The 59,079-nt window shown below is 35.3% G+C and overlaps 5 non-coding genes across 5 annotated transcripts; all 5 read left to right on the forward strand.

The window, feature by feature from the left end:
• Positions 1–32,242: 32,242 nt before the first annotated feature.
• LOC124910949 lies at positions 32,243–32,335 on the forward strand. The gene has a single exon (XR_007096549.1). It is a non-coding gene; the product is annotated as a small nucleolar RNA SNORD96 family (small nucleolar RNA).
• Positions 32,336–32,632: 297 nt separating this feature from the next.
• Positions 32,633–32,726, forward strand: LOC124910944. The gene has a single exon (XR_007096544.1). It is a non-coding gene; the product is annotated as a small nucleolar RNA SNORD96 family (small nucleolar RNA).
• A 56-nt stretch (positions 32,727–32,782) lies between these two features.
• Positions 32,783–32,867, forward strand: LOC124910887. Its single transcript, XR_007096503.1, has one exon. It is a non-coding gene; the product is annotated as a small nucleolar RNA Z102/R77 (small nucleolar RNA).
• Positions 32,868–33,027: 160 nt separating this feature from the next.
• On the forward strand, positions 33,028–33,112 carry LOC124910884. Its single transcript, XR_007096500.1, has one exon. It is a non-coding gene; the product is annotated as a small nucleolar RNA Z102/R77 (small nucleolar RNA).
• Positions 33,113–33,247: 135 nt separating this feature from the next.
• LOC124910881 lies at positions 33,248–33,333 on the forward strand. Its single transcript, XR_007096497.1, has one exon. It is a non-coding gene; the product is annotated as a small nucleolar RNA Z102/R77 (small nucleolar RNA).
• Positions 33,334–59,079: the final 25,746 nt, after the last annotated feature.

The raw sequence follows: 59,079 nt of genomic DNA on the forward strand, positions 1-59,079 counted from the left end.
GAACGAATACACCGATGTCAAGTCCACCTGCAAAGTACAGTGACCGAGAGTGATTTTCTTCACCATTTTGAGAGAATATGAATCGACACGAGATTTCAGAGAGTTTTAGTGAGAGAAATGCAAGAAAGCTAGGGTTCTTAGAAATTTCGAGAGATTGGAAGCTTTCAAATTCATGCAGAAATGTCCTTATATAGATGAAAGAGGGAAATACAGAATAACCGTCTATTCTAGGGGTATGGCCCATTAATAAATGTTAGACGTCCTTTTTTAAGAAATTATCATTAAAAATGAGGGTATATCAGTCATTTTCTCTAACTTGATAGACACATGTCTTCATTTATTAAGAGATGACTATTTAATGTTTTGAGCGGGAAAAGCAGATAGCTCTCAACGTGGGACAGTTGTCCTTGATCAGTCTAATCGGCACGTAGTTAGACGTTTTTCTTACTTCACAAATCCAATTTAACACAACGTCTATTAGACAGATGAGTGTATTAGACGCATACGTCTAATTCCGTGTTTATAACAAATCCGTCTAATGTTTATTAGACGTGTACGTCTAATTCCGCATAACACCACGTATTAGACGTGTGTTTGATTAAACGTGAGCATCCTTTTGCTCATGACGTAAAAACGTCTAACGTCTATTAGACGTGTCCGTCTAATCGCGTAGGTATTACACCTCAACATATAGACTTAAATGTATGGATTATGAGCAAAAATGCGTCTAAGTACATACTGTTTCTTTTAGACACCCTTGTCTAATTAGACCGATTAAGGATATTCGTCTAGAGAGTATCATTACTTCCAAAGTAATTTATCCCTCTCATTATGAATATGGACATTTAGAGTTTAATAAACAATTTTTGTGGTCTAAAGACCAAAAACATTTTTAACAAATAAAAACATTTATTCTTCCAGAATGGCAAGTGCCATTATTGATCTTCCAAGCTGTGTACTCAGAAGAGTACTCTTCTAGCTTCCTTCCTGTTATCCTCCTGCATCACCTACAAAATAAACTATTTACAAACATTGGTACCCATACTTAATTGGGTCCTCGATCAATTAGTCCCTTAAGAATCCATATTTGAGTTATTCTAATGGATTTCCCACTTTGTGTTGTGATTAATGAATAAGATTTTGACTTAGCATATGACTTCCTACTAGCCACTGATCCTTTGACTTTTGAAGAAGATTTTCTTTTAAAACTCCTTGACATAGAGTCAGGTTTTAAACTACTAGACTTATTAGTTTTTTCTAGCTTATTCTTGAGCCAGCTAACAGTCGGTGGAACATAAACTATTTCATTTTTGAAAGCAACTTCTTCATGAATAGGATCAGATTCATTGTTAGTCATACTCCCTTTGACAAAGTTTATAGGCTTAAACATGTCATTTGGTTTTGACTTTTTGCAGGACAAATTAGGATCATTGCTGTCAAATCCCAGTTCGGATCTAGATCCAGTAGGTTTCAACATGCTGATCTGATATTTGACAGCATCTCCTGATCTTGTCCATGCATTAACAACATAGTTAAGCCTTTTATTTTCAGATGAAAGAGTTTGAATCTTTTCTTTGAGTATCTCATTCTCAGATGAGATTTCTTCAATCTTCTTTTCAAAATCATTTGACTCTTCCTCTTTAGACAGATTTGGTTTATTTAAATCTGATGAAGATTTAGTTTCATTTAGAGATTCTGTTAGCTTCCTGTACTCGATTACCATATCATCTAGTACAGCTACCAGTTGTTCCCTTGAAAACCTTTCGGAAGAGAAATCAAATACCTCAGTCTCCTGAGTTCCTTCTTCATCTTCTCTGGCCATGAAGCAAGCCACGTCTTCTTCATCACTTTCACTGGATGAGAAGTACGAACCTCGGCTACTTCCTCTGTTCTTTCCGTCACCAGCCATAAGAGCCTTCAGCTCTTTTACATCATCCTTGGCATCTTCACGCTTTGGCTTCCGGCATTCCGATGCATAATGACCTTTAATACCACAATTAAAACAAGTAACATTAGCTTTAGATTTTCTATTATTATTAGAATTTGAAGAGTTTGAGTTAGAGTTGCTCTTCTTCATGAAGTCGCCAAACTTCTTCACAAAGAGAGACATGGCATCGCTGCTCAGCTGCTGAGATGCCATCTTCACGTCCGGAGCGGTTGGTGGCTCTTCAGCGGTCACCAGTGCCTTGGCAATGATAACGGACGTGGGTTGATCTTCTTCCATCCTACATTTCAGCTCGAACTCATAGGCTTTTAGGTCAGCAAAGAGATCAAAGAGAGAGATCTTGTTAAGATCTTTGGATTCTCTCATCGCCATAGTCTTTATGTCCCATTCTCTTGGAAGAGCACGCATGACCTTGATAGCAAGCTCCCGGTTGCTATATGTCTTTCCTAGAATGGACAGAGAGGAGACGATCTTGCTGAATCTGGTGTCGAAATCGTTCATTGTTTCACCAGAACGCATTTTGAAGTTGTCGAACTGTTGAGTGGCAACCATGATCTTGTTTTCCTTGGTTTGCTCGTTTCCCTCACACAGTTGAGTGAGTCTGTCCCAGACCTCTTATACAATGTCACATTCGATGATGTAGTTGAACATACTGTCATCGAGAGATCTGTATAGAACATCAAGAGCCATGTTGTTGAGATTATTCTGTTTCTTTTCATCAGCAGTCCAGTCGGTCTTCTCCTTATCAATCTTGATAGGACCTTTTGTGACAACACTCCACATGTCATCATGAAGAGAAGAGAGATGAGCACGAACTTTTTTCTTCCAAACAATATAGTTTTCACGAGAGAAGGTTGGAATGGCTGTAGCACTAGCATCTTTGGGTATGTTCGACATATTTCAAGAAAGGCTTGAGAATAGAAATAGGGCTCTGATACCAATTGATAGGATCGGCTTTATCGATAGAGACGGGGGTCTGGCTAAAGATGAAGGCTTATGAAAAACAGTTTGAAAGAAATCATGTTAGGGATTTAATTTGCTTTCTATTCTACACAAACTTGTGTAAACACTTGAAACGGATTCAAGGCGGAATTGTTTACTTGGGTTTGAAGCACAAGATGAAATATGAAAAGATGACAGAAAAGAAGAACACATCAGTTTATTTATGGATGTTTAGAGAAACTCTCCTACGTCACCCTTCTTCCAACCACCGGAAGGATTCACTATAAGATGATTAGAATCAAATACAGTTTACACACACTTAGCTCACTATTGAACAGAACACTTTCTGTTCAATTACAAGATGAAGAATATCACTCAGCTAAAGGTTCTTTGATTCTAGCTCTCTCTCTCTCGATTCACACAAAGTACAATAAAAAAGAAGCTTCACAGTTTGAATTCAGTAAGCAAGATGATTGAAGGGTTTCTCTCTCTGCAAAATCAGATTGCTTGTTCGTTAGACTTGTTAAGGCTTGAAAACCGATGCTTCGTCCGTTGTTCTTAAGATTGGTTAAATACAGAGCAGGAGCTAACGGTCGAATCTTCAAGGATGATACGTGGCACTCTTCTATTGGAAAGCCTCCATTGTACACAGCAGGTTCTGAGCACAAGGATCGTGGCCGTACAGAACTAGTAGTGCGCCAAATATTCCATCAGGGATGTACCTGCAAAACAAGTAATTTGAGGGAAATTCTCTTATGTGGCATTCCTTGATTGGATTCATATAGCTGTTGTACTAATCTTTACTAGAAAGTGGAGCAGAAGTAGGGTGCAGCTATAGCACGTGGGTAGGAGAAATGCTAGTTTCAAGCGTACTGCTTAAACTGAGCATTAGACGTATTTCAATTAGACGGATTGTGAAAATCAGTCTAATGAAATAGGTCATCTCTTTCTAATAGAAAAACGTCTATTAGACTGCCTGGTCTAATAGAATTAGACTCGCGTCTAATTACAATAACCATTAGACGGTACGTCTAACTCCACTGAGTTAGACTACACGTCTAATTCCGGTTCTACCTCAGACTTGTCCGAAGGAGTTAGACGCACGTCTAATTTTCATTAATTAGACCACACGTCTAATTATTCAATAACCATTAGACCGGTACGTCTAACTCCACTGAGTTAGACTACACGTCTAATTCCGGTTCTACCTCAGACTTGTCTGAAGGAGTTAGACGCACGTCTAACTTTAATTAATTAGACCACAGGTCTAATTATTCATATATTAGACTACACGTCTAACTCCGATGAGTTAGACTGTACGTCTAACTTTATTAGACTTACGTCTAATTTCGTGTATTCATTAGACCACCCGTCTAATTCTTTACACGTCTATTAGACTACACGTCTAACTCCGATGAGTTAGACTGTACATCTAAGTCTATTAGACTTGCGTCTAATTCCGTGTATTCATTAGACCATCCGTCTAATTCTTTACACGTCTAACTCCGATGAGTTATACTGTACGTTTAATTCTATTAGACTTGCGTCTAATTCTATGTATTCATTAGACCATCCGTCTAATTCTTTACACGTCTATTAGACTACACGTCTAACTCCGATGAGTTAGACTGTACGTCTAATTCTATGCAATGAAAGTCAAAATCGGTCTAATGACCCCCATTAGATCCAATTCTCATAACATGTTGTCTCAATACTCTTGTATCAAAACTCATAAGTTATTTCATCATCAAAATATCAGTGGTTAAATTATTTTAACCCTTAGTCAAAATAATTTGACCCAGCATGCTCCTCGACCCGGACTGATGTTCTGTTGACCTCGACCCATGGAAACGAACCGAGGCTTAGGACTCCGGCCTTAAGGCCTATTTGGTTTCCCTTTTCAAAACCCAAAATTATTTTTGTAATTTTGGAACCATAATAATTTTCTAAAAATCCCAAAAAAATTAGAAAATATTTTCAAAATATTTTGGAATATTTTCAACAAAAAATATTTTGATAAAGGCATGTTTGGTGTTTATTTCTAAACCCTAATATTTGTAAAAATGACTGATATTCTTCAAGTATTTCCTCTATAAGCAGTCATCATCAACATGTACCAACATTAAATATTGTTGTTTCAATACAAACCTTATGCATGCTTATGAATGGAAGAATAATCGGTAAAAATAAAACGTTATACAACCGATTTTTAAATGTTAACTTTAATAACTTAATAATACTATTATTTTATAGTTGTATAGTGCTATCTATTTTTTTCATCTTTTATCCTTACTTATTTAATATTTTTAAAAATATTAGTTTACAAATTTTGTAAATAATTATAATTATATATATTTAAAATGATTCATAATTTATAAGTTTTTAAAATATGTAATCAAATTTATTATTTAATATTAAAAAAATTTTAAAAAACATGTGATTAATTTTTTAAAATAGAACATCAAATTATTTAATAAAAAAATAAAAAGAGAGTAAAATATTTTATAGTGGGGTAAAAGATAGAAGTTGGTTAAAAGGTTGTACTTGTTTTGTTATGTTGCAAGTTCGAACCATACCTATAGCATTTTTAATTTTTTTTAACCGTTTTAAGTTTATGGGCTGGTCAACCCACAATCCGACCCAAGTATCCATTTACTCTCACATATATCCAAATTAACCACAGCTCTCGACCCGACAATTCGGACACTTTAAAAATTAAGCATCATTATATATATATATATAGATTAGTTAAAAGTTGAACTTATATTGTTAAAATGTCACGCGTTTATCAAATTTTGGGTTAAATTTAAAATATAAAGTGTTATTAGCTTAGTTGGTTAAAAGGTTGTATTTGTTTTGTTAGGTTGCAAGTTCGAACCATACCTATAGCATTTTTAATTTTATTTTTAACCGTTTTAAGTTTATGTGCGGGTCAACCCACAATCCGACCAAAGTATCCATTACTCTCACATATATCCAAAATAACCACAGCTCTCGATTCGGCAATCCGGACACTTTAAAAATTAAGTATCATTATATATATATAGATTAGTTAGTTAAAAAGTTGAACTTATATTGTTAAAATGTCACGCGTTTATCAAATTTTGGGTTGAATTTAAATTATAAAATGTTATTAGCCTAGTTGGTTAAAAGGTTGTACTTGTTTTGTTAGTTTGCAAGTTCGAACCATACCTATAGCATTTTTTATTTTATTTTTAACCGTTTTAAATTTATGGGCGGGTCAACCCACAATCCGACCCAAGTATCCATTTACTCTCACATATATCCAAATTAACCACAGTTCTCGACCCGGCAATCCGGACACTTTAAAAATTAAGCATCATTATATATATATAGATAAGTAACGGAGTGACAAAATATTAAGAGAGTCCTACATTTGACAAACTTTTCCTAAACGATACTAGATTTGTCATTTATCCATTAACTTTCATTCCTTCTATCATTACTTATTCAAAAATACTAGTGTATAAATTTTGTAAATATTTATAAATATATATTTAAAATAATTATTATTTATATTTTTCAAAAATACATATTTAATTTATTATTTAATAATAAAAAAATGTTGTTATATTTCTAATATAAAAATCGAATCATTTAATAATAAAAAACTAAGAGGAGTCTACCATGTTTTATTGCTGGTCAAAAATAAAATATCAAATAACTTAAAGATCATCTCTAACCCATAAACCCAGTTTCAAACTCAAAATCCAATGAATATCACAAAAAAAAATCATCTCCAATCAAAAAATTCATTCTCAAACTAAAAAGAATATTATCATAATATTCATTTTTACACCAACTTTTTAATTTTTATCAATAATACTTATATATTTGTCTAACATTACAATTAAACCCCATAACTTTACAATAACTTCTTAACTTATTAAAATATAAACAAATTATATAAATAAATTAAAATATAAATAAATTAAAATATAAATAAATTAAAATAATAAATTATATAATTAAGTTTAATATATAAAATATACCTAACTTAAATATAAGGACTGGTTTACATAATTAAAATACTTTTGAGTATGATGAATAGTATTAACGCAAATTTGAGTTTCCAAGAAAGAGAATTTGATGGAATACTTAAAATGATTTAGGTTTGCAGTTGAGTTGGTGGAGAGAAGGTGATTTGAGTTTTCCTTTAGTATTAGGTTGGAAAAGGCCTAATAATACTATTATTTTATAGTTTTACATTGACACTCAACTTTTCATTCTCCTATCATTACTTATTTATGATAGTCAACCTCTTCCTATTGATGAAAACCTTTTTTAACTAATTAGGCTTTATGACATTCATTAGAACCAACAATTTTTATTTGACTTTAAAAATTCATTTACATTACACAATATTGTTAGAAAATTATGAAATAAGAGATCACGTCTTATTTTGAATGAGAGCATAAACTCATTGACCATGACAAAACATCATTGATGATCTTTGTTGGCAATAGTATAATAGATTGGTGGATAGATGTAGATTGTTTCAATGTTTGCATTGTGAAGTACACGAGTTTTAGCAAATGTGATCATAAGGTGTGAAGATCATTCTAGAGCATGGATGATGGTGGAGAGTCCACATATACGAGTGGATAGATTATATGAGTTTTTGGGTGAATATATATGATTGGTGGTTGATGATGGTGGGGGTTCATATGATGGGGAATGTGACAATGAGGAGGAGGTCTCATTAAGTGTTGAATCGAAAAAGGTTATTTGGAGAGGAGTAAAAGAAGATAACTGAGATGATAACATGGTTGTTTGGTATGTGGGATTTGATATATTTATGAATGATATTGGTGGTGGTGGTTGAGAGGGAGGAGTGGTTTGGTTGGAGAGAATTGAAAAAAAATGAATATTTGTTCATCAAAAGTAATATGTCGTGAAATGTAGATACAATGAGTAGGAATATGTAGATACATATATCATTTATGATGAGGACTATATTCAATGAAGATTTAAAGTTTTTATAGGATCGGTGTAACCAATAGAGACTAAGGTCTGACTATTGATAACAAGTTATGATTAACGATTCGATTTTAACTCTGTTAGAAGTTAAAATCTGTTTCTATTTTTCAAAAATCTTTCGAACTCTTGAAACGATTTCAAGGGTGGAAGTGTTCGTCGAATTTGAAGTTTTGAACTAATGAAAGATGAATGTCAGAAAGTAAAGAACACAGAGAGTTGTTTATGGATGTTCGGAGTAAACTCTCTTATGTCACCCCTTCTTCCACAACCGGAATGATTCACTAAACTCTTTGAATCAAATACAGTTTACTGATCTAGCTAACAATTTGTTGAACAGAACAACCTCTATTCAACTTACAATATTAAGAACAATATTCTCTCAGCTAGACAATTTTTGATTCTTTCTCTCTTGAACTTAGAATATGATAGAAATCAGCAAGGCAAGAGTAAGAATGTAAGATTGTAAAAATGAGCAAAGTAACCGGTGATTCGGCCGTTGTCCTTGAGCATCTATTTATAGTAGAAGGACACCAACGGTCAAATCTTCTTCATGGACACGTGGAAAGAATCCATTGGAAGGCCGTCTAAAGGACAATAGTACATCAGAATCTGAGCAAATGGATCATGGCCGTACCGAACTGGTAGTGCGCCGAGTATTCTCTCTAATATTGTATTGTACTTGACAAACCGTTGGAAGAACATTTGCGTACGTGGCATTCGTTCATTGAATGCAATTAGCTGGCTTGTCAAACTGCACAAGGGTGAGTGGAGTAGAGTAGCAAACAACTAGTTGTTCGTGGGTAGATGTATGCTAACTTCAGAAGACTGTTGAAGCGAGGAATTAGACGTGCTCCATTAGACTGCCTAGTCTAAGGGAGTTAGACGTCAACGTCTAATAACGTGTTCCATTGGACCACATGTCTAATGATGTTAGACTGTAACGTCTAACTACGCATCCCTTCAGACTTGTTTGAAGGAGTTAGACGCCAACGTCTAACTATGTTACCTATTAGACTACCACGTCTAATGGAGTTAGACTGCGACGTCTAACTACGTATCTGTTAGACTTCAACGTCTAACTATGTATCTGTTAGACTACAACGTCTAACTACGTATCTGTTAGACTACAACGTCTAACTACGTATCTGTTATACTAAACGTCTAACTACGTATATGTTACACTAAACGTCTAATTACGTACCACTTCAGACTTGTTTGAAGAAGTTAGACACCAACGTCTAACTATGTATCTGTTAGAGTGAATGTCTAACTATGTATCTGTTAGACTTTAACGTCTAACTACGTATCCGTCTAATTAGCCTACTTAGACCACGTCTAAGTTAGCAAAGTCTGATGCACCTGCACAGAAGCAATTAGATAGCTTAGCTTTATTCATATTTAAACATCATCAAAACTTAGTTGTTTAATATTTTGTATTTTCCGTTAATTAACTCTTTACTTAGTTTTTCCCAACATTTTCTTCTAAGTTTATTAACTCTTTACTTAGTTTTTCCCAACAAGTTCATTTTATATTGATGATATGCTCTCGTTAGATGATAGCATGCACATTTGAAAATCTTCATAGATGCATTATCAAGTGTTCATTTATACAAACATTCATATGGAGATTTATTGTCTAAAATATGTGTGAGAATTAGATTGATGAGATAAACAACATCCCAATATTTAGATGGCATAGATGATTAAGCTTTTAATACCTGATATGTCTCAGTTAGATAAAGAATTTTTGGCTAAGCAATATCGTTATGTTTGCTTATGTATGGACAAGAAAGATGATGCTGAATTACATTGAGCTTGGTTAAGGATCCAAGATTGCGGTATTTACTATCCCAATCAATTTGAAGAATTTTAATTTCTTGTTAAATTGATTTTCTACCAAGACTTTGAATTTATTAAAGGTAAGTAAGACATTAGATTTCTTTTAGATCTAATAAACCCATGTGAAGCAGTTAAAGTAATCAACAAAATGTACAAAGTAATGACAACTAGAGTTTGAAAAAATCGGGGATGGATCCCATACATTAGAGTGAATTAAATCAAACAAAGCATGAATTTGTAACGTGTAGACATTAAAAGAAAGTTTATGTACTTTCCATACTTAACAAGCTTCACAAAATTGAACATTTTTATTTCTATCTATATGTAACATAAAATATGAAATAAGAGACGATGTGATATAATCGGATGAATATCCCAAGCAATGATATCATATTTTTGTTCATGATTGAGTGCAAATATGAGTTATTATTTGTAGGTAACGGAGAAAAATATTATAATCCGACTTTAAGTTTTCCCCTAAGTACCTCTATCTTCGTAGTGCGATCCTTTACCGGACAATAAGATGAATGAAATTCAAAGAAGACATTATTATATATCGTAACAACAAGCAATGCTCAAAGAATTTTTCAATTAGTTAGGTAAATGCAAAATATTTTGTAGATTTAATAGTTTGGGGTTTAGTTAATCTTAGAGTTGTGAATATTACAAGTTAACAAAAGACTTACCATTACCAATAATTATACTTTTCATTACATTGATAAGGGAATGAGTTTAAAGAATTTTTAGATCAATAGTAATACGATCTAATGCACCAAAATCGGCATGACAAGCAGCTTCGGAGATGATTGTTGTTGATGTCATCACTAGGGGTGTTAATTAGTTTATTTTCGAGTTATTCGAGTTCCTCAGTTCGAATTCTTCAAATTAATTTTTTTAAGTCAATTCGAAAACCAAATCAAATTCGAATAAATTCTATTAAAACTAAACTGAATTCGAATTCGATTTTTCGGTTTTAATTCCAATAATTCCAATTCTAACCGAATTCAATTATTTTAAAATTTTATTGCCAAATTATTTTGAATAATTTGAATTCAAACCAAATTTAAATTCGAATTAGAGATCTTATCTACTAAAATTCTAAAACTATATAAAAAGGAATAAAAATCACTCAAACTATTCTTAGGCTTACCGCTGATCTTCAATGTTTTGCGGTTGAACATCGGATGATGACTACCAAAATATTACTGGTGAGATAGCTAGATAGGTGAAGATGTTTAGTTAATCATATAATTAAAGATGAAGTGAGCGACTAAAAAGACCAGGAATATGGAATATAATAGAAGACCCATAGTAATTTAATATCTAATAATATGTAATAAATTATAGGAATGTGGAAAACAAAACTCGAAAACCAAACTGAAAATTATATTTAAATTCGAAAAATCAGTTTAGAATTTGATTCGAAAACCAAAATAAAATTCGAATTAAATTTATTTTAATTCAATCGAATATTCGGTTCAAACTAAATATTGAATACCCTTATTCATAATGCTATGTATAGGAATGGAAAAATGGAACCGACGGTTCGGATACCCGAAGGAACCGAACATAACGATTCGGGTAGTTTATTTGATTTTCGGTTCCGAGTCAAAATTAGGGCAGAACCGATCGGTCCAGGTACCCAATGAATAAACCGAGTCCAGAACTGAACCAAAAATAAATTTGCAGATCTACTTCCCTCTTTTAAACTTTTGCTGTCTCCTCTAGTTCCCTCTGTCCGCCGCCCTCCTTCTGCCGCCCAAAGAAGTTGTTTGGAACTTTGGTTCCCTCCGTCCATCGCCCTCCGTCTGCCGCCAAAGAAGCAGTCTGAACCTCTTCCTAGAGAGTTGACTGCCAACTGTGGCTTTCCCCGTTAATAGTCAATATATTGACCTCCGACGAATATTTCTAATCTTGAAATTCAGGTCAGGCCTCCGACGGATATCGCTATCTCTAATCCTAAAACCCAGTTCAGGCCTCCGACGGCTATAACTATCTCTAATCCAAGTAAGTGCATCTATTTTTTTCCTTAATAGCTATTGGGTATAGTCACATCTTGTTCTAGTGATTGGTCTATTCCCTAAATATGACTATAGAAATGAAACAAGCTGATTGTATTATATAAAATTTGTTTTCATCTTGCTCTACATAAAGAATAGGATGATGTTTTACTAAAGGATCTAAGAATCATTATGTGTCCTTGTTAATCTAGTTGTGGTTAAGGCTTATTTGAAAACACTTCCTGATTTTCCTGATTTTGTATTCAGATCAGAATGATGATGAAAGTGATGAGCTTGATGGGAATCCTAGTTTTGGTCAAAGGCCATGGTTTAAGTAAACAAGTGATGAGCTAATGTGAGTGGATAATTTATGTTGACGATTTAATAGAGATTGACAATCCATAGTCTCAACTTATAGTTTCTAAAGATTAAACCTGTTTAGGATGGAAAATCTAAATGGCTAATGAAACTCACTTTGTTTAGGAATGTATAAAATGGTTACGTTTGTGCTGCCAATGTGTTGTTTGAATCTGTTACGTGTTTGAGATTTGTAGGTAAATTTGCCAAATTATAAAACATTTGTCACTTTTTTAAGCGTTGATTTGGTTGAAATATATCAAATGGAGGTATATAATGAATTCTAGAATTAGTCCTTAAGTTAATGTCTCGGTTAGATCTTCTTTAGTCATGTCTTTTGACATATGATAGAGTTTAAGAGGTGATTCAGATTTGCACTGTATCTGTATCTCCACAACAGTAGACTCGGGTTCTAATTGCAGCTCCTCCAACTATAGACTATAGGTAACCTAACCATAACCAAAACAATTGATAGATTCACACCTATTTATATTGTATATTTTATCCATAAAGTCATTTTCAGATAAACTTATAATAAACATGATGATGAAGGACCACAAAGAAAGAGAAGAGCATAGTTAAGGATTCAGGACAACTCTCCAATCATTTGAACAGATACATGGCTTTGTCTTGTTCCATGTTTTTTAAGAGAGGAATAAAACTAAGCTTTGATTCCCTTTGCTTGCAAGTTGGACTTTGGCTATCTACAAAGTCCTTGTTTGGATTAAACTAAACTAAACTATTTGTAGATTATGAGGTTTAAGATTATTTGTTTTATTTGGGTAGATTTGAATTTTTTTCCTTAAATCACAATATCATTAAGTATAGAAACCAGAAAGAACTTGAACTCTCCTGGGTTTTCAAATGCGGTTTAAGCTAGAAAATATCTAAATTTTTCACTTTGTCCTAAGTTACAACTTAATGGTATCATCTTCACATTGTCTTCTACACTAATAATTTATTTCTTAAATGCGGGGTTCTTAGCGTGTTGGTTGCTTGTCTACCTTCATAGATTACCTCAAGAGGAGAAGCGCTAATGTGAGTGGATAATTTATGTTGACGATTTGAGACGATTTGATAGAGGTTGACAATTAATAGCCAAATGTTGTTGATGATCATGGAATTTCTAGTATTTATAGCCAAAGTTCATGACAATTCATTCTAAACTTTGTGAGTTTGAGAGTAGAATGGAATCACTTGTATTTGGGATTTTAATATGCATCCAAACTTGTTTTTTTTGCTGTACTTGTAGGCTTATAAGTTTAAATTAGTATTATGTTTTTGAATAATTAGAGTTATGATCAAGATTGTCCACTTGACTTGACGTATTTTCTATTTAATTGTTTTAGTCAAATGAGTCAAACTGAAGAAACTATAAGGGCAACCACTTGTTGAATGGAACAATGCCCTCACCATTAGGAGCTTATGGGAATTGGAGAATAAAACGGACTCTTTGTGGGTCAAATGGGTGCATACAAGATTTATGAAAGAAGAGCAAAGTATCTGGACACTAAACATCAATGAAAGAATGACATGGTCATTGAAGAAGATCATAAAAATAAGTAAAGATGTCTTTCAAATGGTGCAAAACACAATTGGAAATGGAAGAGGGGTACTATTCTGGCATGATCCTTGGCTGGATAATATTCTCATTATATTTAAAGAATAAATGCAAGGAAGTAGAGTTAGAAGAGAATACATCAAGTACACATTTAGAGACGTCTATGAAGGTAAATATAATTCACTTATGAGGCGTATTCCAGAAGGTGATAGAATCCTAAATCTAATGAGGCAGAAATAACTCAATAAAAAAAATGATGAAATATGCTGGAAAACAGAAAGCAACGAGAAGTTCATTACAAGAAAGGCATGGGAAATGGTTAGAACAAGGGGACAAGAGGTAGATTGACATAATGTGGTATAGTCTCCAAAGATTATTCCTCGTCACCAATTTATTCTCTGACTGGTATATAGGAAAAGGTTGACAACAAGACAAAATTTGAAAATACATAAATATTCCTGATATCAACTGTGTCCTATGTTCGGGAGTTGAGGAAAGTATAAACCATTTATTTGGGGAATGCTCTTTTGTAATACAAATATGGAGAAGCTATGTTACAAACATGAACATCATCAACTTTCTAGGAACATAGGAAGAAATCCAAGAATGGATGAAGAATAAAGCAAAAGGAAGATCATTCTATTTAAGTATGTTGAAATGCTACTTTGGAGTAGTAATCTACAATATCTGGAAAGAAAGAAATTCAAGAATTCATAGTGGAAGAAGTAGAACTGCTGAAGATATTTGGGGAGATATAAATTCAGATGGAAATGCACTCATTCAATCCTGGAGAGGAATCGAAAATAATGAAGAGAATAGAAAGTTCTGCTAGATATGAGATATTTCATTTGAGAAAGTCACAAGTAAAATCAAAGTAAAAATGCTATAGACGTTAATTGATTGTTATTGTTGTTGTTGTCTGTAATTTAATTATTGTTCCATTGTCAAATCTAGAAATTGTCTAGATTTGATCTTAAACTTTTATATTTTTTCCCTCTTTTTGGTTTTTTTAATGAAATGGCACAAAGCTGTTTTCCCAAAAAAAGGGCAAACACTACGGAAAAGTTCCTAGATTATTTTGATAATACAACTAAATATGTTAGGGAACACTTGAATCGTGTTGAAAATGAAAGAGAAGAAATTAGTGAAAATGTTACTCCAAAAAAAATATAGAAGTACAATTTGGGATCATTTTACTGAGGAGAATATTGAAGGGATTCCTAAAGCTAAATGTAATTATTGTGGTAAATATTTGTGTGGTTCTTCGATCAATGGAACTTCTCATCTATTTAAACATCATGGAAGATGCAAGAAAGTGCAAAACGTAGATTTGTTGAAGGACAAACAAGTTGTTGAGGCTGATTCATTTACTAATGAAGAATTTCGAAGATTGTTGCAATGATGATCCTTTTTCCATGACTATCCACTTTCTATGGTAGAACACATCAAGATTTAGAGATTTACTTGAATATGTTCATCAAAAACCGATGTGATTTCCTTCAAGAAACACCACAAAAAAGACGTGTTAAAGATTTATAAGGTTGAAAAAGCTAGAGTGAAGCTTTTGCTAGAAAGAAATGAATCAAGAATCGCTATCACCACTGATATGTGGACTTGCACATACCAAAGGAAAGGGTATATGGTTGTGACATCACATTTTATCGACGATAAATGAGTGTTGCAAAGTCTTTTATTGAGATTTATCTATGTATCATGTCCACATAAAAGTAAAACTTTGGCCAATTTGTTAACGAATACATTGTTGGAATGGACTTTGGAATTAAAATTGTCAACCATCACCACTGACAATTTCTCTACAAATGATGTAATGGTTCAAGATGTGGTGCGTAGGTTGCATAAAAGTCATTTTCAGTTGGAAAATGCAGTCAAATATTTGGGGTAGTATAAGTGATCATGGAGTAGTTATTATCTAACACTGAATATGTTCATATGCGTTGTTGTGAACACATTTTGAATTTGATTGTGAAAGATGGGTTAGATGTGATTAAGTCGTCAATTGAGAAAGTACGTGATAATGTCGTGTATTGGTTGACTTCGCCTAGAAGGATAGAGGAATTTGGAGATAATGCAAGGACACTTGGAATTCACATGGGTAATAAATTGTCTTTTGATTGTCCAACTCGATGGAATTCAAATTTTTTCATGCTAAGAACTGCTTTGCAATATAAGTTGGTTTTTTGTCGATGCTCTCTTCTGGATAGACAATACAAACACGAGCCAAACGATAATGAATGAGATCTTTCCCAAGAAGTATGTAAAAGACTTGAACTGTTTTTCAATGCAACTGAGCTGTTTTCTTCAACAAAATATCCTACATCGAATATATGTTTTGTTAAAATATGTGAGATTAAACTAACTTTCGCTACTTTGATAAAGTCTCCCATTGAAAAGATTCAAGATATGACAATTTTAATGATGTCAAAGTTTGACAAATATTGGTTAGATACACATATCTTGATGGTTGTTGCTTGTATTCTGGATCCGATGAGTAAATTGAAGTTGGTTCAATATTATTTTACACGTTTCTACCCAAGTGAATGGAAAACAAAGTTAGATGAAGTGCGTCAAAAGTTTTATCATTTGTTGAAGGAATACACAAATGATATTTCCAATGCCCCACTAACCACGAGTGACACAAATATTCTTCGGTTAATGAGTAATATCTATCATGCAGACTTTACTAGCTTTTGTGAGAGCAACGAATATATGAGCACACAAATAAAATCTGAGCTAGATATGTATTTGGAGGAAAAATTACTCCCAACAACCATAAATATGGATGTTCTCGCTTATTGGAATGGTAACTTTAAATATCCCACGTTACGAGCAATTACAAGAGATTTGTTGGCGATTCCAGTGTCAACACTTGCTTTAGAGTATGCGTTTAGTACAAATGGTAAAATTGTTGGTCCTCATTGGAGTAGGCTTAATGTGGAGATGGTGGAGGCTCTTATGTTGCAAAAGGTTAGTTATCGGGTATTGTTAATAATATTTTTAAAAAACAATAAAGTTCTTATTCTCTTTTCTTATTATTTTTTTTTTTTGTTAATAATGTGTTTGTGAACCTCCAAATGAAATATCGTTCATGGACACATATATATAGATTTGGACTTAGATTGCGATAAAGATTTAGGTATAGTTTTATCATTTGCAATCATAATTTGTAAATGTTTTTAGCTAATTATTTTTGAATTTTTATAGATATAGATGACGTTGAGGAGAGTATTGTAGAATGAAGATTTCAAGAATTGGATATATTTTTGGAAAAATATATTTTGAATTTGATATACTATTTTGCTTGGGTTAAATCTAGTATTTTGAATTTGATATATTTTGGAGATCTATTATTTTGTTTGGGTTAGATATAGTATTTTGAATTTGATATAGTATTTTGTTTGGGTTAGATCTAGTATTTTGTTTGCTAAAATTGATTTTGGATCTATTAGTGTGAAAAAAAGGGACTTAAATTGTATGTTATATTACTATATTAGATAGGTATGTAATTTGGGAAATTGGACTAAATGACCCTAAAGATAGGGTCATTTGCGTCCGTGGTCACTAATAATAAAATTTGATCTAGTGACCACTTTATTTTTTTGGGACGAAATTACCCTTTTCGCGTAACGCGAAGGGAGTTCGCGTTTCGCGAAGTGAGACGCTGTGAAAAGTCCAGAATACCCTTACTATATAATATAACCCGGACATCTTTTTTTCATTTCTTTTCTTCCCTTCTATCTCTTCCCTTCCGCTTTTCTCCTCCTTCTCTCTAAACTCGTCGGTGGCGGCGATAAACGACGGCGATACACTCAATGAGCTCCACGACGAGCACAAGCACTGTAACACTTGGTAAATTTATGTACTTCAAGTTTATTGTTGTTCATTTATGCATTTTCGAATCACTGTGTTGTTTAGGGTTTTATCTGATGATACTTCCCGTTTTGCGAAGTACTTCCCGTTTCGCGAAGTACTTCCCGTTTCGCGAAGTACTTCCCGTTTCGCGAAGTACTTCCCGTTTCGCGAAGTACTTCCTGTTTCGCAAAGTACTTCCCGTTTTGCGAAGGGTTTCCATTTCACAGTATTAATTATCCCGTTTCCATTTTTTCTTGCAGCCGAAGTTTTCGTTTTCTATAATGGAGAGTGGAAAGCTGATGCTAATGGAATATTGTATTTTGATGCCTCTTCAGTCAAAACATTGGATTTACCCCAAAGTACTCGTTATGCTGAATTAATTGATAAACTCCATGAAAGACTTCACGTGCAGAAATCTACGTATGATTTAGTGCTGCAAGTGAAGTATGATATTCCGAATATCACAAATCCTAGACCCGTTTTTATTGAAGAAGATGAGGATTTGAACATATATTTATCACGCTTGATTTTGGGTCGAACTGTGTCACCATTGTGTGTCTCTGTAGTAGAGAAGTCACAATTTACTAAAGAAAAGATACCACTACTTACCTACCCAACTCAAGAAAATATTCTACCACAATTTACTCAGAAAATTGTACCAGAAGTTGTACCCTCGGTTGTCTTTTTTGAAAGTAATGAAGCTGGAGATAACTCTTTGCCTCACATCCCACTTACTCAGGACTTGCATGCATCAATACCTACACCACATAGTGCGAGAAGAGCATCAACGGGTACACCTACTAGTGCAAGAAGATCATCATTAGGTACACCATGTAGTGCAAAAAGATCATCATTTGGTACATCATGTAGTGCAAGAAGATCATCATTTGGTACACCATCGACAGACATATCACCGACAGACACGACAGACATATCACCGACAGACTCCTCATTTGCGTTGGCGTTAACTACTGAAACAGTATTGGAAGTTGGTGCTTTGTTTGAAAATAAAAAAAAAACTACAACTGATGCTATATAAATATGCGATGACTAATCATTTTGAATTCAAGGTGGAGAAGTCAAGAAAACATCTTTGGTATGTGAAATGTTTGGATGAGAAATCCAAGTGGAGATTGCGTGCCGTGAAAGGCAAATTATCTGAGATGTTTGAGATCCGGAAATTCGACCAACAACACTCATGCTCAGTTCTGTCGAGGCTAGAGAAAAAAATGCAAACACCAGCATGGGTTATTGGGTAGTGTGTGAAGAGTAAGTACATGGACCATCACCATAATCACTTGCCTAAGAAAATAATTGAAGACATGCAGGCAACTTATGGGATAAATTTGACTTATAATAAGGCTTGGAGGGCAAGGGAAATGGCTTTAGTGGCGGTGCGAGGAACGGTAGAGGATTCATATGAAAAATTACCCTCATACCTTTACATGTTGGAGAAGCATAATCCTGGTACCATAACAGACATCCAAACAGACGAGCTCGGCCACTTCAAGTATATGTTCATGTCCCTAGGCCTCTCTATTAGGGGTTTCAAAGCCTTTTGTCGTCCCGTATTGTGTGTTGATGCCAGTTTTCTTAAGCACAAGGTGGGAGGTCAACTATTGGTGGCTATTGCATTAGATGCTAATGAACAATTATATCATGTCGCATTCGGAGTTCTTGATTAAGAGAATAATAACTCTTGGACTTATTTTATGCAAAATTTGAGAGAAACAATTGGATTAGTTGATGATCTCGTCTTCGTATCCGATAGACACTCAAGCATCGCCAATGCCTTGTGTGCTGTTTTTCCAAAAGCATACCACGGTGCGTGCACATATCACATAAAGATGAATATTAACGCGAAATTCAAAACTGATAATTGTCATATGGAGTTTGATATGGCCTCTCGTGCGTACACTATTCACGAATTTAATCGTTTTTTTGACAAGATAAGGGTTAAAGATCATAGGATTGCTGCCTATTTGGAAGAAATTGGATTTCAAAGATGGAGTAGAGCATTTTTCCCCGGTAAGCGATACAATCAACTCACAAGCAATTATGCTGAGAGTTTTAATAGTCAGAGCAGGGAAGCCAGAAAGTACCCCATTTCCTCAATGGCCGAGTATTTAAGATTGACAATACAAGGTTGGTTTAATGAGAGAAGAGAAAGAGCGTCCAACCACCGAGAAGTGTTATCTCCAACATATGAAAAGTTATTACGTGAGGGATTCGAGAAGGCTAGATTCTATACAGTATCATCGCTTAACCGATTCGAGTTTTATGTGCATGACAATGAGTCTCATTTTAAAGTCAATTTGAAAGACATGAACTGCACTTGTAGGGTATTTGAAGTTTCTGGTCTTCCTTGTACGCATGCAATGGCTGCTACCCGTCACCGCGCTTTGGTTTGTTATGACTTTTGTTCAAGGTATTATTCAGCTCACATGTTCAATCTATTTAACCAATTGTTTAATCGTTTTATTTTCCATTCTGACAGGTATTACACAACTGAATCTTGGATGAATGCATATGCGGAGACATGTTACCCTGCTGTTGATGAAGACGATTGGGATATTCCCGAAATGATCAAGGAACGCGTATGTCTAAAACCACCTGTTAAGGTTAAGAAAGGGCACCCACAAACAAAGCGTAGGTCATCTCAAGGTGAGGTACGTAAGGCTCCGAGACGATGCAGCTCATGTGCTTGACTAGGACATAATAGGGCCACATGCAAAGCAGTCATGCCTGCACCATTTACTGCAAAAGCATCATCATCTAAGCATCATGACTCATCTTCTCAACAGCACGAGCCATCATCTCAACAATATGAGCCCTTAGATTGATTGGGATAAGTTGTATTATGTTTTGGATAAGTTGTTTTATGTTTTGGATAAGTTGTTTTATGTTTTGGATAAGTGGTATTATGTTTGGGATAAGTTGTACTCGGATAAGTTGTAATCGGATAAGTTGTACTCTGTTTGTTGTATTTAGTTTATCTTTGTACTATTAAGTGCTTAGCGTTTCGTTAAGTGCTTAGAGTTTCGTTAAGTGCTTAGCGTTTCGTTAAGTGCTTAGCGTTTTGTTAAGTTAAAGTTCGTTTAAGTTAAAGTTCGTTTAAGTTAGTTACTTGGTATGATTTATGTACATTGATTTATATGTTCAATTATTTGGTATGTAAATATCAGACTACCAACCAACCAAACTACATTAAAACTACAAATATTATAACATGAAATGTAACTTAAGTTCAAGTTCTATCCAAAAAGCAATACAAGATCAGAATACATAAGCACCAGTCAAGTTCTATCCAAAAATCAATAAAAGATTACAATACAAACTAAGGTTCTGTAATATGATGAAATAACCGGACCGCCATTTTTTGTCTAAAAAACTCCATTTCATTGGAAGTCACCTTCTTTACACCTAAACCAGCAGTCAAGTATTCCATGTACATAAGCATAAATACACCACAATCCCCACTTTCTGCTGCTCTAGGGACTTCCCCTACTTTGGCGACTGCATTTTTGGCTGGGTGTGGCAACCTTTTATATGTCAGTTTCTGGAAATTGAAATTAGGATACCTTTGTAGCTCAGCATCAGTGGCTCCCATTGCATATATTCGTGGAATCATCTCACACAAAGGTCTCAAGTATGGATCGAGATTCCTATAAATACTCGAGTCGCAGTCATAAACGTCAATGTGATTATCTTGTAGACGAACGACGCACAGTACCCAATGCTTGTTGCCAATGTTCAAAGGCACGTAAATATCGTCTACTGATGGCCATTCTAGCATATGTCTATGGTCCCCACCCAGGAAGTACTGATCAAATACCTCTAATATTGGAAAATTTTCAGGATCTTTTTTAAAGTTCGGGTACTCTCGCCTCATCAAATCTCCTAATAAGCAATCCCCTATTGATACTTTACAATGTTTATATGTCTTGGGATATTGCGCAATCGTTTTGCGCAACAAGTGGAAGAATGCGTCGACTTCCTGCAAAATGGGGGAAAATGCAGTATATATCAAAAACCTTATTCATAAGTTAAATAATTATTATGAAATGCAAGACTTACAGGATCTTTAAGCCATGTGCACTTTGTTAGAACTCTAACAAACAACTTCTTTCGTGCTTCGCAAGTAAACACGGTCTTTGTCTGATCATTGGTGGCTACATCTTACAACCAATTCTGTAATTGAACCAACAACTCATCATCAAATTTTTGAAGGGCATTGATAGTTAATGGATCATTCGTCTTTGACTGTTTTGACAAAGAAGGGTTGGTGTAGTCTTCATCTTTCTTCTGCTTCCTCACTCTTTTTTTTGGAACTACTCCTTAAGGTGGAGTGTTGTATAATTGGAAATCATCATCATCGTTCTCATCCTTCCCATCCTTCGAATCCTTCCCATCCTTCCCATCCTTTGAATCCTTCCCATCCTTCCCATCCTTCGAATCCTTGGCATCCTTCTCAACCTTGACCTTGACTTTATCCTTCTCATCCTTGGCTTTCTTCTCAACCTTCTAAACCTTAACCTTATCCTTCTTTTTCTCAATTATTTCTTGCATCATATCGGAGAGAAACATCTCCCCACCATCCACCTTCACATCAGTCTCAATCTCACCACCATCCAATTTGACATCATTCTCAATCTCCCCACCATCCACCTTCACATTTTTCTCAGTCTCCTCCACCTTCACAGCATCCACACTCTCCTCCACCTCTACCACACTATCCTCCACCTTCCTATCCTACAAAAATAGAACAACATTGTGGTCAGCGTTTACTTCCCGAAACAACATTTGACTTCGCTAAGTAAAAATTACCTCAGTTTTATCCTACACCTTCACACTCTCCTCCACCTTCACAGCATCCATACTCTCCTCCACCTTACCATCCTTCATCTCCATCTCATTCGTCTTCATCTCCTCCACCTTCCCATCCTGCAAAAAGAAAACAACAGTGTGGTCAGCGTTTACTTCCCGAAACAACATTTGACTTCACTAAGTAAAAATTACCTCAGTTTTATTCTTCATCTTCACACTCTCCTCCACCTTCACAGCATCCATACTCTCCTCCACCTTCCCATCCTTCATCTCCATCTCATTCGTCTTCATCTCCTCCACATTCCCTTCCTGCAAAAATAAAACAATAGTGTGGTCAGTTATGAACAACAAACGATAAGTACTTAACGAAACGATAAGTACTTAACGAAACGATAAGTACTTAACGAAACGATAAGTACTTAAAGAAACGATAAGTACTTAACGAAACGATAAGTTTTATTATCTTACCTCAGTCCTTCCCTTCTTGTCCAATATGCTCTTCTTCTTCTTCTTCCTCTCCTCCTCCATATTATCTAATTTGCCTATTAACATGGTCATCCTTTGGTTGGATTTGGCTAATAACTGTTCGCACATACTAACAACCAACTTTTTAATATAAGCCTTGTGATGTGTTTGAGTTTCTTCGTAAGCTATTTTCATCTCTTTGAGCTCCTCCTTCACCTCTTTGATGAGCTCCTCCTTCAGCTCTTCACATTTACATCCAACAGAAGATGTTGGAGGTAATCCAGGACTAGTAGCGGATGGGGGACTAGGAATGTTGGCAGGACTCGATTCATAAGCAAGCTTCCTCTTCAGGTTTACTGCTTCTTTGAGATTAACCACAGCCTTTCTCTTCCGGGTGTTTGGTTTGGAAGTAGGTTCTTCATGTTCATCCTCATGTTCACTTTCCACTTCATCATAATCCTCTTTCACTAACTTCCCTTCTGTAAATCCCTCAAAAAATTCATCAGTTGACTCATCTATTTGTTCAAAGTCCTCACCACTATATAACCTCTTCTCCATGGAGGACTCTTCCATCTCAGTCAGATCCGTTGTCTCCAAGGCAGACTTTATCTCAATCAAGGTATTCTTCCTGTTGGAATGATAGACTAACAACCTTGGGCGTAGAGGATCATTAAGCTCATTCTTTCTGGCAAATTTAGGGACAAAGCCTTTGATGACCTCATATGTCCACACTTGAAATATCAGTGCAAACCCATAAATGTTATAAGCAAAAGGAGCATAAGGATCATCACTCATTTTCTTCTTCTTATAATATTTGTGACTGAGATATCTCATGTTCTTGTTCAAACCCTTGAGGGTGGCTCTAAAGGTCACCTTCCCCCAAGGAAATCGGAGGAAACTTTCTTCGTCTTCGACCATGTGTAGGATTTTTGCAAATACCACCCTCCTTGGGTCAAATGAAAATAGGTACTGGCAAATCAGGCATACCATCCCCATCTTCCATGCATCCTCCTTATCTCTACATTTCAAAAAAGCAGTCTCCAACTCTTGCATTACTACACTCGTCTTCCCTTTAAAATATTTTACCGACAGAGGTGGACAACCTCGGCATTGTTCTTCGTTCAACTCAGGAAACCTTCCGAAGTTTAGGCTCGTCACCAAGGAATACTCTTTCATACCAAACACAAGTTGTTGCCCATTGATATTGAAAGTTATCTCCTTGGAGTTTGAGGTTACCCTCCTAAGCAACATGTGATGTACAATAGTTATTGAGAACTACAACACTGGCGCAGAGACTATATATCTGAATTGGGTGTTGTACACCTTCTCCACAAGATCCATTTCCTCAAACTTCATAACAATCTTCTTCAGGCAGAGGGCGCTTTTCCAAGAAATCCGACCAGGAAAATCAGGAACTGTGGTTTCTGCCATCTACAAAAGGAACAACAACAAAAATGTAAGAACAAATACATAAACCACCGCAAACGCTAAGTACTTAACGAATCGCTAAATACTTAACGAAACGTTAAGTACTAAGCGATTCGTTAAGTACTTAGCGTTTCGTTAAGTACTTCGCGAAACCCTAAACTAGAAACAATAACCAATAACCAGAAACAAACGAAAACCCAAAAACATAAAGCAATAATCAATAACCAGAAACAAGCAAAAACCCTAAACCTAACCAAATAAACTGAAACAGCCAAAACCCTAAAACTTAACATGCAAATATGAAAACCCATAACCAAAAAAAGACATGCAACAACCAAAAAATTAATCAAACCTGAGATTAATGAAGAGACGGTTAGAAAGAGAGGACACGAGGAGATAGAAGACGGGCAGATCGGCCTTGGCAATGTCCTTCAGTGAAGAGACGGTTATAGAGAGAGAGAGGATTCGAGAGGATAGAAGAGGGAAAATGGAAGAAATGAATGCAGAAAGATTTTTTTTAAATATAAGGTATAGCGCGTGCAGAAACGCGCTCCTCTTTGACTTCATACGCGCGCCTCTTCGACTTCCTACACGCGCGTGCAAAAACGCTAAGTGCATAGCGAAACGCTAAGTGCCTAGCGAAACGCTAAGTGCCTAGCGAAATGCTAAGTGCCTAGCGAAACGCTAAGTAACTAGCAGAAACAATATCATCTGCAAATATCATCATCGACAAAAGAACAATCAATAAGATGAACAAACTAATGAACTAATATGAACAAATATGAACAAATATGATCCAATATGAACCAATATCAACCAAAATGAACAGATTTAGGGTTAGGGTTTCATTAAAAAGAACATAAATCGTTTGAAATGCACCCTAATAGACAATAAGAACATAAATTCATTTAGGGTTTTTAGATAAAGATACTGGAAACATGAAAATAAAACCAGTTGGGTTAGGGTTAGGGTTTCGAATGAAGAAATACAAATAAGAACATAAATCTGTTATATAAACATAGATTCAGAGATGAGGTTTATTATCTTTGTAGATTTAGGTCATAGTAGTCGCCGTCGCCAGAGTTTACGCCGCCGCCGACAAAATGAGAGAAATGAAAAAATTTGAGTATATATATCAATACCGTTTCACTTCGCGAAACGCGAACTCCCTTCGCGTTACGTGAAAAGGGTAATTTTGTCCAAAAAAACAAAGTGGTCACCAGATCAAATTTTATTATCAGTGACCACGCACGCAAATGACCCTATCTTTAGGGTCATTTAGTCCAATTTCCCTGTAATTTTGTGCCAAAATAGTGGAAACATATATATCTTTTATGTTATTGCTGGACTTTTCTAAAAAAATTATATAAAAAAATAGATTATATAAATGTTAAGTAACTATTTTATGTATTATGTACTAAATTATGAATTCTAATTGACTAGAACCAATAGAGATAGATGTAACATTTATTAGTTTTCTTTAAATTTGTGTATAAAATTGTTTAAAATTAATTTTTATTTATCTTATTTTAAAAGGGAAATTTGACGAAATAACCCTCATAATAGGGTTATTTTCAAACTTAGCATAGGATAAATAATTTTTTTAAATTTAACCTTTTGCCTATGTAAAAATACCATTTTGCCCTCAAATTTTTAAAAAAAATCAGTTTCTTCTCTTCCCTCCCTCTCCTCTTCTCTTTTCATATTTCCAAACGCTCCCTTTCCAAACTGCCTCTTCATCTTCCCCCGAAACCCCTCTCCCCCGACGACGATCCAAGCCCCGATGACTATCCGGCCCCCGACGACTATCTGGCCCCCAACAATGATCCAAACCCCCCGCGACGGAAAAAAGCAGGCAAATATGTGAGTTTTTCCCGTTTACCTTCCATGCATGTTGAATCGTTTAGGTTTAGGAAGAATGGATTAGGGTTCTAGTGTTTAGAGTTTAGGTTTATGGGCTGACTGGATCGTTTTGGGTTTAAAATGCATCTGTCGAAGGCGTTGCAGGTGAATGCGCATCTGTCGCAGGCGAATGCGCATCTGTCGCACGCGAATGCGCATCTGTCGTCTGCGACAGATACGCATTCGTCTGCGACAGATGCGCATTTGTCGTCTGCGACAGATGCGCACTCGTCTGCGACAGATGCGCACTCGTCTGCGATAGATGCGCATTCGTCTGCGACGCCTTCGACAAATGCATTTTAAACTCAAAACGATTCAGTCAAAGTCATATCTCAATCACTAAACCTAGAACAAGTCTATATCTCTTATTGCAAGTTGAACTTCACTACATCAATATACTCCCAATCGAAGTCATCACTGTAAGAGGTATTAGCAGAAATCGGAATATTGAAGGAAGTAAGAGATGAAGAAAAACTGGGTGAGGTAAGAGAAATGATGTTTGAAGCGGTGGTGGGTCTGTAAGTGGGTCTGTTAGCAGAAGTATTGGCTGGGCTCGGATAGTCGTCGGGGCTTGGATCGGGGGCTTGGATCGTCGTCGGGGCTTGGATCGTCGTCAGGGGAGAGGAGAAGAAGAAGAAGAGTGGGGTTTCGGGGGAAGAAGAGTGGGGCTTGGCCGTTTAGGAAATATGAAAAGAGGAGAGGGAGAAGAAGTTGAATTTTTTTTATTTTTTTAATTTGAGGGCAAAAGAGTCTACATAGACAAAAGGTTATATTTGAAAATATTATTTGGCCTATGTTAAATTTGGAAATAACCCTATTATGAGGGTTATTTCGTCAAATTTCCCTTTTAAAAAGAGTAAAATGAATATTGTAAAAGGTAAAAATCAATATTAAATTATTAATTGAATAAAAAAACTAGATAGATTAATCTAAAAATCGGGTTCGGATCGGTTCGGTACCTATCATCGGAATTGGTCAAGTTCGGGTTAAATATGGACCAATTTTTTGGGGCAACTTTTTGTCCGGTTTAGTTCGGGTCTCTAGAAAACAGGAAATTTGCCATGCCTAGTGTCACAAAGGCAATTATGCAGCGGAATTTTTACTAAGTTTTTCGCCCTTGTGCGGCCTGTTTTGCGCACCAAAACAGTCAGCCAACTCCGAGGTTCACTTCTCACAAAGAAATAAACAACTCACTCAACAATTCTGCCCAGACCCACAATAATAAATCAAATATTCAGCAAAGATAAACACACACAAGATTACGGGCAAATGCCCAACTCTGTAATTATATTCACTCACAAATAATGATTACAAAGAGGCTATAAATTATCAAGGCTGCACACAAAATGACTCTCACTTGTGGGGGATATTTTTCTCTCCAAAAATCCAACCAAAACCCAACAAAACGTCTTGTGCAGCTCATGACATATTTATAGCCTTAAGAATAACAATAAGAAACTTGGAGACGGAGAAAGCTCTTGGCTAAGTCTTGGCTGAAAAAGTCATCCAAGACTTGGCCTTCCGAAATTATAGGGACTTTGACCGGGCCTTCCCGAAATACTCGGTCTCGGCCCGGACTTTGACCGGGCCTTCCCGAAATACTCGGTCTCGGCCCGGACTTTGACCGGGCCTTCCCGAAATACTCGGTCTCGGCCAAGACTTCTTCCATCTTTGACTTAACGCTGCGCCTTTCTTCGGTCGCCCAGAGTATCGGGACATTATCGGTCCACCACTGGCCCAAGGCCCAATCTCTGGTCGAGGCCTGACCCATGCACAATGATCTGGCCCATGCTGAAACGCTTCGGTCCACGGTCATCGGTCCTCCTCGGTCGGATGCTTCCTTCTCCACACTTTTCCCGCCTTCTGCACGCACACTCAATGCGCCGGCTGTTGTTACTCTTTCGGCCCTAGGTCGCACGCACGCGACCCCACTTCGGCCTCCACTCGGTCCTGGCCTTCCGCAATCTGGCCCCGACCTACACATGCTAACATCAATCACTCGGTCCTGGTACTCAACCCTTCGGTCCGGCAAACGCATGCTAACATCATTCTCTCGGTCCTGGTCCTCAACCCTTCGGTCCGGCAAACGCATGCTAACATCATTCTCTCGGTCCTGGTCCTCAACCCTTCGGTCCGACAGCAACATTGATTACATAGCATTCTGGCGCCAGTGCCGCACGCCCGCGACACTCTTCTCGGCACCCCTCGGTCCTGGCCAACACAAGGCCAAGACAGCTCGGCTGAAACCCTGCCCCTCAGTCGCCCGCACACGACTTTGTCTCGGCACGCTTCTTCTCGGTCCTGGCGCTTCACACAAGTGCCAGAACACCAGCTTTAGTTCCATAGCCTTTCTCATCTCCGGTACCCTGCCGCACCCCCGCGACTCTTTTTGGGTACCTCTCGGTCCTGGCCATCCGCAATCAAGCCCGGACCGAGGCCAGCATGTTACGGTTGTAACAAACCACCCCCACTAGAAGAGCACAACGTCCTCGTTGTGGGTTGCACCAAACTCGCCTCACCCAAGCACATAGAATATAATTTCTCGGTCCCCCTAGCCAAACTCACCTTTAGCATCCGCTTCAGGACCGTGTGCTCAGAAAATCTATCCGCACCCTGGATAGAGGTCTTCCTGATCGCCTTCAGGAATATTTCCGCATCCAAGTACATGAAACACCCTTCAATAGTCTTCTCGGCCGAGCATCCCTTCAGCCATTCCAATAAGACCGTATACTTGTATGATCGGCCCACTCCTGGGACCGAGGTCTTCCTGCTCCCCTTCAGGAATTTCGCCGCACCCAAGTATCTAGGAAAACACTCCTCGGTCTCCCCTGCTGGAAACACCTTTAGCACCCCCATTGAGACCGTATACTTGGCTGATCTACCCACACACGGAGTAGAGATCTTCCCACTTGCCCTTGGGAATTCGAGAACGAAGCCCTTTGAGAGACATTTGCCCATTCTCCCCGGAATATGTGATGGTCGCTGCAGCAGACCCACTTCCATCTTCTTCTCGGTCTTGCCCAGTTTACATACTGAACAAGCCATCAACTTCCCCCGCAGCTGATGTGTGAAGTCCCCCTTGGTTACCTTTTTAGCATCCTTCAAGAGTCTGGACTTCTTAAGCGCCGGGCCTTTAACATAGGCCGACACTTGGCCCTCGCTGGCCCTCATCTCCATCAAAGCCGACGCATCCGCCTCTTCTACCCACATTCTGCCTACATCCGGCTGAATGTTTATGAGACATCTCGACTTCTTTCTCCTTGGAGCATCGCAAGTTTCTGCCATAAAGGAGGGAGAATTCGACTCTCCACTTGGCAGCACTTCAACATAAGTCTGCACTTTCACCTTTGCTTGGACCAGAAACATATTTCCTAGAATGATATCACCAACATCTAGGAGGACAGAAACACACCTGATCTGCCCCAGCCAATATCCCACATGGACATTAACAATCTGCCCGCCTTTACTCGGCGCTGCTTTGGAATTCAAGGCCTTCTCTCGGCCTTTATATTGGGACCAAACATATCCCCGCTTTAGAACTCCTAAAAGGACTTCCCGCAAGCCCATCTTCTTATGGTTTGAACAAGTACCTTCGAATAACCAAGCCCTCCAGTAGAGGTCTGCATCCCCCATAAGACACATGTTGATTCTAAGTCCCTGCTCCTCCATAAGGACCTTCGCTGCTGTGCAATCTGCTCCAGGATCCCACAGAAACTTTTCTCTTTCTTTGCAGCTCTTCCCACCGCCAAAGAATGTTGGTTCACGTACCTTGAACCATGTTGAAGAACAGGCTACTGTTTCCCATCTTGAAGCAGTAACTTTCTTCCACAACTTGATCTCTCTATCAAGTTTTTCCCGTTTAGATTCAAGGCCTTCATCGCATAGAAATGCCTTCCTTCCAACAGAATCCAAACCTTCAGCATTAGTATCCCGCCTGGACAACCAATCTGAATTAGGGCAATCTGTTCTGAAAATAGATAAAGAATCTTCTCCACCGGGGGTTGGGGCACCAGCCAAGTCTTCAAGGTGTCGCACCCTTGGTTCTCTCTCTGGAACTCGACTTCTGGTTGGTTGATTTTCGGCCATCTCTTGAAAAATATCCAGCAACTTGGGCTCTGATACCACCTGTCACAAAGGCAATTATGCAGCGGAATTTTTACTAAGTTTTTCGCCCTTGTGCGGCCTGTTTTGCGCACCAAAACAGTCAGCCAACTCCGAGGTTCACTTCTCACAAAGAAATAAACAACTCACTCAACAATTCTGCCCAGACCCACAATAATAAATCAAATATTCAGCAAAGATAAACACACACAAGATTACGGGCAAATGCCCAACTCTGTAATTATATTCACTCACAAATAATGATTACAAAGAGGCTATAAATTATCAAGGCTGCACACAAAATGACTCTCACTTGTGGGGGATATTTTTCTCTCCAAAAATCCAACCAAAACCCAACAAAACGTCTTGTGCAGCTCATGACATATTTATAGCCTTAAGAATAACAATAAGAAACTTGGAGACGGAGAAAGCTCTTGGCTAAGTCTTGGCTGAAAAAGTCATCCAAGACTTGGCCTTCCGAAATTATAGGGACTTTGACCGGGCCTTCCCGAAATACTCGGTCTCAGCCCGGACTTTGACCGGGCCTTCCCGAAATACTCGGTCTCGGCCAAGACTTCTTCCATCTTTGACTTAACGCTGCGCCTTTCTTCGGTCGCCCAGAGTATCGGGACATTATCGGTCCACCACTGGCCCAAGGCCCAATCTCTGGTCGAGGCCTGACCCATGCACAATGATCTGGCCCATGCTGAAACGCTTCGGTCCACGGTCATCGGTCCTCCTCGGTCGGATGCTTCCTTCTCCACACTTTTCCCGCCTTCTGCACGCACACTCAATGCGCCGGCTGTTGTTACTCTTTCGGCCCTAGGTCGCACGCACGCGACCCCACTTCGGCCTCCACTCGGTCCTGGCCTTCCGCAATCCGGCCCCGACCTACACATGCTAACATCAATCTCTCGGTCCTGGTACTCAACCCTTCGGTCCGGCAAACGCATGCTAACATCATTCTCTCGGTCCTGGTCCTCAACCCTTCGGTCCGGCAAACGCATGCTAACATCATTCTCTCGGTCCTGGTCCTCAACCCTTCGGTCCGACAGCAACATTGATTACATAGCATTCTGGCGCCAGTGCCGCACGCCCGCGACACTCTTCTCGGCACCCCTCGGTCCTGGCCAACACAAGGCCAAGACAGCTCGGCTGAAACCCTACCCCTCAGTCGCCCGCACACGACTTTGTCTCGGCACGCTTCTTCTCGGTCCTGGCGCTTCACACAAGTGCCAGAACACCAGCTTTAGTTCCATAGCCTTTCTCATCTTCGGTACCCTGCCGCACCCCCGCGACTCTTTTTGGGTACCTCTCGGTCCTGGCCATCCGCAATCAAGCCCGGACCGAGGCCAGCATGTTACGGTTGTAACAAGGTATGTAGACATAAAAATTTTATCATCGACGACAAAGGTATATGTATTGAATTCAAGACGATTATTTCCGTTACCATTTTCAAATTTTGATTTTGGATAATTATTTCTTACGTTAAAATTATATACTTACTAGTTTCGTTAACATGAATAACCTAAATAGCAAAGTGATACAACCGCGCTGTTTGCATCAACGGGCTGTAAAGTGATGAGCAAGACTATAAGAAGTATTGCCAAGGCCTCATTTCAAATCATTCATATTATTTCTCTCTCACTCTAGGGTTTTAACGTTTCAATGGCGGCCGCTTACTACTTCCTGCAATCGGCATCACGGTTTCACTTCTTCTTCTTTAAACTATCAATTTGTTGTTCATGAGTGTTGTTTAATTCTGACGACTATGATTTAATTGGAGCGGATTTCTTTGGTGTTCGTAAATTCCATACATAATCGTCGCAGATTGAGCCTCCTTTCGATTCATGAATGGTTGAGATTCTCTCTCTTAGGAGATGGAGTTTCCTGTTCTTCGTAAGGAGCGCGATCTCATATCCTATTGCCTTGAGTAGCAGGTTCTGCTATTACCTTTTGGGATTTGCCATGAGAATTACATTCTTATTCTGAATAACTTGATTTTTGCCTATGAGGATATCAGTTAAAATAACACCATCTTTCGGGACTGAATGGCCTTTTGGCCTTGATGTTATTAATTCTGCAATTCTGAGGCTTATTTACAATCGATCATTGATTGAATTCATTTGTTTTGTATCGACGATTATATATATTTGGAGCGGATTTGATAGTGTTCGTATATTCCAAATATAATCGTCGTAGATTGAGCCTCTGATCTGATGTATGGATGGTCGAGAGTCTTTCTTTTACGAGAGAGAATTTCCCGTTCTTCAGTCGGAGTGCGATCTCATATCCTATTGCCTTGAGTAGCAGATTCTGCCATTACCTTTTGGGATTTGCCATGAGAATAACATTTCATTTTGAGTATTGAATTCATTTCAAACTATTGGATCTGAGTCTATGAGGATATCAGTTAAAAATAACACCATCTTTCGGGACTGATTGGCCTTCTGGCCTTGATGTTATAAATTCTGCAATTCTGAGACTAAATCTATTGATTCAGAATTTCCATACTCTTTCTCTCTATGTGATGTTGTTAATTGAGAATGAGGTGATGATTAATAGGTTTCCCTATTGGTTTGATTGTCGGTATGATGGCAAATCACGTATTAGCTCTATCTGATCATTCTTTAGTCATTGTCTTCATCTACATTGAATTGTTTTTCCGAACGTAATGTTAGGGTTTATGTTTACTGTGAAATTCCTAATCTTGTGTTCTCAGAGAGATGGTAGAATTTATTCATTCAGATTTTCCATGATATTTGTTTCCCTGTGAATTGGATAAGTGAGAATGAATTGATGATTAATAGGTTTCCCTATTGGTTTGATTGCCGACATGATGGCAAATCACGTATTAGCTCTATCTGATCGTTCTCCATTCAATATCTTCTTCTCAAGAAATCTGATAATGTTTTAAGATCTCATACAAAAGAACACATTTTTTCTATACTCTTGCTTTCATTTACTTGGTAGATACTTGATATTCTTTTATGAAATATGGAGTTAAGGGGATGATGTGATGATTTGGTTAATTTCCCTATTGGTTTGATCACCGGGATGATGGTGTCTATTGTATTAGCTCTATCTGATCATTCTCTTTCATCCATATTATTGGTATCTTCATTTAATACTATCACTGTTTCATAATTTTTCTTTGTGTGAAACGTTTCACGAATTTAATTTGTAATCTGTCAAATGTAGTAGTAGCTAGATGCACATATCGAAGGCTTCTTTCTGTATTCAATTTTAAGACTGGAGCTCAATATTTGTGCTAAATTGTTTGTATGTAGTCCACTGTTATCTTTAAATCCTCTCTTTTTTGTGATAGAGAGAAGATACTCTGATTGTGGACTTATATTTTACTCATCTTAAATATGAAGAATTAAATATACCTTTAATTATAATGATATTAATAATTTCGTTTGGAACAATGTCATGAAATTTTACTCAAGAAGCTTTTTCTTTAGATACTATAATTGATTTGCCAGTAATTGTGAGAACATTATGGACTACTACTTGCCTCTAAAGTCTCTTCTCTAGAAGAAGCTAACTCTAGAAGAAGCTAAATTGCTTGTGAATGAAAGACTTATTAAAGTAATAATCAGGAATCTAGAAGGCTCATCAAAATAACAGTCAAAAGAAGAGATTTTAGTCATTACCAATCAAACACTAACTTAAATCTTGTTTAAGAAGAAAAAGATAGTAATTACTTTGACATTCAATTTAGTAAATATTAGTAAGAGATTTGTGGAGGGATTGAAAAAATAAAATATTTTGTTTTTCTGCACACTTTTTTCAACTAATGTGGAGATATTATTTTCTCTTGTTTTATCTCTCAAATTATCTTCCTTTATTTATCATATGTTATTTGTTATTTATTATTAGAAAGATTTATAGATAAAAATATAAATAAAATAATTTAATAAAAAAAATGATAATAATATTTATTTTGGCAGAACAATTCATTTTTTCATATATATATATATATATATATTTTCGTTATATATTTTTTCTCAATTAACCTCTTATTTTTTAACTTTGGTCAAATAAAAAATCTCAAATATTATTAATTTATTTTTTATCCTCAATTTAGTCCATTAATGTTTAATCGATTTTTTATCTTGTGACCTTCAAATACTAAGACTGACAATCATCTCATTTCACATTTATCTACCAATTCAAATCAAATCGAACTTATTTTCATGATCTTAACATTCACTTTGGTCACAATTAATATTTTTGCATATTTTAACCACAAATATGAATTTATTTCTCAATCAACCTCTAACTTTACCATACTTTTATTTCATCAAATCAAAATCATCTCATTCCATATTTATCCACCAATCACAATCAAAATCATCTCATTACATATTTTTATCCCACTAATCCCAATCGACTTCTCATCTCGAGACTTACTTTCATTTCGGTCAAACAATCCATCTCCTCACATACTTTACAATAAATAACACAACTTACTGATCCCCACTTCGACTAACCAACCCATTTCATTTGATATTTATCCACCCTAATCGGACATCTCATAATGTGACCTTAAACTTCACTTTGGTACATTATCAATCTCTTTACCCTCACTTTGACCCACCAATCCCTAATCGAACTCTCATCGACTAACCAACCATTTCATTCCATATATTTTTCCCACTAATCTCAATCGATCTTTCATCTCGAGATATTACTTTCATTTTGGTTAAATAATCCATCTTCTTAAATATTTTACAATAAATAACTCGACTTACTTATCCTCACTTTGATTGACTAGCCCATCTCATTTCACATTTATCCATCTTAATCGGACATCTCATACCGTGACCTTAAACTTTCACTTTAGTACATTACCAATCTCTTTTACCTTCACTTTGGTCCATCAATCTCAAATCGACCTCTCATCGACTAACCAACCATCTTATTCAATATTTTTATCCACCTCAATTGATCTTTAATATTGTAACCTTACACTTTCATTTCGGTCAAATCAATAAATAACAAACCATCTCCTTCCATATCATGAATATCATTTACCTAGCCACAAATTTCATAATATTTTAACCATCCATCCCAATTAACCTTTAAACAACCTACGAACACAAAAGCCTCAAATCAAGAAAAACCAAAATCCGCCACTAAAAATTCAAAGTTTTGGATTTTCGGATTTTTTTGTTTAAGGACTTCAAACTTGGATTTGTGCATCTATATTGTTTCCCCTTTGATCCCTTCTCCTTCCCATCTGGCGATGTGCCTCTGGCCAATTCTCTTATTGCACCTCCGCCGCTGGAGGTTGTCTCCAGTATAAGAATTGGAGGGTCTTACACCTTGAAAGAAATGTTCCAAGTCTTGAAACAATCCCCATAAAGAGGATGAGGAATGGAGGAGATATGGGAGTCGGGCCCTCTATGCCACCTCAACTGAGGGCGGCAGTTCCTCCGGTAGCCCCGGCAATGGCAACTTTGGCGGTTGTATTCAAGGGCGGAGTTAGGATTTGAAATTTATCCTAGCTAATTTTTTTATCAAAAACATCTATACGGCTAGTTTCATAATAATATTAAGTAAACAAACAAAATAAACCAAATTTACTGTCACTAGTGTCTTTAGCGACGGGAAATCATAAATGCCGATGGTAATTTACCGTCGTTATTGTCAAATATACAAAAAAAAATTTGGGGCTCCATTCATCTGCTGTATCCTGTATATGTAGTTTGGGATTTGACTCTGACAAAAGTTTATCTGGGAACATTACCAAAGACCTTCACGGGGAATGTATCCACCTCCAATATTTACACCAATATTAATTTAGAGGATTTTGCAGATGTTAGAGAACTATTGAATGATCCAGAAGAACAAGGAGAAGAAGAAAATGGGGCGGCGACGGCTGGTGGTGGGGAGGTGGCGGCTGGTGGTGGTGATGGGGAGGGAGAGTTTGTGGGGAGGAGGTGGATTCTCCCGTACTTGAACAAAACTCCTTAAGTGTTATGTTCCTGGTTCTTAATATGATTTTTGTATTGTCTAGGTTTCTCTGACCAGTTTGTCTTTCAAACGAATAAGGAATTCCATATTTTTAAAAATAAATTTTAATATAGTATTATTTAATTGTTAGTTTAATGGATAAATTATTAACATAATTAATTATTAAGGATGAAAAAAAAAACTTTAATAAATATTACTACCAAGAAGATAAATACTAATATACTAATCCGATTAATTAACGGTATCCTATTAGGTTCAGCGGAATAAAGTGTAATGTGAACTGTATCTTGAATTCCGCAACAATTTGTTTTTTGGGCTGCAACCAGAATTTAGAATATATAAAAAATGATACTTGTAATGTATTGAATTCATGATTTGTAAACAAAATTGATGTAAATATTGATACACTGGAACCACATTAAACCAAATGTTAGTCGGACATGTAACCCTACTTGTTTGAGCTACAACAGCTACATTAAATTTTTTCCCCCATAAATGGGAGTTTGTTATTTGATGGTTTTATTGAAGAAAATAAACAAACATGATAGACCTTTTAATATTTTTAAAATTTATAAAACTAATGCTTTTGGAGATTTTGCCTTTTTATTTTTTTTTAGTTAACTCAATTAAGGCGGTTGAAATTTGGAGTTTACTCTTAAAATCTTACGATTTTACGATTTCAAATTAGGTTAACGAGTCTAGTTTTAAATAAAATCTTAAATATGTAAACTTTTACGATTTTAAATTTACGATAATAAGATTTTACGATTTTATGAGTTTATAAATAATTTCGATTTTACGATACGATTCTATACGATTTTAGGTTAAAAAAAACAAATTTATATTTAAAAATTAAAAAATAAAGTTATTTTTTATTCAAATAAATTAATTAATATAAGTAATTTTTTAAGTATAATTTTTTAGTAGTATTATTTACTCATTATTATTTTTTATTTAATTTTATATTTAAATATATAAAATTTTAAAATGAGTTAAGTATAAAATAATTAAATATATATAAATAATAATAATATATATCTATTATTTTTTAAAATTAAACTATTACGATTTCAAGTAAACTCTAAATTTTACGAGTTACAACTGAAAAAAGATTTTACGTAAACTCTCAATTTTGACATCCTTGAACTCAATGAATATCTTTCAAAAGAATCATGAAATTGATTTTCTTAACCATGTATTGTGAGAATTTATAATTCATTTGATAAGTAGGTAGGGACTACAAATTTAATTAAATTTCTTTTATAACTTGTGAAAGGATTTTTGTTGTCCATCATTTTGCAGTTTTTTAAATAAATTGTTGAACATATCTTCAATTGAATTTTTTTTTTTTAAATTCAACTACGTACAACACCCCAAAGTAGGATTCCAAGCCATTTTTTACTCTCAAAATCAACTAAGTTAGTAAGTTCATCAAATGTATGATTTTGAAAAGAAGAAAGTTTCGAATTTGGTTTTAAAAAACAAATAGCATTCATTGTTATCTATATTACTTGATCCAATAGCTAGATCCCCAATAACCATGAACTTATGGATTGAAAGAACAAAAAGTTTATCAAAGATATTTCTCAAGGCAAAATTTTACACAGTTCATAAATAGAAACATCTTCAATATAGTATTTAAATTTCTGAATCCAAATACTCAAATGGAAGATCCCCATATCCTTAATAGAAAGAAAAAAAAACATCGATCCTCAAAATGACAGATCAATTCAAATGTAAGCAACTTGAAAAATTGCAAGAAAACGCACAAGCTGTTAGAAACACCATCTCTACTGCATGCGTTATCGATTATTAGTTAAATGTACAAAAGAAGAAATAATAATCAAGAAGTTAAGTAGGTATCAGAGCCAATATTTGATTTCTAATGATTTCCATGCACTTTTGGATCTCCGAATATAGAGGGAGGTTCTGAGAACAGCATGGCTGCAAACTAGTAACTGTCGAATCCTGTATCTGAGCTACATCCGTTGGTGGAAACTGCCGTTCAATGCACTTCTGCATTTGTTAACAACAAGTATATATACATATCAAACTTTATTTGCATAATAATAATAATTTTATTTATTATTCAAGATTTTACCTGAATCATGAGAAGAGTTGCCACACAATGACTGATGAGTTCTGATGGAATTTGAGAATCATTCTTGTCTGCCATATTCCTCTTTAACTTATCTTCGTTTAATGAATGCAGTGGAAATAGCAGTATCTAGAGGGGTCATAGATGGCCGAATGGATAGCAAACCCGAGTCATTTAGAAGAAGCCTATTGTTTACCTAATTTATAGTCACTTATGTAAGAATATAAAAGGAGATTGTATTGAATCATCTAAATTACATAAGGTATATAGACATTAAATTAAACTTATAAGAAAATTAATATATCATAATATAGATATTATCACAATTTATTATATTATGATAATATTTTACATATATATTATCTTTATATTATTTCTCAAATATATTATATTGATTATATTTATTACACCCCGCAATCGAAGCAGGCGAACGATGTATGCTGAGATTTGATCGAAACTCTTCAAAAAGAACTCGAAGAAACACCAAACAACGATGGTGTAGCAGTCGAAGACGAAGAAGGTTCCCAGTCATAGTAGCAGCAAATGAAGATCCAAGCGCTACTAAGGTCGCAAATGATCCGAAAGTAGATGCACCAAAAGGAGACGACGATGCACTAATTGTCATCCCAAAAGGAGGATAGGGCGAAGAACTAGCGATGGTTGATCCAAATCCTAATAAAGAAATGGAGGTTGTGGAAGTCACTGTTTTGGTTAATCCAGATCTGAAAGGAATAGAAGCTCTAGTTGCGCCAAATCCAAAGGAAGGCGTGGAAGCGGCGGAAGTCGAGACACCAGATGTTCCAAAGGAAGGTGTGGAAGCGACTAAAGTCAAGGCACCAGTTGTTTCGAATCCGAAGGCAATGGCACCACTTGCTCCAAACCAAATGAACTAGCGGAAGTGAATGACGCTAGGGTTAGGGTTTGAAAAAGACATAGGAAATGATAAACCGAACGACAAAAAAAATGAGGTAGTGGACGACGCAAAGGAGAATAGCAAAGAGGAGAAGGAAGAATAAAAAGAAATGAAGAGAGGTGGTAGAGTTTTATTTGAGCCATACATCTATGACTTAAAGTAATCATTGATGGAGGCAGTGGAAGACTATATTTTGTGTTCAAGGACAAAAGTTTGGCTCTGATACCATGTTAGAATATAAAAGAAAATTGTATTAGATCCTCTCTCAATTATATAAGGCATGTCTTTTATATAGACATTAAATTAAACTTATAAAAAAAAACTAATATAATATCGATATTATCACAATTTATGATAATATCTTATATATATATATTATCTTTATATTATATCTAAAATATATTATATTGGTTAAATTTATTTTTTTCGATCCTCTCCCGAAATATTTGTACCTTGATTCATTGATAACATTGTGTGACAGTATTAAAGAACCAATCGGTAAGTCGGAACAAAAAAGTAATTTGTATTACAAATGAAGCAATAAAATCCACGTATTATAATATGGATCATGATCTAAAGAATAATATAGTCATTTTATACTAGTTTTCATATAGCTCAATTTAGGTGCAGATAGCCAAAAAAAATACACGACGATGAATCTCCTCACCTGCATAGCGGCATCTACCAACGTCCTAGCTTTTGCTCTAGATCTTTCAACAACGTCCTTAACATGAAATCCGGAGTCCTGTACAGGGTTCATAGGATGATCACATAAGCTTAAGGAGAAACAAGTGCCCCTAAATTGGCTGCAGGTTGTGGCAAAACTAATATAGAGTTCCCCTGATACCCATTTCGTTGCCTTAAGCAGAAAAGAGATGAAGAGACCTGAAAAACATGTTTTAAGTATAAAATATTTATTTCAAGGAGCTTTTGTACATACCTGCTCATTAATTTCATTTAGTTAAACTATTATAATAGCATATTGCTTCTTAAAAGGTTCTGAGTTCTCCAAATTGCTTCTTTTTCTACCATGGTCATCATTTATGTGCCTCAATTCAGATACCAGTGCCTCCTGCAAGTTTCAAACTGACTTGTTAGCAAGCTTCTAAAAAAATGATGCTTCCAAATAATCGTTTGCAATGCATAATGAATCCCCTAAAGAGTAAAATGTCAAAACCTTTTTGTTAGATTACGAGTAAGATCTGCAAGTGTTTGAACGTCACAATCCTTTACTTGAATATGAACAAGTAATGATAGTTGGTAATTGGGGATAACATTGCTAGCTGGTTTAACTTCCACATTTACGGGAGCTCCCTGACAAGAAAATCACATAAAATGTTGGTCCAATCTTTTGAAGTAGTAATTTATCTATCCACAAATATGAAACAATTTTGATATGGTATCCAAGCAAACTTATTTTCAAAATATGGTATAATTGAATGAACTAAATGATTTTACAAGGATACATCTTATGACAAGTAAGAAAATATTCTTGTTGGGAAATCTCAATTTCATATTCTATCAACAAATGAGATATTATCTTACTTTTAATTCTATTTAAAGAAGGTCATAAGAATTGGATATCTTGCATTCTCCTTCAAGATCAAGTTCGATAATACAGGTTGTACATGCCCAATTTGTTGCAAGGAACTTGGAAATTGACTCATAGTATAGCTTTACGAGAATGTGAGTTGCTTCATGTCGTGAGGAAACATATTCCAATTAAAAAATCATCTTTTTATGTTCGTAAAAAAAAGTATTAATAGATAATCAAACCTTATTTATCAATAATTATCGTGATTATTCGTACATGATCCTTTTAAACGCTATTTGTCGATAGATATGAGACATCGTATTTACACGATTCCGTCTAAAAACCCTATTTGTTAATAGATATCCAAACATTGTCTATCGACAAGTACCGAGATCATTCGTACATGATCCACTAAAACCCTATCTGTTGATAGGTACAGGACATCATTTTTACACTATTTCGTCTAAAAACCTTATTTGTTAATATGTATCCAAACCTTATCTATCGATAAATACACAAATCATTCATACATTATCCACTAAAACCCTATTTATCGATAGGTGCGAGACATTGTTTTAACACAATTCCATTAAAACTCCTATTTGTCAATAAATCCAAAAGCCTTATTTATCGATAAGTATTAAGATCATTTGTACATGATCCACCACAAAAACCCTATATGTCGATAGCCTATAGGTCTTCAGCCTTATCTATCAATAAGCACCCGAGATCATTTGTACATGATCCTCCATAAAAACTCTAATTGTCGACATGTCTTCAACCTTATTTGTCAATAAGCATCTAAGATCATTCGTACATAATCCACCAAAACCCTATCTTTCGATAGGTACGAGATATCATTCGTACACGATTCGGTCAAAACCTTATCTTTCAATAAGCATTACGATCATGCATACATGATCTAACCAAAACCTTATCTATCGATAAGTATCAAGATCATACATACATGATCCAAAACCTTATATGTCGATAATTAACGAGATTATTCGTATATGATCTACCAAAACCCTAGCTCTCGATAAGTATCCAAACTCTATCTCTCTATAGGTACTCAAACCCTATCCCTCGATTGGTACCAAAACCCTATTTCTCGATAGGTACCCAAACCCTATCTCTCGATAGGTACCAAAACTCTATCTCTCGATAGGTACACAAACCCTATCTCTCGATAGGTACCCAAACTCTATCTTTCGATATGTATTCAAACCCTATCTCTCGATAGGTACCAAAATCCTATATCTCAATAGGTAACCAAAACCTATCTTTAGATAGATACCAAAACCCTATATCTCGATATGTATTCAATCGAAATCATATTTTTGAAATAGGTACTTCTCTTAATTCACAAACAAAAAAACCCTTTCTATTGATATTTATAGTACCACGATCATTTATATATGATGGCCTTAAGCATTACCTATTAGTAACATTGATGTAAATTTTTCATAACTCCCATAATAAACTTATATGTTGATAGTATCACGATCGTTTGTATATGATCTCCCTAAGTACTACTTGTTAGTAAGCCTAGTGACGAAGTTCATCAGATTTCACTAAAGATCTATTTGTGGAAAGCCTTATGATTATGTACATATGATCATTGCTAAAATGTTACTTGTTAGTAACCCACGTGAAAAGTTACTAAAAATTTCATGTCCTCTTTTATGTCTCCTTAAGTGACATTAACTTTAATCGTTTATACATAACTATCTTGATAATCTGTTCATATTCATGATTAATATGAGTTGATTTTTCAAAAGTCTGAGATTATCTTTGTCCTATGCATTTTACGAATACTTTATTGAAATCTGTGAAACAGGCTTCAAGAAACTATCCTTGTTAGGATAGTCACCAAGGAAAGATCCCTGATCAATGCTTGGAAACACCTTGACGAATGCTACATACAACAATATTAGGTCACTTCAACATAAGCTCACTACATGTTCTACATTTCCATCACCCTCAATAATATAAATTAGATGAGAAAAACTCAGTGTTAAATATCATACTTGAATTTGTGTTTTCAAAACTAGTTTGTTATTATCAAATTCGATTCGAGAGGGCACTGTATAAGCACTAAAAACATACAAACCAATTTTATAAATTTAAAAATAGTTATTTTGATTATTTTTGAATAAATAAAATCAAAATAATTAAAACCAAGTCTAAAACCTAATTAAATGATTATTTGGAATAATTATTGTGATAATTAAGTCATCATTAATTAAAGATAATGGAAAAAATAAATAAAATTATTTAGTATAAATATTATACTCATTTTATCTCAAATTAATTTTAGAAAAAACAAAGGGATTAAAATAAATAATTTAAGATAAATGTTATATCCATTTTATCCCAAATAAATTATTTAATCAAATATATACAAAAATAAAATAAATTGATAAAATATATATCATATTTATTTTAAATATTTTGTATATTTTTTAAAGATTTAAAAACAAAGTCAAAAGGGTTAAAGGAAAACCAATTTCAAACAAACCCTTAAGGCTATATAAAAAAATATATATTTGTAATCAAGTGCAGTCAAAGCTCAGAAGAATCGGTACATCATAAGTCACAACCTTCAGATAGGCGTTGGAGATCACCAAATGCCTAAAATCCACCGCGTCGCTCACTACAACGAAGCAAAGACACGTGCGCGAAGTAGCGAATCACCAAACTACTGCTCTAACGTCATGCAAGCGAAACGCCTACGCGCTAACATACCATGGACGGAACGCTAACTAAGTGTGTCCATTAACGATGTCATTTTGGCTCTCCTTCTACTGGAAAACGCGGAAGCCCAAAATGACGTCGTTTTATCCTATGTCTTTGTCTTTCTCGTGACGTCGGACGGATATGAACAACAACCATCTTTGATTTTCAAAGATGGAACTCTATTATTTTTCCATCTTTTGACCTTGTTCAAAAGGTGAAATGATCACCCTACTTTGGTGATTATTTCACTTAAGCTATGATCGTAATCATGGCCTACACCGGTGACTGGCCAGAAAACAGCCAAAACACAATTATGGTCGTTTTCCTTAATGAAGCCCACTTGCTTCTCAAACTGATCTTGGGAGGCTATAAATAACCTCCCTTGATCAATCCGAAAGTAGGAGATCCAATATCAAGTCTCCAATTATAAAATTCAGAAATTTGCCATTACAACTTAAAACTTCTGAATTTTCAGAAATTCTATGTAATGCATCAAAGCTTAGATCCATGCATCCCCAAAGGTTTCCTAAGGTTGAGTGTTCTCCAATATTTGGTAAGTTTCCAATCATCATTTATATTGAATTACCAGTTTAAATTGGAATTTTTACATTTTAGTTTGGACAGTTTTGTATACCGTCTGGTTATTCGATTTTTTGATTGAAAAACGATTTAGGATCATTTGTGAGCTTTCTGTTGAGGCCAAAGACGATCAATTGATCTAAATAAAAAAACACAAATTTGAATTTGAAAATATTTAAAATCGGATTTCATGTTCTTGAGTTATTGCTCAAGAACAACAACCCAAAAAGCTTCCGAACAAGTTTATAATGATGTTGGGAACTTATTTGGACCAGTTCTAATCCATCCAAATCACGTTTGATCAAAATCAAAATTTTCATAAAAAATGAAAAAGTCAAGTTCTTGAATTGATCAAAATGAACATGTATTGTTCATGTTTTGATTCCAATTAATCATATGAAACATAATGAAGCTATTGGAAAACTACTTACACTTCATTAAAGCCTAAAAACCAAAAACCCAATTTTTACATCAAAATTGTTTTGGTTAAATGGAACATCATCCAGATCGAATGACACCTCAAGATGATGTTCATAATAATCTTGAGAGCTTTGTGAAGCTTCCCATACCATTGGATCAAAGAATTGAGGCCTTAATCAAAACTATAAAACATGCAGTTTTGATGTTCTCGAGAACCAAGGAACCTAGCTTAGGTTCGATTAAGACCGGGAATTTTCGACATCCACCAAGAATCTTCGAACCTAGGACCCAAGAGGTTCGACCGAGAATTTTGGCACTCGACTGATGATTCTAGCCTCAGGACTAAGAGGTTTTCGCACTTGACCGAAGATTCTAGCCTTAGGACTGGAAGACTTTCGCACCCGACTGAGGATTCTAGTCTTAGGACCGGGAGACTTCCGCACACGACTAAGGGACATATGCACCGGACCGAGGATTCTAGCCTCAAGACTATGAGGCTTTAGCAGCACGACCGAGAATCCTAAACCAGGACCGAGGGTCTCGACCTTAAGATTAAGGATTTTAGCCCTGGCCAATAAAAGGATTAATTGACAATTCATCAACACTAACATTTTAATATTTTTAATTCAGTGATAGATTTTTAACAAAATAGTTGAATTCTTGATTTATTTATGAAGCAATAGAGCTCCTTATACTTAGTTTACTTTAAACCCAAAAGATATCTTTAAATTATTTAAAGGTAGAGATATTTGAAAGTTAGCTGAAAAGAATTATTTAGAAGATTTCAGTGAACAAAAATGCATTATTTGAGATCTTAACTCCAACATTATAAAATTTATGTTTCTCATAATGGGAATTTTAAAAATATGTTTTCCATCAGTGAATTATGTCACAGATTAGTTGAAATAAACTAGTCATCAAATTATAATTTGATTGATAGATTGATTCGATTTATTTTGACTTTGTCAATTTCTACCGCCACTACAGAAATATTATTTTCAGCAATAAAAATGTGAAAATTGTTCAAAAGAATATGATGGAAAAAGAGTTTTTAGTAGATACTATTATAATTTATGTTGAACGAGAGTTTGTTGAAGATGTTAATTCTGATTCTATACTAGATAAATTTTATTCTATAAAGAATAGAAGGTTGTAACTTAAATAATATTTCAAAGATTTTTAAATTTCATAGATTTTCTTTTGTCTTATTTTTAAATTTTCAATAATATGAGATAAAATTTTAAATATATAAATTTGATGTTTAAATCCGGTATTCCCATCACGTTTTAGATCTTGTATATTTATTTTATTTTAGTAAGGGTATCCGTGAATCAATTAAATTAAAATTCTTAAGTGTAATACCTATAATCTTTTTAGCCTAGGGAAAAAATAAATCATAGATTCGCCATTGTGTTTATCGAAAGTAACATGTTGTGAAAAATATATATGACTAGTAGGAATATGTAGACATCAATATCTTTTATGATGGGGACTATATCCAATGAACGTGCAACGAATATATTTAAAGTCCATTTTGTGTTGATTGTATGATCTCGTTAGATTATAACATGCAAATCCAAAAACATTCATATATGCATAATCAAGAGTTCGTTTATACAAACATTAATATGAAATTTTCTTTCCCAAAACGGGCTTGGTAGTCGGTGATGAGATAATCAATAGTGAAATAATTAGCATTCCAATAATGAGATGGCATGGATTGAACTATTAATATATGATATGTCTATGTTATTAAACTATAAAAAATACATAATTAAATTTATTATTTAATAATAAAAAATTAGAAAATGTGGTTATTTTTTTAAATAGAACATAAAATAATATAAAAATAAATAAATAATTCTAATACCATTATTTTATTACATCGCAAAAGTTAGAATATCAAATTATCTAATGACAAATGATTGGAAGAGGGAATGACATATCTCAATCTGATTCGCTATATAAAAAAATAACTAATTTTCTCTCTCTTCTCACACTTTACTTTTTTCTAATCATTCTCACCATTTACTATTTTTTCAGTCAGTGATGTGGTGACACTTTATTTTTTCTCCCAAATTTCCTCACCTATCACTCATCCTATCTAATAATAAATAATAAAAAACATGGAAAAAATATTGAATATTTTCTACCGTTATAAAATTTGACCCCTTTTATCATTATCATTATCATTATCATTATTTATTTATAAATATATATTTAAGATGATTTATTAATTTAAGATGACTCCTCCTCTAAAGGGAAAACAAAGAGGAAGTCAGCTGAATGCTCAAACTTAAAAGGAAATATATTTAATTTGTACATTTTGTTCATATGTAAACATATAATTTATCTTTAATTCTCTACTCTTAACTTAGTTTTAACATCATCAAAAATGGAAAAATTGTTAGATTAAGTTAGATAAAGAAAAAGAGGGAATTAATTAAAAGGAAATAATTAATTAAGTTAAATTAAGAAAAATGATTTAATTGATTAAAATGAACTTAGGATAATCAATACGACATAGTTTTGATGGTGCGTTATTAAATGAATAAAACTAAGTTATGCAATTGTTTCATGCGCAAGCATAACTCAAGAGGCACTGGTAGTAGAGCTGGAGAGACATTGGCAGCAGGCTTACCAATAGTAGAGTTGGTTTCAGCACGCTGGCTTTAATAGATGTGTTAAAGAAGCGCGAGTAGACATCTTGCTTCAGCAGCAGTCTAAAGAAGCGTGAGCAGACGCCTTGCTTCAGAAGTAGTCTAAAGAAACGCGAGCATACGTCTTGCTTCAGCAGTAGTTTGAAGAAGCGCTGGCAGCAGCCTTGTTTCAGCAGCCGTTTGAAGAAGCGCTGGCAGCAACTTTGCTTCAGCAGCAATCTAAAGAGCAGAAAACAACAGTGTTCGCTATCAGCAGATATAACTGCCACTTACAAGCATCAGAAAGTTGACACGTATCCAAGAAGTATATTCGACTGTTGCTATATTTCGAATATAAAAAGCAGCAGAGTACAATGGCGAATACTCCCGGTCAATTCACAATCTATGAATACCTGGATTCACGGTACGGTGAATCCTCCTAGTCAATTCACAATCCCTGAATATTTGGAGTCTTGATACGGCGAATCCTTCCAGTCAATTCACGTATCCAAGAATCATATTCGACCGTTGGTACGCTTCAATATAAAAGAGTAGTAGAGTACAACGGCGAATAAGTTAGTCAATCAACAAGTTAATAGTTGGAACAATATTCTGCAATTTTTCATTCTTTTACTCTCTCTGTATATATTAAGCATACATTATATAAGTAGAGAAATAATTTACGATATTACTTGTGAGTATTATTAGTATTGTAAGTTGAATAAAGGTTGTATGTTTAACAGAGTGAGTTAGCTAGAAGTTCTGAATAGACAGTTGTTAAGACCTGAGTTCTGACTAGGTTTGTAAACGCTATACAAATCAAAGTCTTCTAGTGAAATCCTTCTGTAAACAGAAGAAGATGTGATGTATGAGTTTTATCTCCGAGCATCCATAAAACTCTATGTCATTTCCTTACTACTTCTCACAGTCTTATATCTACCACTTCAAATCTAGCAAGCATTTTCGCATTTGAAAATGTTCAAGAGATTGCAACGATTTGTTGAAGAATAGAAATAAATTTTAAGTCCTTAATAGGATTAAAATCGAATTGAAAGTCAAAATTAGTTCAATAATATTCAAGCCCCCCTTCTATTGTTGAAGTCGATCCTAACAGACGATATTGGTTGGAGCTTACCAATCTACATAGGCGGTGTCTCTCTGGTGGTCGTTTTCATCAATCGCGCCATCTCTGACTAAGGATGACAATGGGTACACTACCCGCCGGGTAGTGAAGTACTCATTCCTAAACCCGGTTTTTATTTTATTACCCATCTCCGACCCTACACCAGACGGATATATCTATTTGTATCCCCATCCCCGATTCGTTGGATACCCCATTACTCGATTAAAATATGAATTTTTATTTATTATTTTATAAATATATTAAATACTATATATTAAAAACACATATGAAAATATTACTTACTTGTATAGCTATATTGTAGAAGTTAAACAATACATACATGAACTTCAGCAAAAATAAGAGAGAAGTACAACAAAAATTAGAGAAAATGTTGAAACAAATGAAAGATGAAAAGATGTTAATCTTGAAAATAAGAAGTGATTAGAGAGGGGAAATATTTTGTTATTAAATAAATGAAAGATTAAGAGTCATGGGGAATATATAAATTAATTTAATGATGGCGTGGTGGAGTGGAGCATTGGTATAACTAATTAAATAATATATTTAATGTAAATTTTTAATGATGAGATTGATGTGAAATTTGAAAAGTCATTTTAATTTTTAATAAATATATATAAATATATATAATATTAATATAATATTTTGGGTATCGGGTTTGGGTTTTGCACATTCCCCATCCCTGACCCTAAACCAAATCGGGTAATCATTTTCACTCCTCATTCCCGACCCCGACCCCGATTTAAAATATACTCGAACCCGAACCCGATCATCGGGTATACGGGTACTCATTGTCATCCATATCTCTAACATAAGTTTAAAGATGCAAAAACTAAGGTCACGAGCTAGCAAGTCTGGAAAATCTCATCATCATGTCAATGATTCCATGATTCGCTCTCTGAGATAGATCTAGAACTCTGTTATAGTTTCCAACATAATAAACAGATCTCTCTTTCACTCGCTTTATCTCTTTCTACATTATTAATGAATTTGTTACGACAATATGTTGATTTAGGATATTAATTTTTATTAGAGTGTATGAAAATGACAAAATTCTGATTACATCACTTTCCTCATTCAATAACTGTTGCAATTTCTTTCTATTTTAGTCACTATTACACTTTTGCAAAAGTCGACATGGTTATATATTCATCAATTATAGTTTTCATTGCTAGTTTTATTTGCTTTTCTACATGTTGAAGAATAATATATCTAATTTTCATCCTTAAGAGTAATAATTGTACCAAAAGTAGTTTAGAAGATATGGGAAAATATCAATGTCATCGGCTCCTGCTCTAGAAATTCGACTTAAAAGAAACAAATGAAGCTTGAACTTCATTAGAGTATAGCTCAAAGGAAGACCATCCTAAGACAAATTCTCGAGCTAGAAAATAACGTGTAACTGGATTAACAAGCTAAGGGAAGGATGGGGGAGGGAAAAGATAGAATTAACAAAGCTTTAAGAAGAAGAACTAAGGACTAGCCATGTATTATTTAAGGGAGAGAGTTATGAATTACAACAAAATAGCATATCTTGTAAAATAATTGTTAGATTCTTATAGTAGAGCTTTCTATAAAAAGTTTCCTATGACTAGATCTCTTGTGTCCATGAATTGTTGACTCCATATACCTGTGCCACTAGGTCATAACAAAGAAAGGAATTTGTGTTGGATAAACTCTTGATGTTGTAACCTGATTTTATTTTCCTTAGGTTCTATAGTCAAGGATTGTCCTTTATTACATCATGCATAACAAGTATGATGATAGAAGTATAACCCCAAAAAAACATTTGTGTAGGTTCCGTGAAAAGCTTGAGGATCAAGAAATTAAACCTCAGTTTACGTGTCATAAATTTTCTTTTAAAATAAAACATTATTTTAAAAGATTTCATTGATTCCATACAGCTTTTGTAATTAACTAAAAACAATTAATTTTGGGATTTAATTTTAAATAATCAGAAAAATATTAGAATTTGATAATAAATTCCAAAGGGAGTCTTAGTCAAAATATTTGTTTGGGAAATAACCCGAAAATATTCTAAAATCATTTTCTGACTTCTCGGAATTATTTGAAAATGGATTGTGATTCCAAAATTATAAAAATAATTTTGAATTTTTAAAAGTGGAACCAAACAAGCCTTAGGACTGTTATCCTAAAGCTTGGGTTTGTTTTTTATTGGTCTGGGACATGATGGGCTCGGTCTAGACCGAGGGTACTTTGAATCGGGGCTTGGGATACTTAGTTAGAGGACTGGAGGGTTCGGCCATAGGGTTCAGGAAGCTCGGTCCTAAACTCAGATTGGTCGGTCCTATGTTTGGGATTCTCGGTCCCAGATCAAGATTTCTCGGTCATGGGTCTTGGGAGGCTCGATACCAAGTTAGACCTCTCGGTCCTAGGTGAAAATCCTCAGTTGGATTTTTCGGTCCTTACTCAATAACATCGGTCATTTCTCAATAACATCGGACATAGGGCTCAGTCCTAACTCAAAACATTGGTCCTAGGTCTCGGTCCTAGATCAATTTTCTCGGACCTCGGTCTTGGTCAGGACTGAGAAATCTCGGTCTTATTTATTGGTCATCGGTCCTATAGGACTCGGTTCAAGAACATAGAGTGTTCTTCATTTGGTATGAAAATTACAAGTTTGTATCTTTTGATATAGATCATGAAAATATGATCGGTATGTTGCAAACAACTCATATTAATGTAGGGATCATAACTCCTAATATTAAACTTGATTAATCGAGCCTTAAGACCATCTCTTTTCATAACGATTTCTAGGGCAATATTTGGGATCTCTTGAATTAGACCATCTCGTGGCATAATTCTTGTTCCAACAGCTTCGAAATGATGTTTACAACTGAACACGACCAAAATAAGAACATCAAGTGAGCTTTGTAACAAACTATAAAACTGAAATTTAAACTTTTTATTTCAAAATTTTCAGTTCGATCAAACATTATCGGGATACATATTTTATGATTTAAAAATTATCCTAACATTTTTCAAACATATTAGGCAACTATTTGAATCAAAATTGAAGCTTAAAAGCTCAAAAACATGAATTTCAAAATTTCTAGATTTTTAAAATAATTTTGGATTTTTTGATTGAGGTTAAATTGATGAAATCTCTTTCGACAGAAAACTTGGATATCATCTCAGGATTGATTTCGACTTTAGAAAACACGAAATTGAACCTTAAATAAGATCAACCTAGTCGAACTTCAAAATTTTCAATTTTAAATCCTAACTTGAATTACAGCAGGTTTGGAAACTTACTAGTGATTGGCGAACGCTCTAGTGAACTTTACGAAGCTTTCCAAAGCTCTAGATTGAAATTTAGAACACCAAAGCAGTTTGTTTTAAAACCAGTCGACGAAGCTTTTTTAACATCTTCAAGCAGACTGTAATTAGTGGATTATGTTCGATGAATTGAATGAAGAACACCTAGGGATTATTTATACTCAAACTAGATTGGTTTCGAAGTTGAATTCATATTGAATTTAACTTCTGAAACTCTTCTTCTCCGTTTATGTTTTTCCTCGTCAGCCTAGTTCTATGGTAGATTTTGACTTTAATCCTTAGGGATAATGATGGAGAGGAAGAGATGTGCACGTTGCTGAAGTTTGAAGGGATAAGGATGAAAGATGGCGAAGATAGAGTTTTTGGAAGGATCGCCGACATCGATCGTATTTTGTCGGCATTCCCCTGTCTCGGTGAAGAAGGAGAACAAAACGACGTCATTTTGTTTAAATAAACGCTTCGTTGGCGTTTCGTCTTGCGTTTGGACGTCTGGGTTAACAGGGTTGAGAGGATCGGTATTACCAATAGAGACTAAGGTCTAACTATTGTTAACAGCTTATACACTTCAGTTCGATTTTAACTCTGTTAGAAGTTAAAATTTGTTTCTATTCTTCGCAAATCCTTCGAACTCTTAAAACGGATTCAAGTGAGGAAGTGTTCGGCGGATTTGAAGCTTTGAACAATCGGATGAAAGAGGTAAAAAGTAAAGAACAAAGGGAGTTGTTTATGGATGTTCGGAGAAAATCCCCCTACGTCACCCCTTCTTCCACAACTGGAATGATATCAACTAAATACTCTTAATCGAATACAACTCACTGATCTAGCTAACTCTATGTTGAACAAAATAACCTTTGTTCAACTTACAACACTAAAGTTTTCTCAAAGAAAAGACAGTATGTAATTACAATCTATTCACAGCTAGATAGTAAGTGAGATATTTTATTTCAGAAACTTTCTTGAATCGAATGAATGAAGCAGTTTGATAGGATCGGCTTTATCAATAGAGACGGGGGTCTGGCTAAGGATGAAGACTTATAAAAAACGGTTTGAAAGAAATCATGTTATGGATTTAATTCGCTTTCTATTCTACGCAAACACTTGTAAACACTTGAAACGGATTCAAGGCGGAATTGTTTACTTGGGTTTGAAGCACAAGATGAAATATGAAAAGATGACAGAAATGAAAGAACACAACAGTTTGTTTATGGATGTTCGGAGAAACTCTCCTACGTCGCCCCTTCTTCCAACCACCGGAAGGATTCACTATAATATGATTCGAATCAAATACAGTTTACACACACTTAGCTCACTATTGAACAGAACACTTTCTGTTCAATTACAAGATGATGAATATCACTCAGTTAAAGGTGTTTTGATTCTAGCTCTCTCTTGATTCACACACAGTACAATCAGAAAGCAGCTTCACAGTATGAGTTTAGTAAGCAAGATGATTGAGTAGTTTCTCTCTCTACAAAATGAGATTGCTTGTTCATTGTATATGGCTAATTCGTGAGGCAGATTATCCGTTGTCCTTTTGATTTGTTAAATACTGAGCAGGAGCTAACGGTCGAATCTTTTAGAATGATACGTGGCACTCTTTCATTGGAAAGCCTCCATTGTACACAGCAGGTTCTGAGCACAAGGATCGTGGTCGTACATCACTAGTAGTGCGCCGAATATTCCATCAAGGATGTACCTGTAAAACAAGTAATGTGAGGAAAATTCTCTTACATGGCATTCCTTGGTTGGTTGCATATAGCTATTGTACTAATCTTCACTAGAAAGTGGAGCAGGAGTAGGGTACAGCTATAGCACATGGGTAGGTGAAATGTTAGTTTCAAGCATACTGCTTAAACTGAACATTAGACGTATTTCAGTTAGACGAATTGTAAAATTAGTCTAATGAAATCACACATTTCCTTTTAATAAAAAAACGTCTATTAGACCGCCTGGTCTAATAGAATTAGACTAACGTCTAATTGCAATAACCATTAGACGGTACGTCTAACTCCATTGAGTTAGACTACACGTATAATTCCGGTTCTAGCTCATACTTGTCTAAAGGAGTTAGACGCACGTCTAACATTCACTAATTAGACCATACGTCTAATTATCCAATAGCCATTAGACAGTACGTCTAACTCCACTGAGTTAGACTACACGTCTAATTCTGTTTCTACCTCAGACTTATCTGAAGGAGTTAGACGTACGTCTAACTTTCACTAATTAGACCACACGTCTAATTATCCAATAATCATTAGACAGTACGTCTAACTCCACTGAGTTAGACTACACGTCTAATTCCGATTCTACCTCAGACTTGTCTGAAGGAGTTAGACGCACGTCTAACTTTCACTAATTAGACCACATGTCTAATTATCCAATAACCATTAGACGGTACGTCTAACTCCACTGAGTTAGACTACATGTATAATTCCGAACAAATTAGACTATTCGTCTAATTGTAAATATATTAGACTACACGTTTAACTCCAGTGAGTTAGATTGTACGTCTAATTCCAAATATCTATTAGACCATCCGTCTAATTACAAGTCTATTAGACTATACGTCTAACTCCGATGAGTTAGACTGTACGTCTAATTCCGAACATATTAGACTTACGTCTAATTTCGTGTATTCATTAGACTTACGTCTAATTTTTACATCTATTAGCCTACACGTCTAACTTCGATGAGTTAGACTGTACGTCTAATTCTATGCATTAAACTTACGTCTAATTTCGTGTATTCATTAGACTTACGTCTAATTCTTTACATCTATTAGATTACACGTCTAACTCTGATGAGTTAGACTGTACGTCTAATTCTATGCATTTATTGCCAAAATTGGTCTAATGACCCTCATTAGAGCCAAGTCTTTATGAAATATTGTTTCAATACACCTGCATCAAAACTCATAAGTCATTTTTCATCAAAATCACAGTGGTTAAATTATTTCAACACTTAGTCAAAATAATTTGACCCAACACAGTTGTTCGACCATTGTCCTTTGGCTTCCATATATACTTGAAATACACCAACGATCGAATCCTCCTTTTGGACACGTGTCCTCTTTTCGTTGGATGTACTATCTATAAGGTACTGGGTAGTACATTATGAATATATTATTTAGATCGTGGTAGTGCAGCCGGAATAAATTCTTGAGATCGTGGTAGTACAGTGTAGTACAGATAATTTGAATAATAGCATATGTGGCGGTTGTTCATTTGTTGAGCTTTGATGCCAGCTGTCTAGAGGACCATCTGCTTTGCTTAGACGCCATCTACTCATCTAAGACGTCCATCTGCTCATCTGATCATCTTAGACGACCATATGCTCATTTGATCATCTTAGACGTCCATTTTCTCAAGTTAGACGCCCTCGTCTAACTACGCTTAGACGCGTTAGACGCCCTCGTCTAACTCTGCTTAGACATGTTAGACGCCCTCGTCTAACTCCACGCTCAAGCATTAGACGCCCTCGTCTAACTCCACGCTCAGTCATTAGACGCCCTTGTCTAACTCCGCTTAGACGAATTAGACACTCTCGTCTAACTACGCGTTGACTTTGAGCACCCAGGTCACCCGTGTGACAAAAAGTATATACTTACCACTACACCACTTAAAATGTTGATATATAAATATATATTTATATATTTGATATGACTAACAATAATTGAACTTAGTTTTATCCATTTATTATCAAAAACAATTTCATCAATCATTAAAATCACGTTTGTTAAGTTATTTTAAATCAATTAAAAATCTTAACCCAACAATTTCTCTCTTTTTGATTATTTAAGCTAAATTATCAAAACCAGGTGAGTTCACGATTTAAACATACTTCAACATTAAAAATCTTAACCCAAAAATTTCTCCCTTTTGATTATTTAAGCTAAATTATCAAAACCAGGTGAGTTCATGATTTAAACATACTTCAACATTAAAAATCTTAACTCAACAATTTTTCCCTTTTTGATTATTTAAGCTAAATTATCAAAACAAGGTGAGTTCATGATTTAAACATAATCTAAACATTATCATAATCTAACAATCCTAAAAATATTTCTAAGGCAAGAAAACTTAGACTCGAGAACTGGCTTTGAGAAGATGTCAGACACTTCAGGCTATTGATTGTCATATGCTATGTCCGAGCAGCCGGCTGTCCAGATGCCATTTGACTCTTCCAAAATGCTTCCTGTTTTACCTGCATTCAAAGACAATAACGAATCTGGTACCTATTTTTCTTTGGGTCCATGGCTTATTAGTCCCTTGGGAATCCATACTTTGATTATTTTTATGGATTTCCCATGTTGCGTTGTGATTGGTGCGTATGATTTAGGCTTAGCAGACGTCTTCCTACTAGCAGCTGAACTATTAACCTTAGAGGATGGTTTTTGTCTAAAACTCCTTGACTTCCTGTCATGTTTTGATATGCCAGACTTGCTGGTTGTTTCCTTCCTAGCTTTCAGTCAGCTTTCAGTTAGCGGAACATAAGTAATCTCATCCTTTAAGGTTATCTCATCACAGTTTGGATCAGTTTCATTCTCAGTTAAACTCCCTTTGATAAAGTTTATTGACTTAAACTTGTGAGTTGTTGAGTTTAACTTCTTACAGGACTTGTCTGGGCTCACATTGTCAAATCCTAAACCGGATTTACATCTGTAAGGCCTAAGCACACTAATCTACTATCTGACAGTATCTCCAGACTTCGTCCAAGAACTGACCACATATGTCAAACGTTGGTTTTCAGAAAATAGAGTTTGAACCTTTTCCTTGAGCTTCTCATTCTCAGATGAGAGCTCAGCCATTTTGTTTTCAAAAACTTCATAATCATTGTTTTGAGATGAAGAAGAGTTCTCATATTTGTTTTTCAAATTTAGTTCATCAAAAGAGTTTGAGAGATTCTTGTACTCAATGACCACGTCATTAAGTGCAGCCACTAATTCATCTCGTGTAAACTCTTCTGGAGAGAGATCACATACCTCGGATTCCTCAGAGTTTTCTTCTTCTCTTGACATGAAACACGTAACCTCTTCATCATCATTATCGTTGGATGATGACTCATCTGAGTCGTTGTCGGCTTAGCTTTTTTTTCAGCCGCCATGAGAGTTTTCAACTCTTTCTTGTTCTTTTTCTCATATTTCTTTTTCTCATCTCGCTTCGGCTTGCTACTTTCCGCCTTGAAGTGTCTCTTCTTCATGAATTTACATATTTGCTTCATGAAAAGAGCCATGGAATCGCTGTTAATCTTCTTAGCAGCAGCCTTCATAGCAGTGGTAGAAGGTGGCTCCTCAGCGGTCACCAATGCCATGGTGGAAATTGTCGATATGGAATGATCCTCTTCATTCTTAGAGTTTATCTCAAACTCGTAGGCCTTCAGATCGGCTAGCAAGTCAAAGAGCTCCATCTTGTTGAGGTTTTTAGACTCCCTCATCGACATCATCTTAATATCCCACTCTTTGGGCAGAGCACGCATGACTTTGATCGCAACCTCTTTGTTGATGTAAGCCTTGCCCAGAGTGGATAGAGAAGTGATAAACTTACTGAATCTTTCATCGAACTCAGTCATCGTCTCTCTAGGACGCATCTTGGAATTATTAAACTATTGTGTGGCAACCATGAGTCTATTTTCTTTAGTTTGTCCGTTGCCCTCACACAGTTGAGTCAACTTCTCCCAAATATCTTTGGTAGTGGGGTATGTGATGATCTTGTTGAAAATGTTGAAAATGTTGTCATCCAATGTCTTGTAGAGGATGTATTTTGCTATGTTGTCATCCACATGTCATCATCTATGGCAGCTAGATGAGTGTGGACTCTCGCCTTCCACACGATATAGTTCTCTTTCGAGAACATGGGATCATTGGTTGTAGCGGTCATCGACATTATTCAAATTCTTTTGGTGTTTGAGAATAGAAAACGAGGCTCTGATACCACTTGAGAGGATCGGTGTTAACAATAGAGACTAGGGTCTAACTATTGTTAACAGCTTATACACTTTAGTTCGATTTTAACATTGTTAGAAGTTAAAATTTGTTTCTATTCATCGCAAATCCTTCGAACTCTTTAAACGGATTCAAGTGCGGAAGTGTTCGTCAGATTTGAAGCTTTGAACAATCGGATGAGAGAGGCAAAAAGTAAATAACACAGGGAGTTGTTTATGGAGGTTCGGAGCAAATCCTCCTACGTCACCCCTTCTTCCACAACCGGAAGGATATCCACTAAATATTCATAATTGAATACAACTCACTGATCTAGCTAACTCTCTGTTGAACAAAATAACATTTGTTCAACTTACAATACTAAAGTTTTCTCAAAAAAAAGACAGTATGTAATTATAATGTATTCACATCTAGATAGTAAGTGAGATATTTTATTTTGAAAACTTTTTTGAATCGAATGAATGAAGCAGTTGTTCGATCGTTGTCCTTTGGCTTCCATATATACTTGAAATACACCAACAGTCGAATCCTCCTTACAATTTGAATAACAGCATATGTGGCGGTTATTCATTTGTTGAGCTCTGATGTCAGCTGTCTAGAGGACCATCTGCTTTGCTTAGACGCCATCTGCTCAAGTTAGACGCCCTCATCTAACTACGCTTAGACGCGTTAAATGCCCTCGTCTAACTCTGCGCTCAGTCATTAGACGCTCTCGTCTAACTACACATTGACTTTGAGTTGTGCCTGCAAATTAATAAAACTCCAATTATTAATTTTGCACCTGTTAAGATTCAAACTCAAGTCACCCGTGTAACAGGCATGTGTACTTACCACTACACCACTTAAGATGTTAATATATAAATATATATTTATATATTTGATATGACTAACAATTATTAAACTTAGTTTTATCCATTTATTATATAAAACAGTTTCATCAATCATTAAAATCACGTTTGTTAAGTTATTTTAAATTAATTAAAAATCTTAACCCAACAGTTAGCGTCCCGTTAACTAATCCCATGTGGACCCGGGTGCGCGCCTTCTTGGTTACAACCGGATGCATGGCTTCATCCTGGGTGCTGGATAAAAATATCAGTGCTAGATACAAATTCTGCTGCAGTCGATTCTCTTATTTTCGGCCACACTAGATTATCAATTATTATTTTTAATAAAAAAAATTATTTGAAATTGAATTTTTAACCCTTTTTTGCGTTTTTCTTCACCAAAATAATACACAAAAATATTTTTGTAAACATAATAAAAATTATGTCCATATTTTTGGGGTGTTTATTTAATTATTTTAAACCATAAACTATACATAATTTATGTTTAAAATCAAAATTAAATTATTTTACCCTCTTTTGGGGAATAATTTGGGTAAAATAATTACAATATTTTAATCTCAAATTATTATTTTTTATTTAATTTTTTTAATTAGGGTTTAATTATCATAATAATTATTCCTAAATTACTTTTAACATCTCCTTTGGATTATTTTGAATTTTGTGATTCAAATATTATTTTAAATAATTAATATTATTATAAATTG

The sequence above is a fragment of the Impatiens glandulifera genome, chromosome 7 (assembly GCF_907164915.1).
Source record: "Impatiens glandulifera chromosome 7, dImpGla2.1, whole genome shotgun sequence".
In the NCBI taxonomy this organism is placed as follows: domain Eukaryota; kingdom Viridiplantae; phylum Streptophyta; class Magnoliopsida; order Ericales; family Balsaminaceae; genus Impatiens; species Impatiens glandulifera.